Source organism: Hypomesus transpacificus, unplaced genomic scaffold (assembly GCF_021917145.1).
Source record: "Hypomesus transpacificus isolate Combined female unplaced genomic scaffold, fHypTra1 scaffold_451, whole genome shotgun sequence".
NCBI classification, from domain to species: domain Eukaryota; kingdom Metazoa; phylum Chordata; class Actinopteri; order Osmeriformes; family Osmeridae; genus Hypomesus; species Hypomesus transpacificus.
The window spans coordinates 1-54,993 of NW_025813967.1; the positions used below are offsets into that span (position 1 = coordinate 1).

At 49.9% G+C, this 54,993-nt stretch overlaps 5 protein-coding genes across 5 annotated transcripts; 3 read left to right on the top strand and 2 right to left on the bottom strand.

The window, feature by feature from the left end:
• The first annotated feature begins 9,931 nt into the window (after positions 1 to 9,931).
• On the top strand, positions 9,932 to 12,982 carry LOC124465295 (serine/threonine-protein kinase pim-3-like). The gene is made up of 6 exons (XM_047017008.1): positions 9,932 to 10,421; positions 10,729 to 10,838; positions 10,983 to 11,033; positions 11,117 to 11,480; positions 12,485 to 12,661; positions 12,769 to 12,982. The coding sequence occupies exons 1-6, from the start codon at positions 10,334 to 10,336 to the stop codon at positions 12,963 to 12,965; spliced, it is 987 nt and encodes a 328-aa protein (XP_046872964.1). The 5' UTR covers positions 9,932 to 10,333; the 3' UTR covers positions 12,966 to 12,982.
• Positions 12,983 to 26,768: 13,786 nt separating this feature from the next.
• creld2 (cysteine-rich with EGF-like domains 2) lies at positions 26,769 to 31,129 on the bottom strand. Its single transcript, XM_047017007.1, has 10 exons — positions 30,704 to 31,129; positions 30,444 to 30,526; positions 30,036 to 30,146; positions 29,841 to 29,932; positions 29,289 to 29,465; positions 28,802 to 28,900; positions 28,625 to 28,708; positions 28,361 to 28,456; positions 27,855 to 27,992; positions 26,769 to 27,199 (listed from the first exon to the last, which is right to left on the bottom strand). The coding sequence occupies exons 1-10, from the start codon at positions 30,833 to 30,835 to the stop codon at positions 27,129 to 27,131; spliced, it is 1,083 nt and encodes a 360-aa protein (XP_046872963.1). The 5' UTR covers positions 30,836 to 31,129; the 3' UTR covers positions 26,769 to 27,128.
• A 253-nt stretch (positions 31,130 to 31,382) lies between these two features.
• alg12 (ALG12 alpha-1,6-mannosyltransferase) lies at positions 31,383 to 35,095 on the top strand. The gene is made up of 9 exons (XM_047017006.1): positions 31,383 to 31,571; positions 31,720 to 31,852; positions 32,220 to 32,393; positions 32,645 to 32,839; positions 33,109 to 33,212; positions 33,352 to 33,575; positions 33,823 to 33,992; positions 34,319 to 34,394; positions 34,493 to 35,095. Exons 1-9 carry the CDS (start codon positions 31,413 to 31,415, stop codon positions 34,731 to 34,733), a joined length of 1,476 nt encoding a protein of 491 aa, XP_046872962.1. The 5' UTR covers positions 31,383 to 31,412; the 3' UTR covers positions 34,734 to 35,095.
• Positions 35,096 to 35,896: 801 nt separating this feature from the next.
• zbed4 (zinc finger, BED-type containing 4) lies at positions 35,897 to 42,225 on the bottom strand. Its single transcript, XM_047017005.1, has 2 exons — positions 41,840 to 42,225; positions 35,897 to 40,485 (listed from the first exon to the last, which is right to left on the bottom strand). Exon 2 carries the CDS (start codon positions 40,277 to 40,279, stop codon positions 36,380 to 36,382), a length of 3,900 nt encoding a protein of 1,299 aa, XP_046872961.1. The 5' UTR covers positions 40,280 to 40,485; positions 41,840 to 42,225; the 3' UTR covers positions 35,897 to 36,379.
• A 491-nt stretch (positions 42,226 to 42,716) lies between these two features.
• Positions 42,717 to 52,760, top strand: LOC124465290 (bromodomain-containing protein 1-like). The gene is made up of 14 exons (XM_047017004.1): positions 42,717 to 43,086; positions 44,431 to 45,716; positions 45,956 to 46,122; positions 46,236 to 46,395; positions 46,496 to 46,627; positions 47,212 to 47,340; positions 47,427 to 47,739; positions 47,910 to 48,185; positions 48,342 to 48,971; positions 49,442 to 49,673; positions 49,815 to 49,948; positions 50,034 to 50,143; positions 51,332 to 51,486; positions 51,668 to 52,760. The coding sequence occupies exons 2-14, from the start codon at positions 44,448 to 44,450 to the stop codon at positions 51,849 to 51,851; spliced, it is 3,891 nt and encodes a 1,296-aa protein (XP_046872960.1). The 5' UTR covers positions 42,717 to 43,086; positions 44,431 to 44,447; the 3' UTR covers positions 51,852 to 52,760.
• The last annotated feature ends 2,233 nt before the right edge of the window (positions 52,761 to 54,993 follow it).

The following is a 54,993-nucleotide window of genomic DNA, read 5'->3' on the forward strand; positions in this document are numbered from 1 at the left end:
GGAGGGGGGTTATTGAGGGGGGCTGGGTTCCTCTGGGTTCACCCTCCTCCCCTAACCCTCCCCTCTGTGGTTATTTAACAAGCAGATCGCCTCTTATTAATAAGTCAGATCAGAGAAAGAGAGAGAAAGAGAGAGAGAGAGAGAGAGAGAGAGAGAGAGGGGGAGAGAGGGAGAGAGAGAGAGAGAGAGAGAGAGAGAGAGAGAGAGAGAAAGAGAGAGAGAGAGAGAGAGAGAGAGAGAGAGAGACAGACAGAGAGACAGAGAGACAGAGAGAGAGAGAATGTCTGTCCCTGAACTGTGGTGCCACTGGGCAGTATTTATCCTGGTAGTAGTAATGTTTACTTTAGACATGATCACACCCACAAACTGTAAACACACCCTTACAAAAACACACAGAATGTACACGCACACACAGTGTACACACACACACACTCAAACACTAAACAAAGACAGGTACTTTGAACCATCACCAAACCCTACAGCTCTCCTGCTGCAAGCTTTCTTCCTGCAGGAGGTTTAATCACTTTGGAGGTGTGTTACTGGAGATAAAACAATGCCTCAATAATTAAAAGGTATTAAAGGTCAATGTCCTAAAGGCTGTTTATAGACAAATGTTTTTTTTAAGCAGAAATATGAATAATCTTTGCAGAAAATGTGAATTAACGTGAATCCTCCACGTGGTGGACCGTGATAGGACAGGTTTTGGACCTCACTCATTGGAACAGAGATATCAGAGAGGATTTCTTCTTCTCGTGAGTGTGTCTGTGTGTGTGTGTACATGTGTGTGTTTCTATACATGTGTGTGTTTGAGAGACTTCAAAGGGCAGGCGTGTCTCTTCCTGCAGCTGCAGAGTAGAACACGTGTTTCTGATCCACAAACACACACACACACACACCCCCTTCACCTCTGTACAGTTTCCAACGCTGAAACATGAGAGAAGAAGGTACTACGGTACCACAGAGAGAAGATCATCTCTGGCAGCGTTCTCTCTCCTCTCCGTCTCTCTCCGTGTGTAGGTGTGTGTAGGTGTGTGTAGGTGTGTGTGGGTGTGTGTGTGTTACAAATGAGCCTCCATGTTTGTTGTCACATCACAGCTCTGTTGTCACAGCGTTGCCCACCTGGACAGCTCCAGAACATTCCTGATGGTTCCTCACTAGGCTGTCATCCTCCCTGTCCTCCCTTTCTCGTCCCTCACACCCTCCCTCCCTCTGTCCTCCCTCTCTCCTCCCTTTCTCATTCCTCACACACTCCCTCTCTCCTCACTCTCTCCTCCCTCACACCCTCCCTCTCCTCCCTCTCTCCGTCCCTGGTCTCCTGGTCACCCACTCTGCAGTAAATATTCCAGAGGTGGTGGATATAAATAGTTTGTTCTTGTGGAGAATGTGACAGAGATAAGATGTTCTCTGCTGAGCAGTGTGTGTGTGTGTAGTTTGGCACATGCAGGTATGAAGAGTGGGAGAAGACCATACGCTGATGGGTGAGAACAAACACACACACACTCACACACAGACACATACTCGCAGAGATGACTCAGATGGCTCAGAGAACCAAACAAGACTGTCCAGGGTTTAATGGGTTAATGGGTTAATGGGTTAATGGTTCTAAACATTATTTGATTCGCAGAAAATTAAATGCAGCGACACAGAACGATGAATATAAGTATTATTTCAATATATAATTATGCTAGAAGTAGATCACCAAATTACAGTTTGGCCTTCAATTCAGTCCCAGTTATATTTCTATTCAACACGGAAGAAAGATAAATTACACAGGGAAGAACAATGTTACTGTTGTATGACTACTTCAAGTGAATTATTTAAAATGTGATATTGTTATTTTGTATTGATCGGTTTGGAAACAGCAGGAGTATGTGTGTGTGCATGTTTGTATTTGTGTGTGTGTGAGTGTGTGTGTGTGTGTGTGTGTGTGTGTGTGTGTGTGTGTGTGTGTGTGTGTGAGTGAGTGAGTGGAACAGGGGAGATTAGGAGGCATTTTGAGTGGAAACGTTTTATTTGGGCTGGAGGGAGAGAAGCCAGTGGACAAACACAGATGTTGAAAACACACACACACACACACACTTACACAGAGGATGAAAGTCAAGGTGTTCTGGCCAGTGGAAACTGTGATGGACTCCTATCCCAGCTATCTGAGGGGCTACCTCTCCCTGCTTCCTGCCTGCCCTGGAGGGCCCACACACTGCAAACACACACACTGCAAACACACACACTGCAAACACACACACTGCAAACACACACACTGCAAACACACAGGCCCACTCTGTGGTCACCGCCCCTCAGGAGGTGTGTGTGTGTGTGTGTGAGCGTGTGGGTGTGTGGACTGGGCGGACGGGGTGAAGGCAAACACACATCCATCGACCAATAACAAGCTGAAGACCGGGGAGGGGGGGGGGCAGGTCCCAGCATGCCTTTCACCCCAGCGGAAAACTACACGTGATGGAAAGGTTTGCAAACATCTCAGAAGTCAACTGGTCAAAACGATAAGATAGTCAAAATGCCAGAGAGATTAACAGTGAATGTTGAACACACACACAATTGGTAAAGGAATGCACTGAGGAACTATGCTGGAAGGGAGGAAGCTAGGTCCTGGTGTAGTTTGTTAGATAGCTAACTATTGCAGGTTGTTAGCTATCTGAATATCTTAGTTTATTAGCTAGCTGACTGTAGTAGTTTGGAAGGCAGAGAGGACAGGAGAGAGGGAGGGGGAGGGAGGGGGTGGAGGGGAGGGGGGGTCCACCCAGGTGTTATAGCTCTTTGAAGTGGGGGATTGTGGGATTCCTCCTGTCCTCAGCAGAGGAACACCATTAACAACCCTCTGGGTTGCCATGCCAACCCGCCACTCTCCCAGCAGTGAGGGTAATTACCCACAGTTCAGCTCAAGAACCCCCGGTAATTACCCAGAATACATCTGCACCTCTGCACTGGAGCGGGAGGAGAGAGGAACACTACTGCATGTACTGTAGTTCTGTCTCTCTTTGCTTTTCATACATTTGTCATCCTCATTTAATTTCTTAGTTGAAATATATAAACAGACATATATGGACACAGACACACATACTCACACACGCTCATAAACACACACACAAGCTCACACACACACACTCGCTGACTCTCATCTTCACATCGTGCTACTGTCCCAGAGAGAACCTCTGACATCACAGATTCATATTCAACATTCACACAGTCTGCCTCACATCTCATCTGACTGAGAGGATGTTTGAACACAGTCTGCCTCACATCTCATCTGACTGAGAGGATGTTTGAACACAGCACAGTCTGCCTCACATCTCATCTGACTGAGAGGATGTTTGAACACAGCAGTCTGCCTCACATCTCAACTGACTGAGAGGATGTTTGAACACAGCACAGTCTGCCTCACATCTCATCTGACTGAGAGGATGTTTGAACACAGTCTGCCTCACATCTCATCTGACTGAGAGGATGTTTGAACACAGCACAGTCTGCCTCACATCTCATCTGACTGAGAGGATGTTTGAACACAGCAGTCTGCCTCACATCTCAACTGACTGAGAGGATGTTTGAACACAGCACAGTCTGCCTCACATCTCATCTGACTGAGAGGATGTTTGAACACAGCAGTCTGCCTCACATCTCAACTGACTGAGAGGATGTTTGAACACAGTCTGCCTCACATCTCATCTGACTGAGAGGATGTTTGAACACAGCACAGTCTGCCTCACATCTCAACTGAATGAGAGGATGTTTGAACACAGCACAGTCTGCCGGCAGGAGAGTAGTGGTAACACTTTACACAAAGAGACCCTGCATCGTTCATTACTCAATAACACATTAAGCATGTGTGCGTGTATTTGTGTGTTTATCTCTGTGTGTGCATGTATTTGTGTGTGCGTGTGTGTTTGTCTGTGTGTGTGTGCATTTTGCTCTTATCTCTGAGGGCCACAGCTTGAAGAGGGATTATTGTGATTGCTGTGCAGAAGGGTTTGGCCAATTCCCGTCCAGGACCAGTGAGCTGCTGGCACCCTTACTGCTGAGCGAGGGATGCTTAATGACATGCAATTAGCCCTCCATCACCAAGACACGCTGACTGTGTCTCCCTCTATCTCCCTCCACCTCCATGAGCGGGGTGTGGGGGTGTATGTGTGGGGGTGGTGTGTGTGTGTGTGTGTGTTGGGGGGATGATGTGTGTAGGGTGTGTGTGTGTGTGTGTGTATGTGTGTGTATGTGGTGATGTTCATTCAGTCATTCAGAAGATCAGGCCCCAGTTAGACTGAAAACAGATTTCCTGTTTGGTCCTGAAGGACTTCCTGTTTGATCTGAATGACTTCCAGGTTGAGCTGGTAGCAGTTAGCTGTGTAATGGTACATGATGACCTCACCATTACACCCTTAAGGATTCTGGGATGCCAGTGTCACCGCTCCTTAAATGTCCTGCCAACCATCTCACCCCTCACCCTGTGTGTGTGTGTGTTGGTCGTGTGTGTGTGTGTGTTGGTCGTGTGTGTGTGTGTGTTGGTCGTGTGTGTGTGTGTGTTGGTCGTGTGTGTGTGCATGTGTTGGTTGTTAGCGTGTGTGTTGGTTGTTAGTGTGTGTTTGACATGACCACAGTAGGAAGGTACAGTACAGGCCCCAGGCTGGCCCAAGCAGACCTCATCAATCTCTTTCCTGATTGATCCTTTGGACAGGAACACTTTAACTAGCTTCCTTCCACTCCTTCTGTTGTGTTAAAGCAGGATCCAGCAGGCAGTCAGGGAGCTGGAAAGCCAACAGCCAACCAAACGGATCTGAACGGTCAAATCCAAAACAGGTGTTGTTTCAGTGACACCCCCTGTACGCCTGGTGCTGTGTGTATTTTGTGTATTGTGTGTAGATCAGCCCTGGGTCTGTTACTGTCTGTAGATCAGCCCTGGGTCTGTTACTGTCTGTAGATCAGCCCTGGGTCTGTTACTGTCTGTAGATCAGCCCTCAGCCCTGGGTCTGTTACTGTCTGTAGATCAGCCCTGGGTCTGTTACTGTCTGTAGATCAGCCCTGGGTCTGTTACTGTCTGTAGATCAGCCCTGGGTCTGTCTGATCTCACAGGGGGGACATTTCTCTCTCCCACGGCGACGGGGGGTTGGTGGGGGTTGGTGTCCTGAACAGCGGTGGTTGCTTAGTAACAGATAACCATGCTTGGATCTGGAGGATGATGTGTACACACACACACAAGCATACTGTATACACACACACACACACACACAAACAAGCATACTGTATACACACACATACTGTATGCACACACACACACCTACCTGAGTGTCAGTTCTAACTCAAACAGATGAGCCACTTGTAACTTTCCACTGGTGTGCTGGATGGCTAGATCACATGACCAGTGGTCAGCCACAGAGCAGAACTGATGCCTCCATGCCCTTTGACCCGAGGCTCGGAGGGATCCTATTGGCTGCAGGACTGCAGTGACGGGCATTGTGCTGACTGCATGTCTGTGTTCAGTACCCTGGCATGGTGTGCATGCTCAGCAGTCTGTTCACACAAACACTCTCACACACACACACTCTCTCTCTTTCACACACTCACAGACACACGCACACACACACTGTCTCACACACACACACTCTCTCTCTCTCTCTCTCTCTCACACACACTCTCACTCACAGACACACACACACTCTCTCTCTCAGACACACACACACATTCTGTATACATACACAATCACACAGACACAATCACACACACATACATTTACACACAAACACATACTATTTTTCTCCCTGCCTCTCTCTGTTTCTCCCTCTTTCTCTCCCTAACACCTGACAGCCCACAATCACATGAACTGTGAAATTTCACATGAAATTGTTACCATGCAGGTGAAAGGGGATGGGAATCCTTGTTATTGTGCCCCACCCCCTAATTAGGGTGTGTTCTGGCCCATGTGATAGGGTGATTAGACTGTGCCTGTGGAGGGGGGGGGGGGGACAGTGGGAGGGAGGCACAAAGGGGAGGAGGCAGGGAGGGGAAAGGAGAGAGAGAGAGTTGAAGAAGAGAGAGTAGAGAGAGCAGAAGAAGGGAGAGATGGGGGGTATATGAGCTAATAAGCTTTTAAACAAGACAGCCAGATTACCAGGTGTCTTTCTGGCAGGATTACATAACATGATGCCAGATTGTAATCCACTCTTGGGTTGGAAGGTGCACATGAACTATAAGATCCCGTGGCAATGAGAAACAGAGAGGTAGAGAGAGAGGTAGAGAGAGGTAGAGAGAGGTAGAGAGAGGTAGAGAGAGAGGTAGAGACAGGTAGAGAGAGGTAGAGAGAGAGGTAGAGAGAGGTAGAGAGAGGTAGAGAGAGGTAGAGAGAGGTAGAGAGAGAGGTAGAGAGAGGTAGAGAGAGGTAGAAAGAGGTAGAGAGAGAGGTAGAGAGAGGTAGAGAGAGGTAGAGAGAGGTATAGAGAGAGGTAGAGAGCGGTAGAGAGAGGTAGAGAGAGAGGTAGAGAGAGGTAGAGAGAGGTAGAGAGAAGTAGAGAGAGAGGTAGAGAGAGGTAGAGACAGGTAGAGAGAGAGAGAAACAGCAGGAGCAGTGATTCCCTGAGTCTGGATTTCAATCAACAGGCCAACCATGATGATGTGGCCACGAGCTGGGGTTAAAAATATACTCTCCCTCCCTCCCTCCTTCCTTCCCTCCCTCCCTCCCTCCCTCCCTCCCTCCCTCACTCCCTCTCTCCCCCTCCCCCTGCTCTGATGTGGGTGTGCCTCTGCTGTCTTTGTGTCTCAAAGCGACCCGTGAAATTACAGATGTGTTTCAGCCAGACCCTTTATCAAGTCTGGTCCTTGCAGCTCCCTAACCCGGCCGTTACCAGGAGAAACCATCCGGCATTCCAGGCATCCAGAGGTGGGGCCCTGAGACCAGCTAACCACACACCTCCTCTCTCTCTTCCCTTTCTCTCCCTCTCTCTTTCCATCTCCCTCTCTTTTCAGGATTTCCCTCAGTTTTTCTCCCTCTCCCTCCCTCACCCTCTATCTCTATCCCTCCCTCCCTCTATCCCTCCCTCAGCCTCTATCTCCCTCCCTCTCTCACCCTCTATCTCCCTCCCTCTCTTCTCCTCCAGATCAAAAGATCCCTGGACATAAATAAGAAGCTGTGATGATCATTTCCCATGAGAGCGGTGGACCGCCACATCTCTTAGGTTCCCACGGAAACCTCCTTTCCCCCATCCCCCCTCCACCCTTTCTCTGTTGTTTCTGCCCAGTAAACCAAGTCCTCAACCTGCTTTTAGAAACAAACTCAAAAACTCACACAGACACACACAATATTAACTTTCGAGTAGTTATACGTAGCTCAGAGGTTCAACTCCCCTGTCCGTAGCTATGGTTAAAAGCGCTGTTACATGATGCATTATACATGATACCACGTCAGGTCTGTGTGTGTGTACATGCAGTGTGGCTCTCAGAGAACACACACAAGCAGCAGAAAACAACATAGCTAGTCATCCCCAGGTAAGGAGACAACATAGCTAGTCATCTCCAGGTAAGGACACAGCATAGCTAGTCATCTCCAGGTAAGGACACAGCATAGCTAGTCATCTCCAGGTAAGGACACAGCATAGCTAGTCATCTCCAGGTAAGGACACAGCATAGCTAGTCATCTCCAGGTAAGGACACAGCATAGCTAGTCATCTCCAGGTAAGGACACAGCATAGCTAGTCATCTCCAGGTAAGGACACAGCATAGCTAGTCATCTCCAGCTGAAGAGGCCTGAGCAGAAACAGCCAGGTTAATCAAATAAAACAAATAAACCGTGTTCCTGTTGACATGCCTAATGTTCCATTTCCACCACCCCCGCGCCATGACAACGATGCATTTACATAACTCTGCCGTTTCACACAGATAAGCTTCCTCTGTTGCTCACTATCTATGCTCTTCAATGTGTACATACACACATACACACATACATCTGCACACTCTTACACTCACACACACGCACACACTCACACACTATCACACAGGTTATCTAGGCAGGGAAGATTGGTAGGTTAGGAAGCAGGCTGTTCTGACAGAGACCAAGGTTAAGTCCAGCTCAGATGGAAAACACTACAGCTGGACCACATGTTAGAGGTCTATATCTTATGTCACATGTTAGAAGTCTATCTCTTAGTTCACAGGCCACAGGACAAGCTAACTCTGGACGCTAAATTAGCTCAAACTTGAACTTTAGTCTATCATATATCTTTTACCAACTTGTTGTATACATCTCATGTTCATGTGAATTCATTTAAGGACTTTATTTAAACTTTTACTGCTTTAAGATCACCTTAGATGTTAACTCTTTCTCACTGTGCCTCTGCCAACATTCAAAGACAACCTTTGCCCTTGCACACACACACACACACACACACACACACACACACACACACACACACACACACACACACACACACCTGTTCTCTGAACCTGTCTGCAATAACATGTCTGATCCAGTTTGTCCCAGTACAGCCTGCAAGCCCCTTTTACAGGTAACATGAGTTCAACTATAGAATGGGATAGCAGTGACTTATAACATACAGCATATTTAACAGCTTCAGTTGTATGGCATGGACTGCCTCCTATAATATTTCTGTTATCTGGCAAACGTGCTGTTAGATCATGGGGCTACACTGTTATTATCACTGTGTGCGTTCACACTGCAGCGACGCGATGCGAGCGACAACATGTTTTCCATTCATTTTCTATGAAGCCAGGCGAATCGCTTGCGTGGTGCATTGTGGGTAGCGACGCGACAGAGTTGAGATTTTCTCAACTTTATGCAAATGAGGAGCGATTTTCGCTAGCGATGGCCAATCGGAGTGTTTTCTTGTTTCTCCTAACGTAGCAACCATGGCAAACATTTCTAGCTTTCTAGGTTTCAAGGTGAAGGAGAAACTAATCGTTTGTGTGGCTGCTTACCCAGTCCTGTACGATACATAGCTGTATTTGTACAGAGATGTTCATTTAAAAAAAACAATGCATGGCGCAAGGTTGCCGAAGTTGTGGGTGCTTGCACTTTCTAATTCAGTCTAGTGACATTACGTATCTTCGTTCTGTGGTAACTAGCTAGCTAGCCCGACTGGAACTCCCTATCGTATCGACAGATTAGCAGAGACTGAGGAATATAGTAAAACGTTTTTTACACATGTCAACGTGTATGTCTATTAAACGGTTTTGTATGTTGTATACAAGTTGTATTTTGATCGATGTTGCAACTACGTAAACCCAAGTCTGCACACTTGGCCATGACAACTACAATAGTGACTTTAGAGAACTACATTCTACATTTCTCTGTTTGAAACGCCCCCGAGCGTGGTGAACGGTGGGAAGGCAAGCGATGGCAAGCGATTCGCGTCGTAGCAGTGTGAACGCACTGTTAGCCTTCAAAGCTTTGTTTGGCAGCACTAAAGCGTGCTCGTGAAGCACGCGCGGGGAGAGTTCCCGGGAAACCCTGGCGCCTTGTCATTCTGCTCGCCTGCCGCCTCTCGCCCGTTTACCGAATACTGCAGCGGAAAGGTGCGGCTCGGAATTCCCGCCACGTGCGCTCAAATTGTCCCGTCCACGATCATCAACGTGTCTCGATTGGACGATATTGAAAACACGGTTTTTATACCCTCCATCTGATTGGCTGGGAGCTGCAGGTTGACGGTGAACGAGAGTGCATTGAGTCCAGACAGGGGGTGGTTGTCAAGTCTAGTACTATGAGAAAGTAGTGCGTGTGTACATAAGCATAGCACCAAGGAATTCAACGCTAGGTCGTTTTTTGACGGATTGATACAATACAAAAATACCGTTAGTGTCAAATTGAGAACGATCTTTAAGTTTCCTACAAAAATATGTTGTGGAAGCATCGAAAATAGTCAGACGCGGAGGGATACCATCCCACCACGCGTCAAAATATTAGCATTATAAAGCCAGGCGGAGGACGCGGCAAAGCATAGAGAGAATCTCCTGGAGTCAGCACGGTGTCATGTAGGGATAACCGCAATATCAGTTATACTACTGTACTGTAGCTGCACGCGGTGGGGGGTAGTTTGTCCGTGTAGACTTCAACAGGACCGTACTTGTTCCAGTACAGGAGTGTAATATAAAACAGGAAATCGTTTTTATCTCAAGCGTCGTTCTCCCAATGGGATAAGGGCAACAACTGGTGACATTTTTATTTGACAGCGCGGTGCAGCGGAGTTGGGGCACTGGATATATAAATGAGTCATTTACAAAATCCGTCTTAAATATTGATATACCTATATTTCGCGTTTAACTGGGTTGAAATAGCATTTTCTTTTTACAAACGAGGAATACAATCGGTATTTTCGATGTGACTATGTTGCTGTCAAAGTTAGGCTCATTTTCACACATTTGCAATCCCTCAAGCATGGATCACTTGCCGGTGAAAATACAGCTCCAAACAGGTACAGATTCCGTCTCTTTGCTTGTCACATTTACTGCGAGCTAACGCTACGTTTATTAAAACATATTTAGTGGACAGATTATGTAGGCCTAGAGCTACAGATATCGTGGCGCTAATGGTATAATTTGCATTTATGGACTCGCTTTACTCGCTTGCACTAACTAGATGCTTGCTATCTGGGTAGTTGGTGCTAACGTCGATAGTAGCAGAGTAGCTGTACGGGACACAAAGCCTCTGGCCACTCCAGTCAGCTCCGTGTCCCGGTTGTTGAAGTCTGTTCTTACCAATGTCCTTGTTTATATTCACAGTTAAACTGGAAAAGGAGCCTTTCGAGAAATTTTATCAGGTCGGGACTGTGTTGGGGAGTGGGGGTTTCGGCACGGTGTACGCAGGAAACCGGATTTCTGATGGCGCACCGGTAAGGACGGAGCATTTGCAATGTTTTGATTCTGCCTAGCCAGCACATGGCGCCCGTTGCTGCTTCACACCAACGGAATATTCACGTCACGTTTTGGTACAATTTTATGTGATTTCTTATTTATTTGGTGTGATCAAATTTCAGGTCGCTGTAAAACATGTAGCGAAGGAAAGAGTGACCGAGTGGGGCACGATTGTAAGTAGCCTAATTTAAACCGTAACGAGTTGGTTTAGATTACGTCAAATTGTGGCTCTAAATCATTCGTTCGCTTTTCACAGAACGGTGCCATGGTGCCTTTGGAAATCCTCCTACTGAAGAAAGTGAGTTCGTCGTTTCGGGGGGTTATTAAACTGCTGGACTGGTACGAGCGACCGGACGGCTGGTTGATCGTCATGGAGAGACCGGAGCTCGTCAAAGATTTATTTGATTTCATCACGGAGAAGGGCGCGCTGGACGAGGACACGGCGAGGGGGTTTTTCCGGCAGGTTGTGGATGCGGTGCGGCACTGTTACAGCTGCGGGGTGGTGCACAGAGACATCAAAGACGAGAACTTGCTCGTGGATCTCCGTACCGGGGATCTCACGCTTATTGACTTTGGCTCCGGAGCCATTCTCAAGGACACGGTGTACACCGATTTTGACGGTACGTAGCTTTCTAAATCCAACGGTTCATTGCTGTGCTTTTAGGGCGATGGGTCGTTACACATTGGTTATGTGACATTTAAGTTTTGGTGTTTCTGTGGTACGTTGCACAGTTCTGTAAAACGTGGTGTGTGAATCACGACCGTATGTTTACATACTACGGATGTACGCAATTCCGTTTATTTGCCCTTGATAGCCTGCTGGGCCGGTAGCTCATGATAACGGCGGGGGCGTTCACGAGCCTGTGACGCATATGTTTGTTTTCTGTGCCTCGTAGCGGATTTTCCCTCGAGGTGTAGCTCCAATGCGTAGATAAGATTTATAATCGATGTATACCTGACGGAAATTAACCAATTTTATTACAACGACTTGATTATATAGAGGTGTAAATATAATAGTTTTGAACGTCGTGTGTGATGCAACTTGTTTTGTTTAGCCTTCATTTAGATGTTTAACGCTGTTGTATTGGTCTTAAGTCGCTCTGGTTAAGTGCGTCTGCTAAATGACAAAATGTAAAGTTGTGTCGGTCTAAACGGCTGGCTTTCGGCAGGTTGTGTGGGTGTTGGGTCAGTCGCCACGTAACATCTGTTTGTTGTGAAACCGGAGCCTGGTGTGCACGTGATGGCTCTCGATGCGCATTCGAGTTTGTTTGGTTTCCAAGTTACTCTTGCCCGTGGGAGGGGGAAGGGGAGGAAGGAACAGAACAGGGGGAGAGAGGGGGGGCAGGTCACGCGGATGGAAAGCTCTGTGCTAGAGAGAGGGAAGAAGAGATTGAATGTTTTGAGTATAAATATTACAGGGCCATATCAGATGACTGTCTAGTTTGACGTCAACATTCCCCCCCTTAAAGGACTCTTTCTTACGCATTTTAAAAACAAAACAGAAAACACCAGCAGTCATCACAATCACAATGTTGTTACCACTGACAGTGACGTTATGAAATTCACATAACATCACACATCTATGGAACATCAGCGCTCATGTGCTTCCTGTTCCTGCCCCCAGGTACCAGAGTCTACAGCCCCCCTGAGTGGATCCGCTTCCATAGATACCACGGTCGTTCGGCAACGGTGTGGTCGCTAGGCGTCCTGCTGTATGACATGGTGTGTGGGGACATCCCCTTTGAGCAGGACGAGGAGATCCTGAGAGGACGACTGTACTACAGGAGACGGGTGTCCAACGGTAGGTACACACACACACTTATAGGGAAGGGGCTCCCTCTACAGGAACAGGGAGTTAAAACCACTGTCTGATGGAGAGACACTAACAGTGTTGTTGTTGTTGTGCAGAGTGCCAGCAGCTGATCGACTGGTGCCTGTCTGTACGTCCATCGAACCGGCCCACCCTGGACCAGGTGCTGGAGCACGTCTGGATGACCCTCCCGCTGGGGCCCCCGTCTGGCACTGGGGGGCAGGGCCACGTCACCCTCACCAGTCTGGACCCCCTGCAGCCAGGCCCAGACAGGCCCAGCCAGGACTCTCTCTGAGGGGGAGGGGGAGGAGAGGGGGGAGGGGGCCTTTGATGAACATGCTGGTTTGATGGACATGCTGGTTGGCTGGTTTGATGGACATGCTGGCTGGCTGGTTTGATGGACATGCTGGTTGGCTGGCTGGCTGGTTTGATGGACATGCTGGTTGGCTGGCTGGCTGGTTTGATGGACATGCTGGTTGGCTAGTTTGATGGACATGCTGGTTGGCTGGCTGGTTTGATGGACATGCTGGTTTGATGGACATGCTGGCTGGCTGGCTGGTTTGATGGCTGGTCTCTTCCTGCCCTCACCTTATGAGTGAAAACAATTTATATTTTTCCTTTTTTGGGGAATTTAAAAATGTATAACCAGTTTGTTCTTCCTTTTTTATTTAAAAGTGGTTCTCTTTTTCTCAGTCTGTCTCTTGACAGAAGAGTAGCTGTTTAGGTGGTCCTACCAGAACTATTTATTTATATTTACTTTTATTGTTACCTGGCTGGCTAATGCTGTTGGTGAGGCTCCTGTTCAGAGTTGGTTGTTTTTGTAGAGCCTTAAAGAGAGACCGCAGCCATCCCGTCTCTCTCAGGGGGAGATGATCTGGTCTCTCCTCTGGAAAAGAGACTCCGTTTGTTGACAGTGTTGAATCGTCCGTCTCTACACGTTCATCATCTGTTGTTCCAGAGGGGCTAGGCCTCCTGTCACTACCACTTGGAACTGGGTGCACGCACACACACACACACACACACACACACACACACACACAGGGGACTAGCCTGGGTCCGTGTCCTGCTCGAGGGAGGGGTGTGTCTAGGTGGGATGCTGCTGAGGAAGGCTGATTACAGCTCCTCCATCGCTTTCACATGAAGGTCAAAGGTCACGAGAGTTCAACCAGGGATAGAGGCGTTCAGAACGGAAACGTCTGAAGTATTTTTTCTTCTTACTTTTTCTTCTCTACCTGACTGTTGATGTTGGAGGAGGCGTGTTCTGGATGGGTCAATATTGAATTTGACCTTGTATGGCCCCTCCCCCTCTCCCTCCTCCACCAGCAGCCCACAAAGATCAAATGAGCATTTTATCATTTTTTGTCAGACTCAGCAAACGTCTGATTTTTATTATTTATTTATGTGGAATATTGGAGTGCCTTTCTCTGTGTTTTGTTTCTCTGGTTCAGTTTTTGGGGCCTTCGTCTAACGGGGCATTCACACCAGCACAACAAGGCAGCACCATGGGATGGTCGGAAATGACCATCACACACCATGCTAACATGATGTCATCACACACCATGATGTCATCACACACCATGCTAACATGATGTCATCACACACCATGATGTCATCACACACCATGCTAACATGATGTCATCACACACCATGATGTCATCACACACCATGCTAACATGATGTCATCACACACCATGCTAACATGATGTCATCACACACCATGATGTCATCACACACCATGCTAGCGTGATGTCATCACACACCATGCTAGCATGATGTCACTGTTGGTGTGAATGCCCCATTAACGGTCAGTTGGGTGCGTGGCCAATGCTGTTGTCCTTGGTGATGATGTGAGAATGGCCAATCAGCCTCAAGCCCCCCCTCCCCTACCCTGATTGGGGGACACGGTAGATTACTTGAAGCACTCGCCTGTCATGGTGTCAACGCTGCTGTCTTCAACACCAACAGGTGTTGAAGCATCATATCTCTTCTCTATGGATGTCTATGGAAACAGTCGCCACACACACTACCCCCTCCCCCCTCCCCCCTCCTTAGACTGCCGTCTCCTTGTACCCTGGCACAAGTGCTCCCCCTACAAGTGTGGGAGGAGAATGCACGATCAATGCAATAGTCAAGAACTCAGTTATGTACTTTGAACTTTATTTTTACATATTTTAGGTATATATTTTCTCTCTACATGCATTTTAATTTATTTGTAAACATTGTAGACATTCCACAATGTGGCTTATTTATTTTAATTTTATATTTATTTTATTGTCAATGCTGAAAGAACCTGCCCTCTGGTGTTTTCATATCTTAAATGGCCTTTTATTTGCATTCCTGTCATTTTATTTTATTTAGTATTTTTTCTCTGAGTTGGTGGACAGGTGCACTGAAGCTGTTGATGTAAAAAGGAATAAAACAAGGTTTACTTAAGGAAAATTGCAGAAAGAAGATTGAATGTTATTTAAGTAGGATTAGCGTTGGAAAACATCTGTCTATTTAAATGTTTCTTTCATAGAGAAACGTGAGGTTTAGGAGTCTGCTACCTGTCTCTCTTCTGTTCTCTCCCCCCCCCCCCCCCCCCCCCTCTGTTCTCGTCCGTCTGTCTAGTTCGCAGTGACGGGTGACTGTACATCTGTGGTGGGGATATTTTTTTTATCAGCAATAAAATATCTTTTTTGTACACAACAGAGAAGGCTGTGTCCTTGGTATTCCTAAACACACACGCGCATACATCAACTCATAACAGAGTTTCATATTATGGGATTAAAAAAACTAACAGAAAAAAACATCTCACTTCTCTGAGATGGGTCCAACTGCAGAGTTCTCCTCATCTTGTCAGATAAGTGAACCTTGGATTTTTGGATCAGATTTTTGTTGTTGAAATTAATTAATGTTTACATTTGTGAGGTGAATTCAAAACTAACAAATTCGGTGGTGTTTAAATTTCAATACTTAGTATTCAATGCCTTTAAAATTCAAAACACTGATTTGCTTCCATTAGGAGGTGATTGAGGAGAAGTGACAGTCTCCCAGTCTGCCTCTCTCACGCACACCCACTCACTGCATTAAAATAAAAGTCATTCAAACAATGTTTCAAGGTTTCTTATCAACGTTTCACGTCAGAAAACCTTCCGTGTCTTGTAACTCCCGATTTACGAAAAGTAAACAACCACAAAGCCTCCTGTTCTGTCGATCAGCGACAAGCTGATAGGCGTTTTTTCTTCTCTCGTTTCAAGACGGGACATCTGCCGCCACCGGGGGTAAGGTCTTTTGTTTCTGTCGCTGGAGGTCTTTCACATGGAGATGAGCTACTTGTCTTAAAGAGGCCTTCTTTTGTTAGCCTGGTCCTAACCAGACTGACGTACATTTAATTTGTACATAGAGTCGGCTCGCTCCATTGACAAGCGTTAACTTCCTTGAAGGCGGCTGGGCCTACTCTGTTGAAGGTTAAAACTATTGGATCTGCCCAGAGCCCCTCTGGATATGCCATAACCAATTGCTCAGTAGTTCGCCTTAGCCGACTCCTTCTAGCGATGTGTCATTCATGAACGATTCGTTCATTTTGAACGAATCCTTACAAGGAGTCGGGAGTCCTCTCAAAGACTGATTCGTTCATTTTCTCGTGGCCGCGCATCAGGACTGTTGCATAGGCTCGACGAAGTAAAGAGAAATGATTCGTTTATTTTCCGACTCGGTCTTCGGGTACGAGTCTTTGGATCATTTTTCACTTGACCTGCATAGGCTATGTACTGGTAGCTAGAGGAAACGAACGATTCGTTTCCTTTAGCTAAGTAAGTAAGACGTGAATGATATTCGCTCAAGTCTTCATACTGACTGGTTTTGTTATTTTCACTTTACATTTACACTTACAGTTTAGTGCAGGGTAATTGTTTGCCGTGATAATTAAATGCTAGTGTGTTAAAAATGACCATATCATACAAACTGTCATGATACATTATTTTAATGCAGGAATTTATTTTGAAATAGTATCTGCTGGTGCACATGTCATGCACTAACCTACATGAGAATATGATAAGTTTGCAGTGGACGTATAGCCCCCCCCCGTTACACTGGTACTGTCACACTGGTACTGTCACACCCAGTACTGTCACACTGGTACTGTCACACCCGGTACTGTCAGACCCAGTACTGTCACATCATGTCCTGGCTGACAGAAGAGCTGTACGTGCTGAAGAGATGTCTGGGCAGGTGGGCCAGTCAGCACGGAAGAATGAGGAGAAGCAACACAGAGAGAGAGGGAGAGAGAGAGGGAGACAGACAGAGAGAGACAGAGAGAGAGAGAGGGGGAGACAGAGAGAGGGAGACAGACAGAGAGAGAGAGAGAGGGAGACAGACAGAGAGAGACAGAGAGAGAGAGAGAGAGAGAGGGAGAGAGAGAGAGGGAGACAGAGAGAGAGAGAGAGAGAGAGAGAGAGAGAGGGAGACAGAGAGAAAGAGGGGAACAGACAGAGATAGAGGGAGAGAGACATAGGTAATGTGGGAGAAGGGGGGGAGGGCTGGTTGGCGTGGCGACATGCAGAGACGTGGTTAAGGCTGTGAGACGAGGAGGCGCCAGATGGCACAGATGGAGAGGTGGGCGGAACACTGGGGGGTGCTGCCACGGCGATGGTTGGTGTGTGTGGGGGGGGGGGGTGCTGCCACGGCGATGGTTGGTGTGGGGGGTTTTCTGCCATGGCGATGGTTGGTGTGGGGGGGCTGCTGTCACGGCGATGGTTGGTGTGGGAGGGGGATGCTGCCACGGCGATGGTTGGTGTGGGAGGGGGATGCTGCCACGGCGATGGTTGGTGCGTGGGGGGACACTAGAGTATGGGGGGGGGGGTGAGGGGGGGGGGGGGTGAGGAGAGGAAGACCCTCTGGGAAGGCTGGTGGATCACCTCTGGAGGAAGAAACGTCCCTCCCCGATCGATCCCATGTAGAGACAGTAGAAGAGTAGAGGCAGGACAGGGTACTAAAGGCAGGTCTCCAGTAGAATAGTACAGGTTGGAAAAGGGTACTAGAGAGCAGGGCTCCAGTAAAGGCAGAACAGGGTACTAGAGAGCAGGGCTACAGTAGAGGCAGGACAGGGTACTAGAGAGCAGGGCTACAGTAGAGGCAGGACAGGGTACTAGAGAGCAGGGCTACAGTAGAGGCAGGACAGGGTACTAGAGAGCAGGGCTACAGTAGAGGCAGAACAGGGTACTAGAGAGCAGGGCTACAGTAGAGGCAGGACAGGGTACTAGAGGCAGGGCTCCAGTAGAGGCAGGACAGGGTACTAGAGGCAGGGCTCCAGTAGAGGCAGGACAGGGTACTAGGGAGCAAGGCTACAGTAGAGGCAGGACAGGGTACTAGAGAGCAGGGCTACAGTAGAGGCAGGACAGGGTACTAGAGAGCAGGGCTACAGTTGAGTCAGGACAAGGGTACTAGAGGCAGGGCTCCAGTAGAGGCAGGACAGGGTACTAGAGAGCAGGGCTACAGTAGAGGCAGGACAAGGGTACTAGAGGCAGGGCTCCAGTAGAAGCAGGACAGGGTACTAGAGAGCAGGGCTACAGTAGAGGCAGGACAGGGTACTAGAGAGCAGGGCTACAGTAGAGGCAGGACAGGGTACTAGAGGCAGGGCTCCAGTAGAGGCAGGACAGGGTACTAGAGGCAGGGCTCCAGTAGAGGCAGGACAGGGTACTAGAGAGCAGTGCTCCAGTAGAGGCAGGACAGGGTACTAGAGAGCAGGGCTACAGTAGAGGCAGGACAGGGTACTAGAGAGCAGGGCTACAGTAGAGGCAGGACAGGGTACTAGAGAGCAGGGCTACAGTAGAGGCAGGACAGGGGTACTAGAGGCAGGGCTCCAGTAGAGGCAGGACAGGGTACTAGAGAGCAGGGCTACAGTAGAGGCAGGACAAGGGTACTAGAGGCAGGGCTCCAGTAGAGGCAGGGCTCCAGTAGAGGCAGGACAGGGTACTAGAGAGCAGGGCTCCAGTAGAGGCAGGACAGGGTACTAGAGGCAGGGCTCCAGTAGAGGCAGGACAGGATACTGGAGGCAGGGCTCCAGTAGAGGCAGGACAGGGTACTAGAGAGCAGGGCTACAGTAGAGGCAGGACAGGGTACTAGAGAGCAGTGCTCCAGTAGAGGCAGGACAGGGTACTAGAGAGCAGGGCTCCAGTAGAGGCAGGACAGGGTACTAGAGAGCAGTGCTCCAGTAGAGGCAGGACAGGGTACTAGAGAGCAGGGCTCCAGTAGAGGCAGGACAGGGTACTAGAGAGCAGGGCTACAGTTGAGTCAGGACAAGGGTACTAGAGGCAGGGCTCCAGTAGAGGCAGGACAGGGTACTAGAGAGCAGGGCTACAGTAGAGGCAGGACAAGGGTACTAGAGGCAGGGCTCCAGTAGAAGCAGGACAGGGTACTAGAGAGCAGGGCTACAGTAGAGGCAGGACAGGGTACTAGAGAGCAGGGCTACAGTAGAGGCAGGACAGGGTACTAGAGGCAGGGCTCCAGTAGAGGCAGGACAGGGTACTAGAGGCAGGGCTCCAGTAGAGGCAGGACAGGGTACTAGAGAGCAGTGCTCCAGTAGAGGCAGGACAGGGTACTAGAGAGCAGGGCTACAGTAGAGGCAGGACAGGGTACTAGAGAGCAGGGCTACAGTAGAGGCAGGACAGGGTACTAGAGGCAGGGCTCCAGTAGAGGCAGGACAGGGTACTAGAGAGCAGGGCTACAGTAGAGGCAGGACAGGGGTACTAGAGGCAGGGCTCCAGTAGAGGCAGGACAGGGTACTAGAGAGCAGGGCTACAGTAGAGGCAGGACAAGGGTACTAGAGGCAGGGCTCCAGTAGAGGCAGGGCTCCAGTAGAGGCAGGACAGGGTACTAGAGAGCAGGGCTCCAGTAGAGGCAGGACAGGGTACTAGAGGCAGGGCTACAGTAGAGGCAGGACAGGATACTGGAGGCAGGGCTCCAGTAGAGGCAGGACAGGGTACTAGAGAGCAGGGCTACAGTAGAGGCAGGACAAGGGTACTAGAGGCAGGGCTCCAGTAGAAGCAGGACAGGGTACTAGAGAGCAGGGCTACAGTAGAGGCAGGACAGGGTACTAGAGAGCAGGGCTACAGTAGAGGCAGGACAGGGTACTAGAGGCAGGGCTCCAGTAGAGGCAGGACAGGGTACTAGAGGCAGGGCTCCAGTAGAGGCAGGACAGGGTACTAGAGAGCAGTGCTCCAGTAGAGGCAGGACAGGGTACTAGAGAGCAGGGCTACAGTAGAGGCAGGACAGGGTACTAGAGAGCAGGGCTACAGTAGAGGCAGGACAGGGTACTAGAGAGCAGGGCTACAGTAGAGGCAGGACAGGGGTACTAGAGGCAGGGCTCCAGTAGAGGCAGGACAGGGTACTAGAGAGCAGGGCTACAGTAGAGGCAGGACAAGGGTACTAGAGGCAGGGCTCCAGTAGAGGCAGGGCTCCAGTAGAGGCAGGACAGGGTACTAGAGAGCAGGGCTCCAGTAGAGGCAGGACAGGGTACTAGAGGCAGGGCTCCAGTAGAGGCAGGACAGGATACTGGAGGCAGGGCTCCAGTAGAGGCAGGACAGGGTACTAGAGAGCAGGGCTACAGTAGAGGCAGGACAGGGTACTAGAGAGCAGTGCTCCAGTAGAGGCAGGACAGGGTACTAGAGAGCAGGGCTCCAGTAGAGGCAGGACAGGGTACTAGAGAGCAGTGCTCCAGTAGAGGCAGGACAGGGTACTAGAGAGCAGGGCTCCAGTAGAGGCAGGACAGGGTACTAGAGAGCAGGGCTACAGTTGAGTCAGGACAAGGGTACTAGAGGCAGGGCTCCAGTAGAGGCAGGACAGGGTACTAGAGAGCAGGGCTACAGTAGAGGCAGGACAAGGGTACTAGAGGCAGGGCTCCAGTAGAAGCAGGACAGGGTACTAGAGAGCAGGGCTACAGTAGAGGCAGGACAGGGTACTAGAGAGCAGGGCTACAGTAGAGGCAGGACAGGGTACTAGAGGCAGGGCTCCAGTAGAGGCAGGACAGGGTACTAGAGGCAGGGCTCCAGTAGAGGCAGGACAGGGTACTAGAGAGCAGTGCTCCAGTAGAGGCAGGACAGGGTACTAGAGAGCAGGGCTACAGTAGAGGCAGGACAGGGTACTAGAGAGCAGGGCTACAGTAGAGGCAGGACAGGGTACTAGAGGCAGGGCTCCAGTAGAGGCAGGACAGGGTACTAGAGAGCAGGGCTACAGTAGAGGCAGGACAGGGGTACTAGAGGCAGGGCTCCAGTAGAGGCAGGACAGGGTACTAGAGAGCAGGGCTACAGTAGAGGCAGGACAAGGGTACTAGAGGCAGGGCTCCAGTAGAGGCAGGGCTCCAGTAGGACAGGGTAGAGAGCAGGGCTCCAGTAGAGGCAGGACAGGGTACTAGGCAGGGCTACAGTAGAGGCAGGACAGGATACTGGAGGCAGGGCTCCAGTAGAGGCAGGACAGGGTACTAGAGAGCAGGGCTACAGTAGAGGCAGGACAAGGGTACTAGAGGCAGGGCTCCAGTAGAAGCAGGACAGGGTACTAGAGAGCAGGGCTACAGTAGAGGCAGGACAGGGTACTAGAGAGCAGGGCTACAGTAGAGGCAGGACAGGGTACTAGAGGCAGGGCTCCAGTAGAGGCAGGACAGGGTACTAGAGGCAGGGCTCCAGTAGAGGCAGGACAGGGTACTAGAGAGCAGTGCTCCAGTAGAGGCAGGACAGGGTACTAGAGAGCAGGGCTACAGTAGAGGCAGGACAGGGTACTAGAGAGCAGGGCTACAGTAGAGGCAGGACAGGGTACTAGAGAGCAGGGCTACAGTAGAGGCAGGACAGGGGTACTAGAGGCAGGGCTCCAGTAGAGGCAGGACAGGGTACTAGAGAGCAGGGCTACAGTAGAGGCAGGACAAGGGTACTAGAGGCAGGGCTCCAGTAGAGGCAGGGCTCCAGTAGAGGCAGGACAGGGTACTAGAGAGCAGGGCTCCAGTAGAGGCAGGACAGGGTACTAGAGGCAGGGCTCCAGTAGAGGCAGGACAGGATACTGGAGGCAGGGCTCCAGTAGAGGCAGGACAGGGTACTAGAGAGCAGGGCTACAGTAGAGGCAGGACAGGGTACTAGAGAGCAGTGCTCCAGTAGAGGCAGGACAGGGTACTAGAGAGCAGGGCTCCAGTAGAGGCAGGACAGGGTACTAGAGAGCAGTGCTCCAGTAGAGGCAGGACAGGGTACTAGAGAGCAGGGCTCCAGTAGAGGCAGGACAGGGTACTAGAGAGCAGGGCTACAGTTGAGTCAGGACAAGGGTACTAGAGGCAGGGCTCCAGTAGAGGCAGGACAGGGTACTAGAGAGCAGGGCTACAGTAGAGGCAGGACAAGGGTACTAGAGGCAGGGCTCCAGTAGAAGCAGGACAGGGTACTAGAGAGCAGGGCTACAGTAGAGGCAGGACAGGGTACTAGAGAGCAGGGCTACAGTAGAGGCAGGACAGGGTACTAGAGGCAGGGCTCCAGTAGAGGCAGGACAGGGTACTAGAGGCAGGGCTCCAGTAGAGGCAGGACAGGGTACTAGAGAGCAGTGCTCCAGTAGAGGCAGGACAGGGTACTAGAGAGCAGGGCTACAGTAGAGGCAGGACAGGGTACTAGAGAGCAGGGCTACAGTAGAGGCAGGACAGGGTACTAGAGGCAGGGCTCCAGTAGAGGCAGGACAGGGTACTAGAGAGCAGGGCTACAGTAGAGGCAGGACAGGGGTACTAGAGGCAGGGCTCCAGTAGAGGCAGGACAGGGTACTAGAGAGCAGGGCTACAGTAGAGGCAGGACAAGGGTACTAGAGGCAGGGCTCCAGTAGAGGCAGGGCTCCAGTAGAGGCAGGACAGGGTACTAGAGAGCAGGGCTCCAGTAGAGGCAGGACAGGGTACTAGAGAGCAGGGCTACAGTAGAGGCAGGACAGGGTACTAGAGAGCAGGGCTACAGTAGAGGCAGGACAGGGTACTAGAGAGCAGGGCTACAGTAGAGGCAGGACAGGGTACTAGAGAGCAGGGCTCCAGTAGAGGCAGGACAGGGTACTAGAGAGCAGGGCTACAGTAGAGGCAGGACAGGGTACTAGAGGCAGGGCTCCAGTAGAGGCAGGACAGGATACTGGAGGCAGGGCTCCAGTAGAGGCAGGACAGGGTACTAGAGAGCAGGGCTACAGTTGAGTCAGGACAAGGGTACTAGAGGCAGGGCTCCAGTAGAGGCAGGACAGGGTACTAGAGGCAGGGCTACAGTTGAGTCAGGACAAGGGTACTAGAGGCAGGGCTCCAGTAGAGGCAGAACACAGTGTGCTGCAGATCCCTGAGGTGTTTTCAGGAACAATCTGTTTACATCAGCCCTTGACAACAACCTCAACATGCAGCACACTGTTATGGAGGGGAAAGATAAGAGAGGAGAGAGAAGAGGGACCTCTGCTCTCTTCTGCTCTCCTCTGCTCTCTTCTCCTCTTTCTTTTTGCGTCCATGGCGATCAGATTCCACAGGCGTTTCCCAGGAAGACAGACTCGTTGCTGTGGCAACAAGCACATATTGTTCCGGAAAGTTCCATAAGGTCAGCCGTCACCTGAAACTGTGACAACCAAAAAGAGGGCAGTGTTTCCATGCATAATGCCCTGACAACCATCACAGATAGACAGCGCTGTATTGCCATGTAGTCGTCACAGCAATGCCATCCCAAATCATGTCCAACATAAACTGTTCAATAAGGGATGAAGATGTTCTGGTATTACGGTCTGTCTCTGATCCAGGGACTGTTCTGGATCTCCTATGGGAGGAGATGGTGGAGAGAGATAGAGGGAGAGATAGAGGGAGGGAGAGAGAGAGGGAGGGAAGGAGAGTGAGGGAGAGAGAGAAGGAGATAGAGGGAGAGAAAGAGTGAGGGAGAGAAGGAGGGAGGTTATTTAGACCTGATGTGCACTAAAAGCTTGATGGCGCCAGTCTCTGGAACACAGTGTGCCTGACAGACTGAGATGAAGCCATGTTAGGTCAGGAGGTTCTCTGAGGGAGAGGGGGGAGGAGAGGGGGGAGGAGAGGGGGGAGGAGAGGAGAGGGAAAGAGGGAGAGAGGGGAAATACTCTTCTATAGCTCATCAGCTAGACTGTTATCTACCTCTCCTCCCCTCCTGAAGTTCAGTGTGTGTGTGTGTATGCATGTGTTCTGATAAATATGATTTTGCCACTGTTGACAGAGTGAGAGAGATGGATGGGGGGAGAGAGGAGAGGCTCAGTGTCCCTGGTAGGTAAGGAACAGGTCTGGTTACCAAGGAACAGGTTTGGTAACTAAGGAACAAGGTTTGTAAGTAGCAGCGGTGTTACTGGGAATCTCAGCGAGAGTACCCAGAAGGCTTTGGGGTTCATCGAGAGTGCAGGGCTCAAATCTGGGTCGAGGGGGGGTAAACATTTCTCTCTCCCTCCCTGTCCTCCCTCTTTCTCTCTCTCTCTCTCTCTCCCCCTCCCTGTCCTCTCTCCCTCTCTCTCCCCCCCTCTCTGCCATTTCAGGACTCTCCTTTCTTACATAATCACTGTTCTGACCAGGCCTGCTGGTACTGCCTGGCTGACTAGATGCTTGTGTGCATGTGTGTGTAGGTCTTCTATGGTGTGTGTGTGTGTGTGTGTGTGGGCAGCAGCAGGGATGGTGGGTGGTTCACACCATTCATGCCTACAGATCAGATCAAACGCACCTGTCGCAATGGCAGCCTCACTGCTTAATCAACTCAGCCAGGAACTGAGTCTTGGCTGGAGACACACGCACACACGCACATACACACACACACATGCACATACACACACACACATGCACAGAAACACGCAGACAGACACACACACATCCACACAAACACACACACTGAGACTGTGCCATTTATGATATAACTGTATCAAGCTGTTGATTCATTCAGACAGTGAGTCCATTCAGACAGATCTCAGTGATGAACAGCCCCTGTTCCCTGACCCAGAGAAGACAGGAGAGGGGGAGGAGAGGGGGAGGAGAGGGGGAGGAGAGGGGGAGGAGAGGGGGACACAGATGAAATGTATCTCCTCATGACCTCAGCTGAACTGTTTCTATATCTCTCACACACACACATGCGGCAGTGGTTGTTGTTCAGCTGTACCATCCGCCTCTCTGATGTGGTCATCCCCCTTTCTCCTCCGCCTCCCCATTCTCTGTCTGCTGCTGTTTGTGTGTATGTGTGTATCATGCATACATGTGTGTGTGTTGACACCTCTGAAGTTTCTTCACAGAGATGGCAGAGGGACAGGACAGACAGGACAGGACAGACAGGACAGACAGGACAGACAGGACAGACAGGACAGACAGGACAGACAGACAGACAGACAGACAGACAGACAGACAGACAGACAGACAGACAGACAGACAGACAGACAGACAGACCACACAGACAGACAGACAGACAGGACAGACAGACAGACAGACAGACAGACAGACAGACAGACAGACAGACAGACAGACAGACAGACAGACAGACAGGACAGACAGACAGCACCTGTATATGTGTGTGTGTACCTATACTCTGATCTTACACACTTCAAGAATGAGGTACAATAGACTTTGATCTCTCAGGCTTCCTCTCCTCCTAAATCACATGCGGTCTGGTAGTCCTTTCTGGTTTACTGATTAGAAACTGTAAACATTGCAGGGATTGGCTGCAGGTGAAGGGACTACTTCACCTGGCCTCTCTCGCTCATCTCTGCATCAGAGCTGGCTGGAGGCCTGCTTCCTGCAGCTCAGACAATGAGGCCATGTGTGTGTGTGTGTATGTGTGTGTGTATGTGTGTATGTGTATGTGTATGTGTGTGTGTATGTGTGAGATTTGATGCCTGGTCTGAGAGACACAGGACTCTGGTGATGATGGAATCTCTTACAGCATGCTGTGACACGAACACACAGTTCCCAGCTGCTGTGTGTGTGTGTGTGTGTGTGTCAGCTAGGTGTTGATTATGAGGTCTTCAGTCTGTTTCCAGCCTCTAGGCTGCTGAGGTCATCCACTGACACACACAGACACACGCGTAACCTCTTTCTGCAGAAGGAAGATCTACTGTAGCAGCTAATGAGAAACACACACACACACAGACACACACACACACAGGTCCTGTCCAGTGTGTGTGTGATGTCGAGAGAGGCCTCCAGGCTGGTGTGAATGTGCTGACTCACATGGAGAAGCTTTATAATTCAAACACAACAATCTGTCAAGGGTGGTATCAATATGGTTGCTCCTATTTTGAAGACCTTGCATGTTCCTGCGTTCTGAAGCTTGCTGTGACATCATTCTCGTAGAACCTGGGGTACCACAGCGCAGGGCACAGAGGTGTGTGTGTGTGGGGGGGAGGGGAGTTGGTAGTCTTGACAACCTAGACAGATGAGTAGAGGGAGGAGGGAGACTGTTATTATCGGGGGAGAGCAGAGCTAGTCTAGACAGGTTCAGACTGGCTTTACACCTCTCCCTCTCCTCACCTCCTTCTCTTCTCCCTCCTGCTCTCCTCCCTTCCCCCTCTTTCCAGTCCATCTCTTTAGAAGACCTGCTCAAGCACAAGAAACAGCTGAAGACACACACTCACAGATACACACACACACACACAGCTGACTTCATCCCTGAGGAACTCAGCCAGCGTGATTACAGTCAGAAACAGGTTACTGGAACAGGCAGGAACCAGGAGACAGATTCCCTCCCTCCTCCCCCGTTTTCTACTCCTAGGTGGATGAAAGATAGGTTTTTCCCAGGAAAGTGTGTTTGATGAGAACAGGGGGGTGTTCCATCAACGTAGATTAAGGAAAAGCCAGGCTTATTTGGAAAATTCTTGCTTACTTCTGCGACAGTTCTGTTCCATTAAAAAGGCTTATTCTAGTTCTAGCTAAGTAACCAAGGTAACTTATATAAGTTTCATAAACGCATCCAGTCCTGACGGCTCATGGTCTGTGTTTTGTAAGATTACAGCAACACTGTGTAGTCAACAATTGGCACTGCAGCTGTAAAAAAAGAATCCTGGTATAGATTGCCCCCTAGAGGCCTTATTACATACAGAAGAACTATAATTCTGATGATAATAAAAATCAAACATCTAAACAAACCCTTTCTTTCTTCCAATTTTATTGAATCATTTCCTGAATGTTTTTTATTTATTTTTAAAACCAGACATCATAATCAAAACATGGGAGAAATAATCATGACAAAAGCCAACAATGATTGAATAAACTAATCAGAATCTGAATCAGAAATGGATTTAATACTTATGTTTCTTGAACATGAAATTGTCTGCAGGTCTTTTCTCAGCCTCAGTGTTCACGCTCCAAGTCCTTCCTCAGGGAGGAGAGTACAGTACGGGGAAGTTAGAGCGTTTGGTTCATGAGGAGAGGGCTCAGACTTCCTGCTGTGGTTTGTCAACCAATAGTAACTCCCTAAAGTTCCTTTCTGGTTTGCTCCCATTGGTCCTCTCAGGGTCAAAGGTCCTCGTGTCCCTCTGGGTGATTGGCGGTCTCATTTGCTGGCTCCTCCTCTTCCCCCTCTTCAGCTTTTGAGGTAGAAAATTTAAGAATACTTTTAGTCCACATACATACTGCCTCCTATAACCAGGGGTTAGGGTTAGGTTTAGTTTTACTGCCTCCTATAACCAGGGGTTAGGGTTAGTTTTACTGCCTCCTATAACCAGGGGTTAGGGTTAGGTTTAGTTTTACTGCCTCCTATAACCAGGGGTTAGGGTTAGGTTTAGTTTTACTGCCTCCTATAACCAGGGGTTAGGGTTAGTTTTACTGCCTCCTATAACCAGGGGTTAGGGTTAGGGTTAGTTTTACTGCCTCCTATAACCAGGGGTTAGGGTTAGGGTTAGTTTTACTGCCTCCTATAACCAGGGGTTAGGGTTAGGGTTAGTTTTACTGCCTCCTATAACCAGGGTTAGGGTTAGTTTTACTGCCTCCTATAACCAGGGGTTAGGGTTAGTTTTACTGCCTCCTATAACCAGGGGCGGACTGGGGGGAAAAGTGGCCCGAGAGTTACTGTCAGACCGGCCCACTCAGTACACGGCTAGCTAACAGAGAATGGGGTCGCTAGCTAACAGAGAATGGGGTCGCTAGCTAACAGAGAATGGGGTCGCTAGCTAACAGAGAATGGGGTCGCTAGCTAACAGAGAATGGGGTCGCTAGCTAACAGAGAATGGGGTCGCTAGCTACCTGGTTCTGGTGTTTTGACGCAGGCTCCTTCCTGTTCATGGAAGCCCTCTGGGCAGTGGCAGGAGTAGCTCCCCCTGGTGTTCACACACCGCCGCTCCTCTGGACACACGGCCTCCGGCTGGGAACACTCGTCCACGTCTGTTTAGTTAAAGGACAGTGTACAGTTGTATTTAGGTAGAGGATAGTCTCACCTGTACAGGTGTATTTAGGTAGAGGATAGTCTCACCTGTACAGGTGTATTTAGGTAGAGGATAGTCTCACCTGTACAGGTGTATTTAGGTAGAGGATAGTCTCACCTGTACAGTTGTATTTAGGTAGAGGATAGTCTCACCTGTACAGGTGTATTTAGGTAGAGGATAGTCTCACCTGTACAGGTGTATTTAGGTAGAGGATAGTCTCACCTGTACAGGTGTATTTAGGTAGAGGATAGTCTCACCTGTACAGGTGTATTTAGGTAGAGGATAGTCTCACCTGTACAGGTGTATTTAGGTAGAGGATAGTCTCACCTGTACAGGTGCCCTCTGTGTCTTGGTACCCTCTGGCACAAGCCTTGCACTTATCAGGACCCTCTCCTGTACACCCAGAGCATACCTGGTCACAGGCTGGCGCGCACACACACACACACACACACACACACACACACACACACACACAAGTCAAGGTCAAAAGAACAAGCCAGTGTTTAAAAGTAGAGGCAGCTTCAGAAGAGGCAGCTTCAGTAGAGGCAGCTTCAGTAGAGGCAGCTTCAGTAGAGGCAGCTTCAGTCTCACCTCTGCAGGAGTACGATCCGTCTGAGTTCAGGCAGTGCTGCTCTTCCTGGCAGGGGGCGGAGTCTGTAGAACACTCGTCCACATCTGAGAGTCACATGATGTCACAACAGGAACTCAGACCACGAATGCCCAACCAATCATGGAAGAGTCGAAAGCTGCAGTCATTGGCTGGCTCACCAATGCAGGCGCCCTCGTCGTCCTCCTCCCAGCCTGCCTTGCACTCGTCACAGTCGTCGTTGGTCGGGCCAGAGCAGGTCTTACAGGAACCATGACAACCTGGGAGGAACCACATAACCACCATCATCATCTTCATCACCACCATCATCATCATCATCATGAAACTCAACCATATGAACGTCAAGAAGTCCACATCTAAACCATAACCATGTTCCTACCCTACCTGTACACAGAGAGAACCATGTTCCTACCCTACCTGTACACAGAGAGAACCATGTTCCTACCCTACCTGTACACAGAGAGAACCATGTTCCTACCCTACCTGTACACAGAGAGAACCATGTTCCTACCCTACCTGTACACAGAGAGAACCATGTTCCTACCCTACCTGTACACAGAGAGAACCATGTTCCTACCCTACCTGTACACAGAGAGAACCATGTTCCTACCCTACCTGTACACAGAGAGAACCATGTTCCTACCCTACCTGTACACAGAGAGAAGGTGTCGTTGCGAAGCTCTTCGAAGAACCCGTCCACGCAGCCCAGACAGAACTCTCCCTGGTAACCGTGGTTACAGCTGCACTTGCCCTTGCCCCCTCGGGTCCCGTCGCCATCACACGCCCCGTTGCCATGGCAAGGCCTCTCAGAACCACCAACGCACGCTGACGATACAGGATGCAACAGACATGAGGGCCAGAGAAGAAGGGGGGGAGGGAGAGAGAGAGATAGAGGGGGGAGGCAGAGGGACAGAGGGGGGAGAGGCAGAGGGACAGAGGGGGGAGAGGCAGAGGGACAGAGGGGGGAGAGGCAGAGGGACAGAGGGGGGAGAGGCAGAGGGACAGAGGGGGGAGAGGCAGAGGGACAGAGGGGGGAGACGCAGAGGGGCAGAGGCAGAGGGACAGAGGGGGGAGAGGCAGAGGGACAGAGGGGGGAGAGGCAGAGGGACAGACGCAGAGGGACAGAGGGGAGAGAGGCAGAGGGACAGAGGGGGGAGAGGCAGAGGGAGGAGCACCAGTGTAGTTTGATGGTTTGTTTACCGTTGCAGTCGGGACCAAACGTTCCTTTTGGGCAGCAGACTGTGATGGTGTCAACGCAGAACCACTTAAACAGGTCAGGATGCTTGGCTTTCCTGTATCCAGCGACAAGAAATCACACACACACCTTAGATGTGAATAAGTGCTGGATTGAATAATAGGTGGAGGGATGGATGGAGGAAAGAGTGAAAGCTTCACCTCTTGAACCACCAGGTCTCAAAGTGTTCCTCGTGTTGCTCTACCATGTGGTTGCATTCAAAGCTGCTGCTGTCGCACACAGACTCCAGGATTTCCACCAGGCGAATCTCACTGGAGAGAGAAAGAGAGAGAGGGAGAGGTGGAGAGAGAGATGGAAGGTAAAATAATAAAACATGGAGTGAGATCAAAGTCTAAAAGGTGGGTTCTTTGTGACATTTGCACAAGGTCGTCATGACACCGAACAGCAGCACAGGCGATTCTTGACTTCTCTGAATGACCCTTAATGATGCGCATGCCATCACTGGTTGGTGTGTGCGCATGTGCTGAATACCAAACGGTTAGGTTAGGATACGAGTGTGTGGAGAGGGGAGTGTTTGGGAGCCCAACAGGGCCGGTTGAGAGGTATACCTGGTCTCATATTTAGACAACTTCCTCTCCTCCCAGGCCGTGTTACCTCCGCCGAAGTTCTGCTTCGCTGTCCTGTCAAACCCCTGGTCAAACGGGCGGGGAGGAAACCGTAACACATTTCCCGTTACACCACACGTGATGCTACGAGGTTATTATATCTAATGCAGTTAACAAAGTAATACAATGTTCCACGAAGCACTGCGTTTCAGGTTCTCATTCAAAAAGCGTAACTATAGTCACTCTGGTAATGACATACCTACCTTGTTGAAGTTCTCGGTTATCTGTTTACAGGTTGAACAGAGGCTTTTTACATCTTTAGCTACAGTGCATTTTGACAGTAAAATAAAAGTTATGCAAGAAAATAGCCACCCTTTCGAACCGGTGAAAAGCATGTTGGCCAATCTCAATTTGCTAGCTAACAGTAACACTGCCGCAACCGAAGTATCATATCAAGAATAACGCCAGACGTAGCCACCAGCAGACACCCGACTCACTATCCTGTATTTACTTCAGACAACTACCACACAACTGTTGGTGTAAGATTCAGTTTGAAATTATCATTCTGAGTCCACGTTGACAACGCAATGCAGACAAGAGTATGTTCATATTTACATGCCGGTTATTTTTACGACCAAAAAAATAAATATGATTTGGATTTCCGCGTCAGCCTCCGATTACAATTGTGGCCTATTACGATTCGCTATCATGACCTATCACTTATATTAACGACCAATAGTATCCCGCCACGTGCGGGACAAACGTCTTTCTTTCCCCACGTGTAAAAATGAGAGAGCGTAACGAAATAGAGTTTTCCCCCCAAAATAATAATTAATGTATGAATGCATGTACACTTTTGGAACTGTACCCTTATCAAATGACCTAACTTATTTACATTTTCAAATTACCTATACGTCTCTGTTTTTATTTCCGCAATAACCGGAAGTTGTTAGGATTCTGACAGGTCCTGTCATGGCTGAAAAGAGGCATGTTTCTGGCATTCCTTTGCTGTTATTGTTCATTTCTACTATATTCCTGCATTTATTTATTTGCCCATTCACTAAAGTCGAAGAGAGTTTCAACTTACAAGCAGTCCATGATATCCTTTATCACAGATTCGATTTTGAAAAGGTAAGGATATGAAATATCGCTGTAAACAAAGCTAACTTTCTAGGCCGTTTAGATCTGCCACAGAGGCAATGAATGGCACCAACACCCAACTGCAAGTCGACCTAAAGTCCTCAACTCTAAGCGATGTGTTTCTTTTTCTGCTTCTCAGTATGACCACCATGAGTTTCCCGGAGTGGTTCCGAGAACTTTTCTCGGCCCGCTGTTTCTGTCAGCGCTCTGCTCGCCGTTGATTTACGTCCTTTCTCTGCTCGATGCACCGAAGTTCACCACACAATTTATAGGTACAGTTCACATCTGTTACCTACGACGGCTAGTCAGTCGACAGCCAGACTTAGTCCTATTATTATCTGATTATTATGACAGGACAAAATATACACGTTGGAGTGATCCTGGAATGGGGATATAAGTGATATAATGGGGATAAGTCTGAAGTAGCTGTTATCTACTGTACTACAGTCCCAGATATCAGTCGATAATACACACGAAGCCCGTTCTCCATGTCAAGTCTGAGGTTATTGTTGCTAAATATTGAAGATATTGGCGCATTTGCAGTATCCTGTTTTCTACATTTACTATTCATACGTTGCTTTGAATAAAAGCGTCTGCTAAATGAATAACATGCTAAATCTTAACATTGGTTTTTCCCAGTCCGGGGGTGTCTGGGGTTGTGTGTGGTGGGGGCACTATGGCGACTGCAGAGGGAGGTGAGGAAGCAGTTTGGATCCACGGTGGCGGGCCTGTTCTGCCTGATCTGCTGCTCCCAGTTCCACCTCATGTTCTACAGCAGCAGAACGCTCCCCAACGTGTTCGCTCTGCCTCTAGGTAAGACACACAACACACGGCATTAACATGACCAACATACACACATGTTGCATAGTACACTGTTTGCATGGAGACGTAAGTCAAAAGATCTCCGTCTGAATCATTCACTGACTCCACCAGAATCTGGAGAAAGAAGCTTTCTCTCATACAGATCCAGCGATTGATTCATTGCGTTTGATTGATTTATGAATTGACAGAGTGATTAATGGGTGGGATCAATCCAGTAAAGCTGATCTTCCTCTCCTGAACAGTGCTTCTGGCGTTTTCCAGCTGGATGGGTCAGCGTCTGGCCTGGTTCATCGGCCTGTCTGCCGTGGTCATCATCGTGTTCCGCTCTGAGCTCTGCCTCCTCCTGGGGCTCATGCTGATGATGTCACTGCTGAGCAGGAAGCTGGGCTTGGTACAGCTGTTCCTCCTCGCCATACCTGCTGGCCTGCTGTCGCTGGGTGGGCGTTGCCTTGAGACGCACCGTGACGACACGTTGCTACTTAACTGTTGTCACGTCATACTGCTTTAGAGTTTCACCCAGTTCACCTTTCACCTTTGATACACATATAGACCCACATATGGACCCACATATAGATACACTTACTGTGTACACCCAGGAAGAGCTGTGACTCATGGCTAATGTTGTGCTCTCTGTGTATATATATATATATGTGTGTGTGTATATGTGTGTGTGTGTGTGTGTGTGTGTGTGTGGTGTGTGTCCCAGCGGTGAGCGTGGCTGTAGACTCGTTCTTCTGGAGGAGGCTGCTGTGGCCTGAAGGTCAGGTGCTCTGGTACAACACCGTCCTCAACAAGAGCTCCAACTGGGGAATATCCTTCATGTACCTTCCACACACACCAGGTCACACACACACCTGGACACACTCCTCGTCACACACACCTGGACACAACACACCTGATGAACCCTACCCCCCAGTCCTGTGTGACCCTTGACCCTCTTCCCCAGTAAACCTCTCCCTTCCTGTGGTACTTCTACTCTGCGGTGCCTAGGGCACTGGGCAGCTCTGTGCTGCTGCTGCCCCTGGGGCTAAGGGACCGGCGGGCGGGGTTGCTGGCTCTGCCCGCGCTGGGCTTCCTGCTGCTCTACTCCCTGCTGCCCCACAAGGAGCTCCGCTTCATCATCTACAGCTTCCCCCTGCTCAACCTTCTGGCTGCCAGGGGGGGCTCCTACATGTGGGTGCTGCTGCCACCAGACTGGACGAGTGTGTGTGTGGGGGGGGGGGTGTAGGTCGGTGTGTGTCTAAGCGGGTGTAGGTGTGTGTGCGCGTATGGCTGTAGGTGTTTGGGTGTGTGTGGGAGGTGTGTTGCTCTGAGAGAAACATTGTGGTGTCTAAATATGCTGTAAATCAGGAGCTGTCAGGGTCAAATCCCCCCGTGTAATGTGCTGAATAAAGCCATGCTCATGTTCCTCCCTCTGCAGCTTGAACAACTACCACAAGTCATGGGTGTTCAAGCTGGGCTCTGGCGTAGTGGTGGGCCACCTGCTGGTCAACGTGCTGTACTCTGGTGTGTCCCTGTACGCCTCGCGCCACAACTACCCCGGAGGCCACGCCCTGCAGGAGATGCACGCCACGCTGCCCGCTAGCACAGGTGGGGGCGAGGCTCAGGGGTTAGAGCATTACATGCTTGACTTTAGATCATGAGGTTGCAGGTTCAAATCCTTCTTGTGTGTGTTGTTTTTGAGGAAATGTCTGCCAGATTAATACATTGTTACCATGGTAGATAAGCAATACTTTACATAGAGATAGTCTGTAGAAACACAGTACAGTATAAATACATCCTAGAGATATAGACACTGAACACATGATTAGACACAACATGCATACCAATGAACAAACAAGGTTTATTTCTGTTCATAACTATTACAGCTGTTATAGGTCTTATGGTCTACTTCCTTCCCCCCCACCACTGTCTAGATGTTGTGGTCCATGTTGACTCCTACGCAGCCGAGACCGGAATCTCACGCTTCCTGGAACAGAACCCCAACTGGAGGTGAGTGTTCTAGAATGGAACCCCCGAGCCTGGTGTTCTAAAGCTATTGTGTGTCGCATTCAACTCATTCTGAGTGTGCCTTCCTATTTTCCTCTGAGGTATGACAAGAGAGAGGACCTAATGCCAGGCCATCCTGACGTGAGGTCGTACACCCATCTGCTGATGGAGGTGAATAGCACTAAGATGGCCCAGCTCAGACACACTCACAGGGCTGTGTCCTACACCCAGGGCTACAGCAGAACACAGCTCTCCCTCCTCCAGTTCCCTCCTGTCAGCATAATGCTAGAGAACAAAGTCGTCTTAATGGAGAGGATACAGAACCCTGGGAGAACCGGATGATGTGTGAGGATTGTGGGTTTGTAGTTCTTTTTGGGGGGTATTTGTCGTTTTTTGTATGGTGACCAGAAGCGTAGCTGACCTAGTTGGAGGTGGAGTCATGCTTGGGTGTGGATCTTCAAGGTGGTCTCACCTGTTTTATCTCTCCACCTGTCAGTACAACACAAGGAACTAGTCTTACAGGTTCACATGCAGTCCCTGTTCTCACTGTCAGCCATGTGCAAACCAGGACCAAATCTGTGTTTCATGTTCTCCAGCTCAGCGTCTGCAAGCAGCGCTCACTGCTACACACCTGCAGCCCCAGGTGGTTGGATTGTCTTTGTGTTGATAGATGTCAAGAACATCATAATTAAAGGCAAAGTTTCATGATAGCTTGTTTCATGTATTGATTTCATACAGGAGGGATTTGAAGGATTTAACCACTGAGCTGTACTTGTCCTCTGAAGGGGTCTCAAGCAGAGAACAGGAATCGTGTGCTGGTAGTGTGGTTTAACCACACGAAGCCTTCCTGTAGAACTGACCTACACTGTTCTGTTGGTCTGAAACAGACACCTGTCCTCCCCCCTCTCTCTCACACACACACCCTCCCCCTCACACACCCTCCCCGTCACACACACACCCTCCCCCCTCTCTCACACACACACCCTCCCCCTCTCACACACACACACACCCTCTCTCACACACACACCCTCCCACCTCTCTCTCTCACACACACACACACATCCTCCCCTCTCTTTCTCACACACACACACACACACACTTTTCCCCCCTTACCTTCTGGCTGTAGCATACAGCACTTTTTTTTTTAAGACAAAATTAACAAATATACTTTAGGAAAACCTTTATTTACAAATGACCACAAGATTTGCCTGGCTCCATTCACAATGCTTACACATGTATCAAATTAAGCTCAGAATCATTATTTATAAAAATGTACAGTACAATATTTCAACTTGACAAAAAAAACATAATTTAATCCCTTGGTAATAAACTTAAAATTGTGCTTCAGAGACAACTTGTATATTTCAAACAAAACTGCTTGTTGCGAAAATACAGCAATATCTTACATAATCTTTTAAGAGAAAATTCAGCAAGTAAAAAAAAAAAATCTATTTCTATATTGACAGTACCATGAGCCACATGTTCACGAGATAATTAAATAACAATAAACTTAAAACATTATCTTTCAATCACAGCATTTGTATTTTGCGCCATGTTTTCACTCAGAAAACATTACAGAATTTCATTTCTATTTTAAGCCATTGTGTAATCAGAAGGACTTATGACATGATTTGCGCATCGTAAAAAATATTTACAGCATTTTGACCTGAAGTAGTTTGTATAAGGCACAAGGAGAGAGACACACAAACGTCGACATAAAAAAAATAATGTACAGCAACAAATATCAACAAACCCTACAGCTAAACAACCCCTCCCTCCCTGAATAACTGAGTCTGACGAGAAGCTCAGTGTTGACAGTAGTACACACAAATGCAGTTCAGCTAAAAACAAAAGTTCAAATCCTCGTTTGTGTCGGATGAACCCAGCAGTGTTTACATTTTGTTCTTTTGTGTAAAAAAAAAAGAAAGGGCCGCATTCAACAGTTTCCTGTCATTTGGTCCTTGACATTTTTAAGCAACGGTTCTTTATCAGTATTGAAAATAAATCAAAGGGAGGTTGACCTTGAGAAAGAGGAGGCCCTCTATGTTGTCTAGCAAGGGCCTGGGCTGGTTCAGGGCACAGTTCACGGTGGCAGTGCTGAACAGGGTCTCTGCCGGGACGATGCTGGGCGGGCAGCCCACATAGCGCACGGCCACTTTGGCAAGATCCGGCCACTGGAACTTTTTAAGGTTCCAATAGTCGAGGGGGTCACAGCTTTGATCCAGTATGTCCTCTTCCAGATACTCCAGGACGGCCAGCTCCGAGGACTTGGGCCTCTCCTCTTGCTTAATCTTGTGCCTGATGTCTTTCATGAGAGACCAGAGGTTGTCTTTGTTTGCAGGGGAGCTGTCGGGTGAAGTACGGCTTTCGCCGCAGCCGTTGGACAACGTCTTGGTTCCGGTCGAGGTAGAAAGGGACACCTCAAGCTCTCTGATTAGCTCTTGTTTGCATTGCTCCGCCTCTTCCTCCGTGAACAAAGAAGTCTTGTAGCGGGGATCCAGCATGGTGGCCCAGGTGTATCGTGGGTCTTGTAGTGTCGAGGACATCCTGCTGACCATGGAGTCCTTCAGGGACTTCAGCATGTTGTCGATGCCCATCGTCTCGTCGAAGAGCATGTCTATCTTCCTGTTGAGGATGTGGATCAGTGGTATGACTTGTCCCAGCGTGGCCGTACGGCTGCACATCTCACTGCAGGCCACATCGAAGGGTTTCAACGCGTTGCAGACGGACTGCATCACCTCCCACTGGTCGCAGCTGATCATTTCCCTGAAATTGCACTCAATCGACATCTCGTCGATGACCTTCTTCTGCTCCACTAAGCGCTCCAGCATAAGGAAGGAGGTCCTCCACTTGGACGGCACGTCCTGGACCAGCTGGTTCTCCGGGAGCTGGTAGACCTGCTGCAGCTGGGACAGCTTCTCCTTGGCTTTGGCCGAGCGCTGCACGCGCTCGCAGATCTTCCGCGCGATGCTCAGCAGGTTCTGAACCATCCTCTGGCTCTTTATGGCTTCGTTCACAATGAGGTCCACGGTGTGGCCGAAACACTGCACAGTCTCGTGCTCCGCGTCCTCCAGGACGATGCGGACGGCGTCGTCGTCGGTCACCGTGAATCCTTTCTTGAGCCCAGAGGAGGTGACCCAGGTGTCCCAGAGGTATTCCAGCTGCTTCTGGATCCTCAGGGAGTCGCGGTCGCCGTCAATGAGCGAGACGCTGAGGAGAGCAGAGCAGTGGAAGTCCTGAGCCTGTGGACGGACGCTGGACTCGTAACACGCCCAGTGGGCCGTGAGAGTCAGGTACTCCCTGGTCTGGCTGCTGACCCAGACGCTGGTCGTGAAATGGACTACGCTGCTCTCCGCCTCCTTCAGGTGAGTGAGAACGACCTCCTTCACCCTCTCGTACATGTCGGGTATGGCAGTGCTGGTGAAGAAGGAGGAGGACGGCAGGGAATACTGAGGCTGGAGGTATTCCAGTAGCCGGTTCAGGCCGGCATTCTCCACCAGGGCTGACGGTTGAAGATCCAGTGCAAGCATTTCTGCGACGAGCGTGGTGATTTTTTTGGCAACCGGGTGGAACTCGTCGAACTTCTCGCCGTTGTCCTCATACGCGGGCGTAGCATCCATGAGCTCTTGTTTCACGTGAAATTCAGCAGACAGCGCATCACCTGAGTTATTTTTGTTGCTTTCAAGAACGTGTTCGTGAAATCTCTGCATGTGCCTAAAGAGGCAGCTGGTGCCGAGGTTTGTCGTTTTTTTCCCTCTGCTAATTGTGCGGCTACAGTGCAAACAAACCACCTTAGTGGGATCGGAAGGGGATATGGAGAAATGGTTCCACAGTTTTGACGTCTTTTTACTGAACACTGGCATAGCCAGTGTCTTTTTTTCACCAGCTGGGTTTCTTTCGGTCTCTTTGGGTGAGACTGCGTGGGCGCCGGCAGAGGCGTACGGATGAGAGGAGGGCTCCTCTGGGTTTTTTTGGTTTTTGAGGACGTCGGGGTGACGCCTCATTAGGTGCCTCATCAGGCAGCTGGTCCCGAAGTCTCCGCGTTTCCCCCTGCTGATGACACAGGGGCAGTACCGGCATAAGGCCTTGAGCTGGTCCACCGGAGACACTATGAAGTGGTGCCACACCTCCGACTTGACACGCTTCATGATCTTTTTGTTTTGCTGGAAAACCGAACTTTGGTCCGGATTGAGACTGGAGCCTTCGGAGAGGTCGAATGGCGATGAGGGGAGAAGGGATTCGTCCCCTTGGAGTCCTTGAAAGGACAGGTTGAGGGAAGACTCCTGCCCTGATAGGTTGAGAACATCCTCCGACTCCTCTTTCACTTCCATGTTGTCGTCAGCGTGACGGGGCACTTCGTCTGATATGGTGTCCGGCGAGGACGAGGGGAGAGGCGACTCTTTTTTAATCTCCACGGGATCCTGTGTCTGCGTGCGGGACAGGAGCGTGGGTGGGTAGGTGTAGGGCGGAGGGATATTGGAGCCCTGTCCGTTTTCCTCGATGACAATGTCCTTGTGGGCCCTCCACATGTGTCGGATCAAGCAGCTGGTCCCCAAGTCCTTCCCATTCTTTCCCCGGCTGAACTCGTTCATGCAGTGGATGCACACTGCTTTGGAGCTGTCTGCCGGGGACAGGTAGAAGTGTTTCCAAACGGCCGACCTCCGTCTAGAGCTGGAGCTTTTGGCTGCAGAAGGCTGGAAGGCTTCGGTCGCCACGTCCATCGCCTCTTCGCCGTGGCTATCGGTGTGTGGCAACGGTGAGACCTGGGCCGAGACGTTTTTGGCGCACTGTTCTAGTTTTGGTTTGAGTTTTGGTAACGCGTCTTTGGACGACGTGTCTGAGCCCTCCGCAGAGGAGGTGGAGGGTGACGCGTGGCTCTGAGAGGGGGTCGAGTTAGCTGCTGGGAGATCTCCGCTTTTTGGTGAGTTTGAGGGAGGTAATAGAGAGGCGGCGAGGGGATTGGTCAGGTGGTTGGAGGAGGAGATGGAGTCGCCGTCCTGCAGAAGCACAGTGGGGTGAGCCCTTCTCACGTGTCTCATCAGACAGCTGGTGCTCAGGTCTTTCTCGTTTTTCCCTCGGCTGAACTCTTTCATACAGTACATACAGATTGCTTTGGTGCTGTCGCGTGGGGAGATACAAAAATGGTTCCAGGCGGGAGATTTCTTTCTGGGGTTGGCGGGGCTCCTCATGGATGACAGGAGGCTCTGGGTAACCGCGTCCATGGCAACGTCGTACAGGGTACTTGTGTACCCACTCATCAGATTACTGTAATCGTCGGTGTCTCTTGTTGCAAAGGGACCCACCGAGCTGTCGAAAGATGAGCCTTCGTCTCGGACGCCGTCCTCCTCTGTTCCGTTCTGAACCCCCTCCTCCCCCTCCTCCTCCCCTGTTCCGTTCTGACCCCCCTCCCCCTCCTCCTGGATATGTTCATCCGGATCCTCCTCCTTTATCTCCATCGCCGTTTTCAGGACGTGTGGAGGAGCAGCAGTCTCTGTCGCCTTGTCTGACACCGTGTCTGACACTGATACCTGCAGATCAACCTGAGGGGGTTCCTCATCTGAAGGCCCCTCCTGAGCGGGGGCCCCAGGTGGCGAGGGGGGGCCAGGTGGCGAGGGGAGACCTGTCTGTGCAGCAGGGAGTCCAGGGGGGGATGGTTTGACCTCTGTGGGGTCCCGAGGGGTCAAGCTGTAGGATTTAAACACGTAGCCGTCCTGCCCTTCGATTTTCAGACAGGTTCCTGTTGCTTCTCTTCTCCTGCTCTCCACGCTGCCCTCTGGCTCTGGGCTCTCCACGCTGCCCTCTGGCTCTAAGCTCTCCACGCTGCCCTCTGGCTCTGGGCTCGCTTCCATGTCCTCCCCGTCACGGGAGATGCCATCTTGGCCGTCCATCTTGGTAGAGCGGGGGGGTTCGGCAGGGTTGGGTGGAGGGGGACGGGGAGAACGTCTGGTTTGGCTATCAAAGGCAGTTTGTCAGTGTTTTATGGGTCATGGGTGTTGCTCAGGCAAGTTCGGCCATCAGTGTTTTTATGTGTAGATCAGATGGTGCGCGCATGGCCTCCATTTAATGATGCCCTGCTGGATCCCACTTCTAGGATCTGGAGAGAAAAGGAGAGAGAAGGGAGGGGTAGAGCGAGAGAGAGAGTGGAGGGGGGAGGGGCAGAGAGAAGGAGTTCACAGTGAAAAAGATAACTTTAAAATTTGGCATTTTGTATTTTTTAAAGTCCAAGTCAAAATAATACTTGTGTTTAGTTCATTCATAAATACATTGAACATTCACAGCTTGTCTGCTTATTATTCAGTCCAATTAGGCTGGGATAAATGGACAAACATACCACACCGAATAGCCAAAACCACTGAGACGCATTACTAGGCTACTAGCAATGTTAGTTTGAGTGAGTGTATTCATAAAAAATACACGAGGTGAAGGACATTTAGACAAGATGTATACCAACCAACCATATATACCATCTTTTGTCAAAGATCAAGACTTTTCCCGTAGAATAATTAATTTAATCCCGATAACGACTTCATTTAATAATACGACTGGGCGACATAAGCCGGAACTTTAAAAGGGGTCTTAATAATCAAAATAGACTTTGAATATAGTAGTCCAACTACCACGGCACAGTGTAACATAAACACGTTATGATTGATATTGAGGGTGAATGAGGATACGTTAATGATTCGTGTAGTAGACAGGTCTACAATTACAAAAAAGCTGACCTAGTACTAAGGTCTTTCTCTGAGTTAATAGCACCGACATAGCTTTGAACTTTTCCGGGTTTGACTAGCTAGATTTCGACAGGACAGCAAGTAGCTAGTCCACTAGCTAGCAAGCTACAACTACCTTAAATGACTACGGGTTATAAGGTTATACTGGTTGGATAAGGACACAAAACCGGATAATATATGGTGGCGCTGTACAAATTCTACTGTAACGTTTCATATATTGTATTATATCAGTGACTAGTTTCTTTCATAAAAATAGCATTGCTTGGTAGGGGCGGCAGTGACATTAGAAAGACTCCTAGCCTATGGCTAACCCCTGACCTAGCTACGCTACTACTAGTAGCGGTCTACACACAACAACAAACACGCACGTAGTTAGCTAGCTAGCTTAGCTTGCTAATCTCCTGTCAAGTGTCACATGGGAACCTAAAAACAGATAACCGGGGAAGGCACAAACTTCACAAACCATTCCTCCTTAATACTGGGACGAGGTAGAGGTGTTTTTGGCAATACACGCGTAGTGATAGTGACTGGACACGGTCAACTAGGCCACACGTACAGGACATGGCTTAGCTAACGTTAGCCAACCTGGCAGAACCCGACTGCCCTGGCCGGAGAACACAAGAACCACACGGAGAACCGAATCAGTCCAGCACTCACGACGACGTTGTCTCAACTAGAACCATCCGAAATCGTATTGGAGCTACATAGCATACGTACCATTTGGTCGTGGCGTGTAATCCAAAAGGTTTCGGTTACTAAACAGTTAAATATGACACATTTGATTGATCCGGAGGAGGACCAGTTCGTTGCTTTGTCTCCCGAGCAGCAGAGCTGAAGCAGCTCCACACAGCGTTGGACGGAAGGAACACGCTTTCGTGATGTCACTCGGTTTACGAGCTACAATATGGCGACAGTGTCATAAAAACAAAACAAAACACTCGTGGTTAAAAGACGATTCCTTTGATGTAAACTTTACACTACGGACGAGGTCCGTAAATTGCTACAGGCGCAGGCGCCTAATGACACTACCCCCGTGATCGTATAAAGAGGTTCTGTATTTCCCAACATGATTGTTTATTTGTTTCCCCTTATCTCTGCCCTTAAAATTTCACCTCCCACCAACGGGGTTTCTTGACCCCAAGGGTCTGAAACAGGGGCGATCAAGTCAGTGTAGGGTGCGGCAGTTTCACAACGTAAAGACTGCGTTGAGATCAATAAATAGGCTACTCTAGTTAAAGGTTATCACTATTTATGTACAACAACAAATAATAATTAACCGATAGTGTACCGCCATAGTATAGTAATGAATTGATCAAAGTGTCAACAACAACAACAAAAAACGGACAACACACCGTAAGGTGTATTTGTAATTCAACTACAAACAGCCTACTATTTGTGGTGTTTTCTATTGTCGAGATGGGTGCTTTGTTCAGAGGCTCTCTCTGGGCAGGGGCCCTGCGGTAATAGCGGGGTGGGTGAGAGGGTGGGGGTCACTGGCTTTTGTGTGTGAAAAGCACCCCCCCCCCCCACCCCGCCCGCCCCCTAGTAACCACGTTACAAACACAACCTAGCGTCGCTGCTCTACGTCTGTTGCGTTCAGCGTGGGGCGGGTGGGACATTCTACCGAAGCGCATTGTTGTGTTGGGGGATGCGGATCCGACAGCAGCAGCCCTGTACGAACCAATTGAAGCCTTCCGAGCTAGGAAGCGGATATTTCACACCCATGAATCTGTCATAAAGTACAGCTTTTATGCTCATGGTAAACTGCATTTCAACAGCTTCCGAGACGCCAAACGCACTAAACTTTCAACTCATATTTTATGTCTGAATAGCTCAAGTATTGCCCGTTGGATGAGAACATTGCGTACGGAATCCCAGTGTCTTTTGAGCAGGCCGTATCGCCATTGCTTTGAAAGACTGCTGGTGACACACTACCCACGGCTAGCAAAGCTGTCTGAACCGAGGTAAGCTTTGCGTGTTTTTGTTTATATTTTGTACCATGCATTCACGGGCAAATAGCGGAGATATATTCAAAATTCCGTGCTTAACAGCCAACCAGCTTCAATCTACATTGCCAGCTAACTTGCTAACATATCAAACTAGCTTCATGTTTAAAGCCCCGTTGCCCGTTCTACTGACGCCATTTGGTCGTTTCCTAGCTAGTTGAAGCTAGCTTGCAAATGTTATTGCTAGGAATTCGCTTCTGGCTTCCCGTGCCTGCTGTGGGCAGAGAAAGATCCATCGCTTTTGTGATGAACCAGTGTTGCAATGGTAGGAAACCTTAACACTAGAGACTTGTTATCCATGCACGTCCAGTTAAATGCCACCACTACTTAAACACAACACATGACTCTGCCATTAATTTACAGAAATAGTCATAACCCTTGGAATTGCATTGTTTGTTTTACCAACATCTCAACTCAAAACATTTTCCTCTTACTTTCCCAACTTTCCCGATTGTTTTGAATCTCTCGGAGTGAAAACGCCCCTTATCCAGACCAAAGCCTGGACGTTGAGATTGAATGACATGTGTTTAGTTCCGCTGTTATCTTGACAGTTGAATCCACTGCGAGGGGAAGGGGGAGCGGTTATCGCTGAAGGAAACTTATGTTTATCTCTGCAACACAAACCAGACATGTACCTTATCATTATCACACCTAGATGCTTTTAAGTGGCACCTTTTAGCCACTAAGTGCCCCCCCCCCCCCCCCCCCCCCACACACACACACATGTTAATAGCTTTTAAAGCAAATCAATGTTGACTGGCCTTGCCTTGTAATGTTACCCCCCCCCCCCCCAACAACAACCCCCCCCCCCGAGGCGATTTCATCCACTCTAGATCAGCAGTGAGATGAAAGGGCAGCCTGATGGTTCAGCCAGTGGTGCTTGGCTGTGTTATGGAGTTGTGAATTAATGCTTGCATGATATATTTAAAGTGTTAAAGTGATAGGCGTCGGGCTTCGTCATGCTGTTACACAATGAAATAGGATTGCTCCATCTGTACACATGCCTTGTCAGTTACAAGTCTAACTACACTTCCTGGTTGCCCTTACCGTCACTACTTTGACTGAACCAATCAGATTGTTTCCTTAGCTCAGCCTTACTCTGCTTCCTGTCTGCCTCCCTGTGTTCTCTAAGTTGCATGTCTATTTCCTGGTTGTCGTTATCATCACCACCTTCACTGAACCAATCGGAGTGTTTTCTCTACTCTGCTTCCTGTGTGTCTCTCCTCTCTCCCCTCTCTTCCTTACCTCCTTGCTTCTTGTTGTCCTCTCACTTTTCCTGACTTCCTGTCTGCCTCTCCTCAGCTGCCGTCGCCTTCGTGATGAGGAGGAAGTCCCGTCACCCCCAGACCCCCGTCCCCCAGCGCCCCCCTCAGCGGCCCCCCTCCCCCATCCAGCCGTCTCCCAACAAGTACACCCTAACCTATGCCCAGGCCCAGCGGCAGGTGGAGGTGGATGTGGCCGGGCGAACACACCGACTCAGCATCTACGACAAGCTGGAGGTTGTCTCGGACGGTGACCCCGTCTCCCAGGAGATCCTGGAGTGCAACAGCAACAAGGAGAACTCCCAGCAGCTTCAGCGGGCGCCGCTCCGCTCCGCCCGGCTGAAGAAGAACCAGGAGAGGAGAAACGCCGCCGCCGCCGCCGCCATAGCTGCTCCCGCCCCCTCCGCTCCTGGGGGGAACTCTCGAGGGGGAGGAGGAGGAGGGGGAGCACAGACTGGCCCAGCCCTGCCTGAACCCAAGCTCCGCAGGGTGGAGTACAACCTCCCAACTGTGCCCCGGAGGCCCTCCTCGCTGTACCGCTACGAGGAGAAGACGGAGGAGGAGCAGGACGAGGAGGTGGAGTACGACCTGGATGAGGAGGACCACGCCTGGCTGGAGCTGGTGAACGAGAGGAGGAGGAGCGAGGGCGTTGGGCAGGTCTCCCACGGCGTCTTTGAGTTCCTTCTCGACCGCTTTGAGAAGGAGGCGCACGCGGAGAGCGTGGCACGGGGCGGGGGAGGCGCGGTGGCAGTGGACGAGGACGCCGTCTGCTGCGTGTGTTCAGACGGAGAGTGCTACAACAGCAACGCCATCCTCTTCTGCGACTCCTGCAACATGGCGGTCCACCAGGACTGCTACGGGGTCCCCTACATCCCAGAGGGCCAGTGGCTCTGTCGACACTGCCTCCACGCCTCCCGCCAGCCCGCCTCCTGCATCCTCTGCCCCAACCGGGGCGGGGCGGTGAAGCGCACCGAGGACGGCCGCTGGGGTCACGTGGTGTGTGCTCTGTGGGTCCCCGAGGTCGGCTTCTCCAACAGCACCTTCCTGGAGCCCATCGACGGCGTGGAGAACATCCCTCCAGCTCGCTGGAAGCTCACCTGCTACCTGTGTAAGCAGCGCGGCGCTGGAGCCTGCATCCAGTGCCACAAGGCCAACTGCTACACGGCCTTCCACGCCAGCTGCTCCCAGAGAGCTGGCCTGCTCATGAAGATGGAGACCATCAGGGAGCGGGGCGGAGACGCAGGCTTCTCCGTGAAGAAGACAGCGTACTGCGGCGCTCACTCCCCCAGCGGCGCCCCCCGCAGGCCGCTGACCGTCTATGATGAGGTCAGGACTGCACCGTTTATTCTCTTAAAGTGACCATTAGATCAAGGATCAGTGAGTGTGTATTTGTAACGGTGTTTTGGTGTTGTCTGTATTTTCCAGACGCTACCAGACACGGTGCAATAAAAATAAATACTGCAGCATTGTTAACAATAACATCTGGATTACAGTAGCTAGCTAATTAACGTATGACAAACAAAACAATGGTACTACTGGGCTATAATAACATCTCAACTCATCAGATCCCGCCCAGGAACGGCGTCTGTAGGCGAAGAGGCGGCGTGAAGAGGGGGAGGGGGAGGGGCCGGGGGAGGTCGAAGGTCAAGCAGAAGAAGAAGAGCAGGAAGGTGGAGACTGAGCCAGAGGAAGTGACATCGCCGCTTCCTGTCCCTTGCTTATCCTCTGAGAGGTGAGTTTCTCTGGCTGAGATTTAGAACAACGTAGAACTAACCTGAGTAACGATCTAGTGAATGTATACAAAAATATATACCTTAAACTAATGTCCCGCGTCTGTGTGGCCAGGTTGAGCAGCATCCTGAACCAGGTGTCGGTGCAGAGGAAGAGGGCCTTCGTGGGGCTGGTGCTGAGCTACTGGGGCCTGAAGAGGCAGGCCAGGAACGGAGCGCCGCTGATCAGACGGCTGCTCTCCAGCCAACAGGGCCAGAAGACTGCCCAGCTGCCGGTCAGTCTGCCTGCCTGCCTGTCTGTCTGTTTGCCAGTCAGTCAGTCCCAGTCTGTGCATTGATATAGACCTGTGTGTGTGTGTGTGTGTGCGTGTGCAGAGGCAGAGTGAGGAGGAGTGCCAGGAGCTGAGGCAGAGGTTGAAGGCGTGGCATCGTCTGAGACACGACCTGGAGAGAACCAGACTGCTGCTGGAGCTGGTCCACAAGAGGGAGAAGATCAAGAGGGAGGAGGTAGGACTGCCTGTCTGTCTGCCTCTCTTCCTGTCTGTCCTGTCTGTCTGTCTGTCTGTCTGTCTGTCTGTCTGTCTGTCTGTCTGTCCTGTCTGTCCTGTCTGTCCTGTCTGTCCTGTCTGGCTGTTTGTCCTGTCTGTCTGTCTGCCTCTCTGCCTGTCTGTCTGTCTGCCTCTCTTCCTGTCTGTCTGTCTGCCTGTCTGTCCTGTTTGCCTGTCTGTCTGTCTGTCTGCCTCTCTGCCTGTCTGTCTTGTCTGTCCTGTCTGGCTGTTTGTCCTGTCTGTCTGTCTGCCTGTCTGTCTGTCTGCCTCTCTGCCTGTCTGTCCTGTCTGTCCTGTCTGTCTGTCTGCCTATCTGCCTGTCTGTCTGTCTGCCTGTCTGTCTACCTGCCTCTCCGTCTGTCTGTCTACCTGCCTCTCTGTCTGTCTCTCTGTCTATCTGCCTCTCTGTCTGTCTGTCTACCTGCCTCTCTGTCTGTCTCTCTGTCTATCTGCCTCTCTGCCTGTCTCTCTCTCTGAGGGACGTAGGAGCCCTGCCCGTCTCTTTTCTCTCCCTCAGTCCCTCCCTTTTCCTCCCCCCTGCAGGTGAGGCTGCAGCAGAGCCTGCTGGAGATGCAGCTGGCCCCCTTCAGCCTGCTGCTCAGGGCTCTGCTAGACCAGCTGCAGGACCGGGACCAGGCCCGCATCTTCACCCAGCCCGTCGACACCTCAGAGGTGGGGAGGGAGTTAGGAGGGGGAGGAGGGGAAGAAAGAGAGAGGGAAGTAGAGAGAGAGATGTAACCCTGTGCCCCCTGGCCCAGGTTCCAGACTACCTGGGCATCATCCAGAAGCCCATGGACTTCTCCACCATGAGGCAGCGTGTGGACGCGCAGGCCTACCCCTCGCTGGACAGCTTTGAGGCCGACTTCAACCTCATCGTGGCCAACTGCCTGAAGTACAACTCAAAGGACACGTACTTCTGGCGTGCCGGTGCCCGTCTGCGGGACCAAGGCGGCGCCGTGCTGAGGAAGGCTCGCCGTGACGCCCAGAGGATCGGCTTTGACGTCACCAGCGGGATGCTGCTACCTACGCCGCCCAAGATTGAGGCTCCGCCCACCTTCTCCTGGGAGGACGGTGAGGATATGAAGGAGCCGACTACCTTGTTGAGGGATATGTTGGGTATTAAGTTAGGTTTCCAAGCCTGAAACTTCAGTGTGAAACTGTACATATGTAACTGTACATAATTAGAGGCATGTATATAACTGTATCAGTGTGTGTGTGTAACGCTGTGGCCTGTGTCTCAGTGGACCGTCTCCTCGTGGCGTCCCAGCGGCGACACCTCGCCCCAGAGGAGCAGCTGCAGCAGCTGCTGGAGAGGCTGGACCAGACCAGTGCCGTGAAGGCCTCATCCTCCCGCTCCAGACGCCTCAAGCTGCTGAAGAAGGCCATCAACGAGGTCCGCAGCGAGGCCAGCCTGCAGAGGGTGCTGCCCTCACACTCCTCCTCCTACTCCCTCCCTCAGCGGGGGAGACCCCCTGGGGAGGAGGGCGAGGCCAGCGGTCCCCATGGGGATGATGAGGGTGAGTACTCACCGACCGGAGAGACGGGAGAGGAGAGAGACCCAGATGCTCCAGAGGGGGAGACTCCTCGCTGACACCCCGGAGACGAGGGAGGGAGGGGGAGATATTACATGTTTATGACACCTTTGTTTCTCTGCTCTCTCTGCCTCCCTCCAGGTGACAAGTCTCTACCTCCTAAACTGGAGCCCTCTGACTCTCTACCTCCCCCCCCCGCGTCAGAGCGAGATTCCGAGCCCCCCACTCTCAAGCCCATAGCCCCCCACGCCCCCACGCCCAGCCCCAGACGGGTCACCTTCGACGGGAAGGACCCCCCCAGCAACGCCCCCCCTCATGGCCGTCTCAACGGCCACTCCCACTTCCACCCGCTGTCTCAGGATGCACTGCTGCTGTCAGAGGGGGACGTGAGCGTGGTGGCCACTTCCACCCTGGCCCCGCCCTCAGGCACCGTCAACAGACGCACCGCCGTGCTCTTCCGCAAGTCCAAGAGCACCAGCCCACGCAAGGCCCCGCCTCCTGGAAGGGGAGGAGGGGGAGGGTCAGGAGGAGGGGGAGGGCCAGGAGGAGGAGGGGGAGGAGGGTCAGGTCGAGTAGAGGAAGGGGGACAGGACGGTGGAGGAGAGGAGGCTAAGGAGGAGTGCCCTCAGCTAGGCAGCAGCAGCTTCCTGTCGGTGGTGATCCCCAGGCTGGAGACCCTGCTTCAGGGCAGGAAGCGCAGTCACAGTGCCTGTAAGACAGGGGGCGCCGGAGAGGAGCAGGGGGAGGTTCCCGTCAAACGCCTCGACACAGGTAAACACTGACTCTGGTATACAAAACTTTGTGTGTGAAAAAAAAGGTTGTTTTAAGTTTTTAAAGCTTGAAAAACTAATTAAAACTTTGTGTATATTTCTTTTTTTGAAAAAAAGCTTTCAAAGGTTTGAAAAAAGTTTTTAAACTAAAGTTTTTAAAGCAATTGGGGGGGAAAAAGTTTTTGTGCAACCATTGTTCATAGGAAAATTATTAACCATAATATCCCTTTTTTGAGAGTAAGAACAGAAACACTTAGTGTAGCTCAGCCTTTATGCTCACAAAACCAAGACGTTTTAATCATTGCGGTTAATAGTAAAATAGGTTAATCGCTTAATCCCTACTCAGGTAAACAACAACACTAACTCGGGTAAACAACAAAATTCTCAGTACAACAAGAAACCGACTTTGGTAAGAAATCGATAGCGGTGAAATATCGGAAGAAGGCTAGTTGAGTGTTTAATCTCCCCCAGGGCTGACCAACGGCTTTCTGGAGAAGGAGGAAGGTGAGGGGGAGCTGGTGTCCAGGAGGAGTCTGGAGGAGGAGCTGGTGTCCAGGAGTACTCTGGAGGAGGAGGACCTGGTGTCCAGGAGGAGTCTGGAGGAGGAGGAGGACCTTGTGTCCAGGAGGAGTCTGGAGCCCCGAAGACGATGGGCCTCAGAGTCCAGCATCTCCTTCAGCAGCAGCATGCCGGGAAGCACCAGGTACCATCTGGTCTCTATCCCTGGTGTCTCTCCTTGGTCTCTCTCCCTGGTCTCTCTCCCTGGTCTTTTCCTGGTCTCACTCTATCGATCGTGTCTCTCTCTGATATCTACCTTGTCTCTGTCTGATCTCTTTCCCCTCAGCTCCCTGCTTTGCCTCCCTCCCTGTGGGAAGGGCAAGCCAGCGCTGGTGCGCAGGAGCACCGTGGACGACAAGAGCGAGCTGATCGCCTGCATCCAGAACGGAAACTTCGCCCGTGCTGCCAGGATCGCTGCTGGTAGGATGCCAGGCACACTACAATCATTATTATTATTTATTTTAAGTGTCATGATATAGTATATATATATGTGTATATGTTCCAGAGGTGGGTAATAGCAGTATCTGGATGCCTGCTAGTGCTGCTGCCGTGGTGCTGGAGCCTCTGAAACTGGTCTGGGCCAAGTGCAGTGGATACCCCTCTTACCCTGCCCTGGTGAGTTAGTTACCCCTCCTACCCCGCCTTGGTGAGTTAGTTACCCCTCCTACCCCGCCCTGGTGAGTTAGTTACCCCTTCTACCCCGCCCTGGTGAGTTAGTTACCCCTCTTACCCCGGCCTGGTGAGTTAGTTACCCCTCTTACCCCGGCCTGGTGAGTTAGTTACCCCTCCTACCCCGCCCTGGTGAGTTAGTTACTATTACTGTCAAATGATTAAAATGTTTAATTAGATTAATGTCAGAGTTAGCTCGTGCTTAATCGCACTTTTTTCTCTATTCTAAATGTCCCTTGATTTCTTTTCGTCCCATAATTATTTATAATTTTAATGCTCTTAACAACATGGAAAAGTGCATGGGCGTATCTAGTCCTATTTAGGGGGGGCTGGAGCCCCAAAAGTTTCATTAGCCCCCCAAAATTTCATATTTTAAGTTCTCTTCCTAAAACCCACTAGAGGACGCTATTTAAAAGGATATTTTCAAAAATGTCTTTCCCCAGACCCCCCTAGTTTTGCTGGGTCACAGGAAAAATAATATGTTTTATCTAGGGGCTTAGCCCCCCCCAAAAGTGGGAACCTAGATTGGCCCCTGGAAAAGTGGATCGGATTGCTTGGTGCAAATGTATACATTTTTTTAACAACATGGTAATCGCTTGGCTTTGACGAGGGGGCGAAGAATTTGCATCAGCTGTGTGCTTTGCCATCAAGTGGTATTTCAGACTGGACGTGCTGCTGTGATAGCTCAGTTCACAACGACAAAACACACAGATCACTTTGGTCTTGTCAATGGAACCATTTGGCATATTTTTAAAAGTTAACTTTCCATTCAGAACCTTATTGGCATCCATTTCGGTGTCTTGCGCTCGCCATCCACCATAAACGTAATGTTAGCCTACTACTCTTTAGCCGGCTCGCAAGCCCAAACAAGTGTGTGCGGCGTGCCTGTTGTTTTGTTTCTAGTCCAGCTAGATCCGGTGTGGTGTTGTAGTTTTTCTAACATCAGTAGTTGTTGCAACAGCATGTGAAAAAAACGAGCATGTGAAAATGTTTGCTAGGCCAAAAAGAACGTTAATCTTGCGATAAAAAAATTGACGCTGTTAAAATGGGTTTGCGTTAACGCAGTTAATAACGCGTTTAACTGACAGCACTATTAATGAGCCCTCCTCCACCCCTCTCTGTCCCCCTCCCCAGATCATCGACCCCCTCATGCCCCGTGCGGGGTGCCAGCATAACGGGGTGTCCATCCCCACGCCTCCTCTGGAGGTGCTGAAAGTGGGGGAGCAGATGAAGCAGAAGGCCGAGGACGCACTCTTCCTCGTCCTCTTCTTCGACAACAAACGCAGCTGGTGAGAAGCCTGTCTGCCTGTCTCTCTGTCTGTCTGTCTGTCTGTCTGTCTGTCTGTCTGCCTGTCTGCTTGTCCTGTTTGCTTTTCCTGTCTGTCTTTCTCTCTCTGTGTATGTGTCTATCTCTGTGTCTCTCACGCATGGTAACATGCTGAGCTGAGCATGGTGTGTCTGACCCTCCAGGCAGTGGCTCCCCAGGTCCAAGATGGTTCCCCTGGGCGTGGACAGGACCGTGGACAAGATCAAGCTGATGGAAGGTCGCTCCTCCAGCATCCGCAAGGCGGTGCTCACTGCCTTCAGCCGTGCCCGGAGCCACCTCAGTGTGGTCCAGGACCAGCCTGACAGCGACCTCAGCGACGTGGACTAACACACGGACGCACACACATGGACGCACACACACACGGACGCACGGACTAACACACACACACGGACGCACACACACACGGACGCACACACACACACGGATGCACACACACACGGACGCACACTTCCTCTGTGTCATTTCCACCCCAGATGAACTTTTATAACCTTGCACCCTTGATAATATCGGACACTAACTTATTTTGTAGATTTGAGGAACAAAACAATATGATGGGTACAGAGAACGACTTTTTGTAGTATTTATAAATATATTTTTTGCTGAATCATGTTCTGACTAGCCTGTGTTCTCTGTGTCCTTTGCTGTAAACCGGAACAGTGTGTCAGTGTGTGCATATAGTACACACTCACACACACACACACACTCACACACACCGTTATGATCCAACATGGCAAAGAGACCCCTGCTTTCTACGTTTTTTCCATACTCGTCTAGGTCATGTTTTTTTTAAGTGTTAGGTTAAAGTTATTGAAAGTGTAAGATTCAATTTGGCATTCTTTTTGTTTTGTTTTTTCATCAAGTGAAATCCCTTTTTTTTATGATGGTGTTGAGTATATTTTTGTTGATACATACTGTGTTTTATGATTAAGTATATATCCGTATGTTACACTGTGTCACAGGGGATGTCGTTGTTATGGAAACCAGAAGTGCGCTGTTCTCAAGAAACCAAAAGAAAAAATGTTGCCCAGAAATATATATATAAAAAAAAGTTTATACTAAAGTTGGTGTGTGTGAGAGAGAGAGAGTGTGAGAGAGAACGTTATTGCAAAACAAAACAAACATATTTTTTACATCCTGACTGATTGACTGTTACCAGAGCCTTGATGGTAGATGTGTTAATTTATTGTAAAGTATTTTGGACAAAAAAAAAGAGCTCATAAATCAGTAAAATATCAACTTTTGTTGCCTTCTTTTGAGTTGCTAATAGTGAATTTCACAATTGAATCTTCACATTACATGTGTTATTGTAAATGCATACTGATGGACTTAGGCTATGTAGCCTACTGGGTAGCATTGGGTATCGTTTTGGAATTTCTCATTTTTTAATACTTTATATTAGACTTTTGTTTGGTTATTTGATATGGCCATGTAGGCTCTGGTCGTGACTGACTTTCTTTTGTTAAGGAAACGCTGTTAATAAAGAAATCCAGATGTGAAATCGTGAAGAATTGTTCCGGCAGTTTCGTCACCTGAGGTTTGGTCTCTTGACGAATCTTAATGATAATAATAATATATTTTATTTGTAATTTGGTTTTCGGTTAGAGAAGTGGCGAACAAGCCACGCCAACGTCCTCTCTTTTCTTCACAATTCTCTCATTAACACACGCACACACACACACCATCCTTATTCAGTAGCTTACTGGTTTGTCGTTCCAGTTGATATTAAAAACGTTCTCTAACATAGAAGTCCGTCCCAGTTCCGGGAGATACCTCGCATTACCAGCAAAGACCACAAGAACGCGCTGTTGCTTCATTCTCGTTGCGAAGACAGCTCACCAACAGCAGTAGCTCCGGTTTGACAACCCTACAGGTGTGTTTTACCACTCCACAACGACACATACTCGGTGTGAAGTTAGATATTTTTAGCGCATCGCTTTCAAAACTTCTTAAAAGAGAGGGAGGAGGCGGATGGCTGTGACGCCGGTCAATTGTTGTAGCTATGGCGACGCCAACCGCTAAATCACCTCATTCTCCTGCCGTTTTACGTTGATGAATATGTAAAACGGAAGTTTCTTCGAGGCGCACGAATCCAATTGTTTGGTTCGGTCGGTGTCCACAGGTAGACACGGTCATATGCTAAAGAGATGCTAATGTCCCTGCAATGTCGCGCGCTAACGGCGGCCCACCGCCGAGTGTCACTTCCCATCTTTAATACGGATCAAACTAATGGCGTCAAACCAGCAGCCGTCTATCCCGCTGTCTATCAACCGAACAATCAGCTCCTAATGGAGCGTTGAGGTAAACAGACAGGTATGTGTGTGTGTGTGTCGGAGGACGGGGAGTCAAGCGTGAATATCAATATCTCCACATCAGCGTCCTCATTCGACTTTGACAGAGTTGAGGGGAGCTAATGAATGTTTCCCCGCGGTTGGAGGAAGGTTCCTCTGGACGTTGGACCGCTCGGGGCTCTGGATGTAATGTCGTGTTTGGATGGTCGAAGCCACTTCCTGATGTTCCAGCCCAACGACTGAAGGCTTCGACCTATAACAGTGGCGAAAGTTTGTTTTCAAATGTTCTTGATTTGTCAGATTTTTTAAGAATTGAGGAAGAGGCCCTTAAACAATTTGCAGCTTTCAAAAAGTATGTATAATGAAAGCTACGCCACCTGATCTATATTAGGTGTCACCTCCGTCTCTACCAGATGTTTACAGTGTTACAGATGTTAGGCTAACGTGTTATGTACGCTGGTCATGCTTATACAGACACCACTTTAAAGCATTCAGACCTTCAGGTGGATGTTAAGTTTAAAACAAGGAAACTATTTGAAAGAAGTGTTTGGGTTTGTCTCATGTAACTTTAACACCTCGGTTCAGATTTTGTAATTTTCTTTTTCACTCCATGTCATAAATAATAACATAGAGAGAGGGGGGGGGGGGGGGGAGAGAGAGGAAAACAAATGGATGAAAGAGAAAGGGGGAGAGGACAAGCTTGAGGATGGGATAGTGTAGTTAATCTGGGGTCAAATGGCGTTGTGTCCTTGGGCAAGGCACTTCACCCTACTTGCCTCGGGGAGAATTTCCCTGTACTCACTGTAAGTTGCTCTGGATAAGAGCGTCTGCTAAATGACTAAATGTAAATGGTCTTATTTGACTTATTGTATTTTGAGATGTTTGTGTATTGATGCAGTCTTAAGCACACACACACCCGGATGCAAAATCCCTGGCTGAACACACACACACACACACACACACACACACACACACACACACACACTACCAGCCCTACACCAGGCTGGATCTAAGGGCTCTGTGATCCCAGATGAAACAAGCTGACCAGCTGGGACACACACACACACGCTCATATGCACACACCCATACACACTGGCACACACTCATGCATGCACACACGCTCACATGCACACACAAACACACTCACATACACACTGTCACACACACACTTACACAACTCT

What these genes read in the sequence shown, in the direction of transcription:
- LOC124465295 (XM_047017008.1), top strand. Translation starts at nt 10,334, where the DNA reads ATGTTGCTGTCAAAGTTAGGCTCATTTTCACACATTTGCAATCCCTCA. An exon ending in GAAAATACAGCTCCAAACAG is followed by an intron (nt 10,422 to 10,728) that starts GTACAGATTCCG and finishes TTATATTCACAG; the next exon opens with TTAAACTGGAAAAGGAGCCT. An exon ending in GGATTTCTGATGGCGCACCG is followed by an intron (nt 10,839 to 10,982) that starts GTAAGGACGGAG and finishes ATCAAATTTCAG; the next exon opens with GTCGCTGTAAAACATGTAGC.
- creld2 (XM_047017007.1), bottom strand. Translation starts at nt 30,835, where the DNA reads ATGCTTTTCACCGGTTCGAAAGGGTGGCTATTTTCTTGCATAACTTTT. An exon ending in TTGTCTAAATATGAGACCAG is followed by an intron (nt 30,147 to 30,443) that starts GTATACCTCTCA and finishes TTCTCTCTCCAG; the next exon opens with TGAGATTCGCCTGGTGGAAA. An exon ending in CGTCAAAACACCAGAACCAG is followed by an intron (nt 27,200 to 27,854) that starts GTAGCTAGCGAC and finishes CTACCTCAAAAG; the next exon opens with CTGAAGAGGGGGAAGAGGAG.
- alg12 (XM_047017006.1), top strand. Translation starts at nt 31,413, where the DNA reads ATGGCTGAAAAGAGGCATGTTTCTGGCATTCCTTTGCTGTTATTGTTC. An exon ending in GTTCACCACACAATTTATAG is followed by an intron (nt 31,853 to 32,219) that starts GTACAGTTCACA and finishes GGTTTTTCCCAG; the next exon opens with TCCGGGGGTGTCTGGGGTTG. An exon ending in TGCTGGCCTGCTGTCGCTGG is followed by an intron (nt 32,840 to 33,108) that starts GTGGGCGTTGCC and finishes TGTGTGTCCCAG; the next exon opens with CGGTGAGCGTGGCTGTAGAC.
- zbed4 (XM_047017005.1), bottom strand. Translation starts at nt 40,279, where the DNA reads ATGGACGGCCAAGATGGCATCTCCCGTGACGGGGAGGACATGGAAGCG.
- LOC124465290 (XM_047017004.1), top strand. Translation starts at nt 44,448, where the DNA reads ATGAGGAGGAAGTCCCGTCACCCCCAGACCCCCGTCCCCCAGCGCCCC. An exon ending in CACCTTCTCCTGGGAGGACG is followed by an intron (nt 47,740 to 47,909) that starts GTGAGGATATGA and finishes CCTGTGTCTCAG; the next exon opens with TGGACCGTCTCCTCGTGGCG. An exon ending in TTCGACAACAAACGCAGCTG is followed by an intron (nt 51,487 to 51,667) that starts GTGAGAAGCCTG and finishes CTGACCCTCCAG; the next exon opens with GCAGTGGCTCCCCAGGTCCA.